The following is a 72,089-nucleotide window of genomic DNA, read 5'->3' as shown; positions in this document are numbered from 1 at the left end:
TGCTTTGCAGCCCATGGTTTTTCTCTAAGTATGCACACATCGAGCGGGAGCCTGTCTCTAGTTTACAGAATTTGGGTTTGCATATGTTATATATATATATATATATCCTTTTGTGCAAATCATGTATTGTCATCAATCCACCAAAAAGGAGGAGATTGTTTGGGCATATTTCTCCCTAAGTGGTTTTGGTAATTGATGACAATGCATGTGCGGACTAATCGTGTGCATTGAGAATTTTAGATAATTCATAACTAGGCACAAGACGATTCGGTGCCCCCGGAGTCTATCAAAGATGGTTGCTTTCTATGTTTCTCTTTGGTGGATTTGAGTTGTAGGGAAGCCGTACTATTAAGAGGGGGTCTGCTTCAGAGAGTTTAGGGTGGAATCAACACGTACATAGTTTTATTGCACCACCTTTCCCTCGCTTAAATGAAGCTCCAACTTGTTTCTCCATGTATGTGCAAAGTACCAGCGGTAGTACCACAGGTGCCAACGGTAGTACCGCCCTGTGGGAGGTAGTAGTTTTTTACTACCGTTCTCTCAGAATTTTGCACAATGCTACCTCTTGAGCTTGCGTTGGTTTTTCCCTTGAAGAGGAAAGGGTGATGCAGCACAGTAGCAGTAAGTATTTCCCTCGGTTTTGAGAACCAAGGTATCAATCCAGTAGGAGTATCAAGGCAAGTCTCCAAAGTACCTGCGCAAAAACAACAAACTTGCACCCAACGCTACAAAAGGGTTATCAATCCCTTCACGATTGATTGCAAGGTGAGATCTGAAGGTGGAAAGTGCAACAAAGTAAAAGTGTAGAGCTGAAAATATGATGTGAAGTAGACCCGGGGGCCATAGTGTTCACTAGAGGCTTCTCTCATGATAGCAAATATTACGGTGGGTGAACGAATTATTGTCAAGCAATTGATAGAACCGTGCAAAGTCATGATGATATCTAAGGCAATGATCATACATATAGGCATCACATCTGAGACAAGTAAACCGATACTTTCTGCATCTACTACTATTACTCCACACATCGACCGCTATCCAGCATGCATCTAGTGTATTGAGTTCATAATGAACGGAGTAACGCCTTAAGCAAGATGACATGATGTACAGGGATAAATTCATGCGATAGATATAAACCCCATCTTTTTACCCTTGATGGAAACAACACGATGCGTGCCTCGCTACCCCTTCTGTCACTGGGTGAGGTCACCGCACGGCATGAACCCAAAACCAAGCACTTCTCCCATTGCAAGAATTATAGATCAAGTTGGCCAAACGAAACCCACAACTCGAAGAGAATTACAAGGATATGAAATCATGCATATAAGAGATCAGAGGAAACTCAAATAAGATTCATAGATAATCTGATCATAAATCCACAATTCATTGGATCTCGACAAACACACCGCAAAAGAAGATTACATCGGATAGATCTCCATGAAGATCATGGAGAACTTTGTATTGAAGATCTAAGAGAGAGAAGAAGCCATCTAGCTACTAACTATGGACCCGAAGGTCTGTGGTGAACTACTCACGCATCATCCGAGAGGCAATGGTGTTGATGAAGAAGCCCTCCAGGTTCGAATCCCCCCTCCGGCAGGGCACTAGAACGTGCCCCACATGGGATCTTTACACAGACAGAAGCTTGCGTCGGCGAAAAAGTATTTCGTGGCTCTCTCCTGTGGTTTTTGTTTTTTAGGGAATTTATAGGCAGAAGAGGTACGGCAAAGGAGCCAGGGGGGCTCAAGCCTTCTAGCCCCCCCAGGCCGTGGCTAGGGGGCTTGTGGCCTCCCCCAGGACCCTTTGCCTTGGTTCTCAAGTTCCCTATGTATCTTCTGTTCCGGAAAAAAACTTTCCGGAGGTTTTATTCCGTTTGGACTCCGTTTCATATTCTCCTCTGAAAAAGATCAAAAACACGGAAAAACAGGAACTGGCACTTGGCACTGAGTTAATAGGTTAGTCCCAAAAAAGATATAAAAATACATACAAAGCATCCAAAGTTTACAAGATAATAGCATGGAACCATCAAAAATTATAGATACGTTGGAGACGTATCAAGCATCCCCAAGATTAACTCCTGCTCATCCTCGAGTAGGGAAGTGATAAAGAATGAATTTTTGATGTGGAATGCTACCTAGCATAGTTGTCCTTTGCAACTTCTTCAACGTGACATGAATGTTCAGATCCGTAAGATTCAAAGCAATAGTTTTCTATTGACATGAAAACAATAATACTTCAAGCAAACTAGCAAAGTAATCATGAACTTTTAAAATAACAAGGCCAAGGAAAGTTATCCCTACAAAATCATATAGTCTAGCTATGCTCCATCATCCCCACACAACGAATTTAAATCATGCACAACCCCGGTATTGGCCAAGTACTTGTTTTTCCACTCTTACTTTCTCAAACCTTTTCAACTCTCACGCAATGTATGAGCGTGAGCCATGGATATAGCACTATAGGTGGAATAGAGTGTGGTGGAGGTTATGAGGTAAAAAGGAGGAGATGGTCACATTGACTCGGCGTATCAACGGGCTATGGAGATGCCCATCAATAGATATCAATGTGAATGAGTAGGTATTACCATGCAACGGATGTACTTAGAGCTATAAGTGTGTGAAAGCTCAAAAGGAGAACTAGTGGGTGTGCATCCAACTTGCTTGCTCACGAAGACCTAGGGCAATTTTGAGGAAGCCCATCATTGGAATATACAAGCCAATTTATATAATGAAGATTCCCACTAGTATATGGTGGTGACAAAACAAGAGACTCTCAATCATGAAGAACATGGTGCTATTGTGAAGCACAAGTGTGGAAAAAGATAGTAGCATTGTCCCTTCTCTCTTTTTCTCTCTTTTTTTATTTGGGCTCTTTGGCCTCTTTTCATTTTTTTTGGTGGGCATTCTTGGCCTATTTTTTTTTATTTCCTCACATGGGACAATACTCTAATAATGACGATCATCACACTTTTATTTACTCACAACTCAATACTTAGAGCAATGATGACTCTATAGGAAATGCCTCCGGCAGTGTACTGGGATGTGCAATGATCTAGCTTAGCGTATGACGTTTAAAACATCTCACTAGCTATCTTACGATCATGCAATGGCAATATGAAAGTGACGGCACAAGTCATGAGACGGAATAGTGGGAGTTGCATGGCAATATATCTCGGAATGGCTATGAAAAGGCGATGATAGGTAGGTATGATGGCTGTTTTGAGGAAGGTATATGGTGGTTTTGTGCACCGGCAAAAGTTGCGCGGCACTAGAGAGGCTAGCAACGGTGGAAGGTGAAAGTGTATCTATACCATGGACTCACATTAGTCATGAAGAACTCATATACTTATTGCGAAAGTTTTATTAGTAATCGAAACAAAGTGCTAAACGCATACTCCTAGGGGAAGGTTTGGTAGGTTTTAACCATCGCGCGATCCCGACCGCCACACAAAGGATGACAATCAATAAATCAGTTATGCTCCGACTTCCTAACATAGCGGTTCACCATACGTGCATATTACGGGAATCACTAACTTCAACACAACTATCTCTAGATTCACAACACCCTACTAACATAACTCTAATATTACCATATCCATGTCTCAAAATTAATTGAGAGGAATCACACTTCTCTTTACTAATCAATGCACATGAATATGGAAGTTTTATTATATCCTCTTTGGATGCCTATCATCTTTAGGACTCTTTCATGGCACACGCCAACTACCAAGTTACTCAGAGAGAGCACTCTCAAAAACATATAAGTGAAGAACGAGAGTTTTTATTTCTCCAAAATATGACACCGGCGTAATATAAAAATATCTAAGTGAAGCACTGGAGCAAAGTTATCTAGCTCAAAAGATATAAGTGAAGCACATGCGAGCTAATTTGCCTAACTGAAAATATATAAGTGAAGCTCAATGAGTATTCTGGAAAATTCATAATGAGTGCATGTCTCTATGAAGAAGGTGTGAAGCAAGGATGATTGTGACACAACAAAAATAAAAGACTCCTATAATACACGACTCTCCAAGCAAAACACATATCATGTGGTGAATAAAAATATAGCTCCAAGTAACGTTACCGATGGATTGAAGACGAAAGAGGGGATGCCTTCCCGGGGCATCCCCAAGCTTAGGCTTTTGGTGTCCTTGAATTTGGCTTGGGATGCCTTGGGCATCACCAAGCTTGAGCTCTTTCCACTCTTTATCCCATTTTCCATGAGAACATCACCCAAAACTTGAAGACTTCACAACACAAAACTTAAACAGAAACTCGTGATATCATTAGCACAAGAAAACAAACTACCAACTCTTTAGGTACTATAGCAGACTTGATTTTTATTTATATTGCTGTTATATTACTGTATTCTCACTTTTCCATGGCTAGTACCCCCCCTATACTATCCATAGTTTCATCAAAATTAGCAATCAACACAAGAAAAACAGAATCTGTCAAAAACAGACCAGTCTGTAGCAATCTGTAAACTTCGTATACTTCTGGTATATCAAAATTTCTGAACAATTATGAAAATTTGAGCAATTGGTATATCAACCAGAATAAAAAAGAATCAACTCAAAATCTCTTTCTGGATAGGAATGAAAAATAATTTCATGGGCACAAAGTTTCTGTCTTTTTCACCAAGATCAAACAACCATCACCAAAACTAGTCATAAAGGTTTTACTTGGCTCAAACACAAAAAACACAATCATAACAGAATTATTATGGTGTGGACACAACAAAACAGAAACCAAAAAGCAAATATAAATTCATTGGGTTGCCTCCCAACAAGCGCTATTGTTTAACGCCCTTAGCTAGGCATAAGCTGATAGAATCACGTATCGTCGTCTTTGGTGCTCAAACCATAAGTAGCCCTCATCATGGATTCATAAGGCTATCTTATTTTCTTTCTATGAAAATTTACATGCCCTTCTTTAATGGAATTTGAAATCTAATATTCCCTTCCTTCATATCTATGACATCACCAATAGTCCTTAGGAAAGGTCTACCAAGAATGATAGGACACTTCGGATTGCAATCAATATCAAGCACAATGAAATCCACGGGTACATAGTTCCTATTTGCAATAACAAGAACATCATTGATCCTTCCCACGGGTTTCTTAACAGCAGAATCCGCAAGATGCAAATTAAGAGAGCACTATTCAATCTCATTGAAGCCTAGAACATCACATAAAGACTTTGGAATAGCGGAAACACTAGCACCCAAATCACACAAAGCATTGCATTCATAGTTTTTGATCTTGATTTTAATAGTAGGTTCCCACTCATCATGAAGTTTTATAGGGATAGAAAGTTCCAACTCAAGTTTCTCTTCAAGAGATTTCATCATAGCATCGACGATATGATCGGTAAAGGCCTTATTTTGGCTATAAGCGTGTGGAGAGTTTAGAATGGATTGCATCAAGGAAATACATTCAATGAAAGAGCAACTATCATAATTTATTTCCTTGAAACCAAAGTAGTAATTTCATTACTACTCAAAGTTTGATATCCTCTACTCCACTTTCAATGCTTTTAGCATCAAGATAGATAGACTCCGAATCATTGGGGCATTTCTCAACCAAAGTGGATTCATATCGAGCCCCGTCATCATTAAATTTGACATTAGAAAACAAGGATTCAATGGGAGTCACACCAAGCACTTTAAGATCTTCGTGATTCTTATCACGAGAACACGCCTTTTTAAGCCATTCATGTCTAGCACGAATTTGGGCGGTTCTTTCTTTGCTCTCATTCATGGAAACACGCAAAGCTTTCAAAGTCTCATCCATATTGATCTTGGGAGGAGAACATCTCAATTTCAACGCATCAATATCAAGAGACATTCTATCAACGGTACTAGCCAAGTCATCAATTTTGAGCAGTTTTTCTTCTATGGACGCATTGAAAATCTTTTGCGAGTTGATAAACTCTTTAATATTACTCTCTAGATCAGAGGGTAATTAATTGTAATTTCCATGAGCATTGTTGTAGAAGTTGCCAAAGTTATTAGAGGGATTACTAGGAAAAGGCCTAGGAATATAGTTACCTCTAAAAGCATTGTTCTTGCCAAAATTATTCCTGCCAACAAAATTAACATCCAAGATCTCATTGCTACTCTCAATCAAGGAAGACAAGGGAATATCATTTGGATCTAAAGGAGCACCTTTACTAGCAAACAATTTCATTAATTCATCCATCTTTGCACTCAAAGAGTTAATTTCTTCTATAACGTGCACTTTTTTACTAGTAGGTGACCTTTCAGTGTGCCATTGAGAATAGTTTGTCATGATATTGTCTAGGAGTTTTGTGGCTTATCCTAATGTGATTTCCATGAAAGTTCCACCAGAGGTAGAATCAAGGATATTTCTAGAAGCAAAATTCAAACCAGCATAGAAGATTTGTATAATCATACAAAGACTCAAGCCATGAGAGGGACAATTTCTAATCATCAATTTCATTCTCTCCCAAGGTTGTGCAACATGTTCATGATCTAGTTGCTTAAAATTCATGATATCATTACGGAGAGAGATAATCTTAGCCGGTGGAAAATACTTGGATATATAAGCATCTTTGCACTTGTTCCAAGAATCAATACTATTTTTGGGTAAAAACGAAAACCAATTTTTTGCTCGATCTCGCAATGAGAACGGAAATAGCTTCAATTTAATCACATCATTATCCACATCTTTCTTCTTTTGCATATCGCATAACTCAATGAAGGTATTAAGGTGGGATGCGGCATCTTCGCTAGGAAGGCCGGAGAATTGCTCTTTCATAACAAGATTTGGCAAAGCAGCATTGATTTCATATGATTCCGCACTAGTGGCGGGAGCAATCGGAGTACTAATAAAATCATTATTATTAGTATTCGAGAAGTCACAAAGTTTGGTGTTTTCAATCATGGTGACTTCAGCAACCAAGACAAGCACACAAGCGAACAGAAAGTAAGTGAAAGAAAATGGCAAACGAAAAAGGCAAATATTTTTGTAAATTTTTGTTTTTCGGAAGTGGGGGAGAGGAAAACGAGAGGCAAAAAAGTAAATGCAAGAGATGAGTTTGCGATAGTTACTTGGATGATATTCACTTAGAACAGTCCCCGGTGCCAGAGATTGACACGTTGGAGGAAGACTATTCTTGACTTGATACTCCCCGGCAATGGCGCCAGAAATTAGCACGTTGACGGGAGATTATTCTTGACTTGATCCTCCTCCCCGGCAACGGCGCCAGAAATTCTTCTTGCTACCTCTTGAGCTTGCGTTGGTTTTTCCCTTGAAGAGGAAAGGGTGATGCAGCACAGTAGCAGTAAGTATTCCGCTCAGTTTTGAGAACCAAGGTATCAATCCAGTAAGAGTATCAAGGCAAGTCTCCAAAGTACCTGCGCAAAAACAGCAAACTTGCACCCAATGCTACAAAGGGGTTGTCAATCCCTTCACGATTGATTGCAAGGTGAGATCTGAAGGTGGAAAGTGCAACAAAGTAAAAGTGTAGAGCTGAAAATATGATGTGAAGTAGACCCGGGGACATAGTGTTCACTAGAGGCTTCTCTCATGATATCAAATATTACGGTGGGTGAACGAATTACTGTCGAGCTATTGATAGAACCGCGCAAAGTCATGACGCTATCTAAGGCAATGATCATACATATAGGCATCACATCCGAGACAAGTAGACCGATACTTTCTGCATCTACTACTATTACTCCACACATCGACCACTATCCAGCATGCATCTAGTGTATTGAGTTCATAACGAACAAAGTAACGCCTTAAGCAAGATGGCATGATGTAGAGGGATAAATTCATGCAATAGATATAAACCCCATCTTTTTACCCTTGATGGCAACAACACGATGCGTGCCTCGCTACCCCTTCTGTCACTGGGTGAGGTCACCGCACGGTATGAACCCAAAACCAAGCACTTCTCCCATTGCAAGAATTATAGACTAAGTTTGCCAAACGAAACCCACAACTCGAAGAGAATTACAAGGATATGAAATCATGCATATAAGAGATCAGAGGAAACTCAAATAAGATTCATAGATAATCTGATCATACATCCACAATTCATCGGATCTCGACAACCACACCGCAAAATAAGATTACATCGAATAGATCTCCATGAAGATCATGGAGAACTTTGTATTGAAGATCCAAGAGAGAGAAGAAGCCATCTAGCTACTAGCTATGGACCCGAAGGTCTGTGGTGAACTACTCACGCATCATCGGAGAGGCAATGGTATTGATGAAGAAGCCCTCTGTGTCCGAATCCCCCTCCGACAGGGCACCAGAACGTGCCCCAGATGGGATCTTTGCAGAGACACAAGCTTGCAGCAGCGGAAAAGTTTTTTCGTGGCTCTCTCCCTTGGTTTCAGATTTTTAGGGAATTTATAGGCGGAAGAGGTAGGGCAAAGGAGCCATGGAGGGCCCACAAGCCTGCTAGGCCCCCCCAGGCCGCGGCTAGGGGGCTTTTGGCCTCCCCCGGGACCCTTTGCCTTGGTTCTCAAGTTCCCTGCATATCTTCTGTTCCGAAAAAAATCTTTCCGGAGGTTTTATTCCGTTTGGACTCCATTTAATATTCTCCTCTGAAAAAAGTCAAAAACACGGAAAAAACAGGAACTGGCACTTGGCACTGAGTTAATAGGTTAGTCCCAAAAAAGATATAAAAATACATACAAAGCATCCAAAGTTGACAAGATAATAGCATGGAACCATCAAAAATTATAGATACGTTGGAGACGTATCACACAACCACAGCCACAACGGTGGTAGGCATGGAAATAATTTTTTACTACCATGGTTGGTGAACCTACCATGCGGTAGTACCACTCCTAGCAGCAGTAGTACCGCTCTACTCGGGCTGTGAGTGGGGGTAACGGTTGGATTCTTTCCCCCACTATATAAAGGGGTCTTCTTCCCCAAGAAGGTCACCTCTTACCTCCCCAAGCTCCATTGTTGCTCCAAAGCTATTTTTGCCCGATCTCTCTCCCTAGACAATCAAACTTATTGATATTCTAGGGATTGGTTCAGAAGGCCCTCATCTACACTTCCACCAAGAGATATTTGATTCCACCCACTAATCCCTTGCTGATCTTGTTACTCTTGGGTGTTTGAGCACCCTAGACAGTTGAGGTCACCTCGGAGCACATTCCATTGTGGTGAAGCTTCGTGGTCTTATTGGGAGCCTCCAAGCTTTGTGTGGAGATTGCCCCAACCTTGTTAGTAAAGGTCTGGTTGCCGCCTTCAAGGGAACCACTAGTGGAATCACGGCATCTTGCATTGTGTGAGTGCATGAGGATAATACGGCGGCCCTAGTGGCTTCTTGGGGAGCATTGTGCCTCCACACTGCTCCAACGGAGACGTACTTCCTGTCAAAGGGAAGGAACTTCGGTAGCACATCCTCGTCTCCACGGTTCCACTTGTGGTTATCTCTTACCTTTACTTTGTCCTTATTATTGTTGTGGTGTATGCCTCTCTTGCATTAGTTGTTGTTGTTGTTAGCATCATATAGGTTGCTCACCTAGCTGTTTATCTAGAGAACCTTTTGTTGCTAACCCTAATTTGTTAAGAAGAGCTAAAAATTGGTAGTTTCCTATTCAACCCCCCCCCCCCTCCCCCCCTCTAGTCAACCATATCGATCCTTTCAACTGCCAAGTGTTTCGTAGTGACAATCATAACATGGTCTTTAGTGGTTGTCGATTTCACTAAAAAATCCAAACCCCGTACATGTCTTATTGCTAAATCCTCTAAAGGTTGGTTATGGCATAGAAGGTTAGGACATGTAGGTATGCATAACCTTGATAGGCTTATCAAAGGTGATCATATTCTTGGTGTTAGAGATGTTATCTTTGACAAAGATAGACTTTGTAGTTCTTGTCAAGCAGGAAAGCAAGTCGGTGGAAGTCATCCCGTGAAGAACATCATGACTACAAGAAGGTCACTCGAGTTACTTCACATGGATCTTTTTGTTCCCAATGATTACAAGAGCCTCGGTGGAAATTCTTATGGTTTAGTCATTGTTGATGATTTTTCCAGATTTACGTGGGTATTCTTTCTTGATGATGAGTCGCAGGTACAAAAGATCTTCAAGAACTTCGCTCGGAAATCTCAAAATAAGTTTGAACTAAAGATCAAGAAAGTTCGGAGCGATAATGGAACGGAGTTCAAGAAAACTAATGTGGATATTTTTATTGACAAAGAAGGTATCTCAAATGCGTTCTCGGCGGTGTACACACCTCAACAAAATGGAGTTGTTGAGAGGAAGAACCGGACTCTCATAAAGATGGCCAGAATGATGCTTGACAAATACAAGACGCCAAGACACTTTTGGGGAGAAGCCGTGGAAACAACTTGCCATGCCATAAACCGACTCTACTTACACAAGCTTCTCAGTAAAATGACAAACGAGCTACTCACCGGTAACAAACCCCAAGTTGGATACTTTCGAGTATTCGTCTCTAAGTGCTACATTCTTGATAAGCATCATCGCACTAAATTTTCTCTTAAATCGCATGAAGGTATCCTACTTGGTTACGGCTCAAACTCTCACACTTACCGTGTCTACAATAGCTTCATCGAAAAGTTGAAGAGACGGTAGATGTGAAGTTTGATGAATCTAATGATTCGCAAGTCAAACAATTGTCAAATGATGTAGGAGATAAGGAACCTTTAGAAGCCAATATCTACCTATCGGCAAGATTCGTCCCATGGAGGTGAAGGAAAGTACTTCATCAACTCAAGTGGAAGCTCCTACTTCGCGTCAAGGCAAACCGCAAAACGACATGGAGGCATCCACAAGCGGTACACAACATGATGAAGAAGAGGAAGAAGTACATCGTGATGATCCACCTCAACCTTCCTCACCACCACCTCAAGGAGATGATACCGTCAATGACAACATGCAAAATGATGATGAGGATGAAGCTCCACCATCCAACAACAATAAGTTGTCACGAGTTCAAGCAAGACTGGACAAACATCATCCGCTGAATCAAATCTTCGGTGACATACAAACTGGGAGAAACACTCGCTCTAAATCTCGTTTAGCTAACTTTTGTGAGCATTATTCTTTCATCTCTAGCATTGAGACTTTGAAGGTGGAAGAATCCCTTCAAGACCCAGATTGGGTGAATGCCATGCACGAAGAGCTACATAACTTTGAGAGGAATCAAGTGTGGACACTTTTTGAAAAGCCCGAAGGAAATAAAAGCATCATCGGTACAAGAAGGGTGTCTCGGAACAAGCAAGATGAAGATGGAAAAGTTGTACGCAACAAGGCGCGTCTAGTATCCCAAGGATACACGCAAGTTGAAGGTATGGGCTATGGTGAGACTTATGCCCCCGTTGCTAGAATTGAAGCCATTCACATTCTTCTCACTTATGCCAATCACCATGATATTACTCTTTACCAAATGGATATCAAAAGTGATTTTCTAAATGGTGAAATTGAGGTGGATATTTATGTCAAACAACCTCCCAGCTTTGTGAATCCCAAGAAACCTAATCATGTTTACAAACTTTGTAAAGCTTTGTAGGATCTTGAACAAGCCCCTAGAGTTTGGTACAAATGCCTAACGAAATTTCTCATAGAAAAGGGTTTTGAGATTGGTAAAATTGATGCAACCTTATTCACTAAAAGAGTTAATGGAGAACTATGTGTGTGCCAAATATATGTGGATGATATTATTTTTGGTTCTACTAACCCACATTTTAGTGAGAAAATTGGAAAGTTGATGTTAGAGAAATATGAGATGTCAATGATGTGCGAGCTGAAATTCTTCCTTGGATTGCAAATCAAACAATCGAGAGAAGGTACGTTTATCTCTCAAACCAAGTACACCAAAGACTTAATCACGAAGTTCAATATGCAAGAGTGCAAAGGTATTAAAAAACCCATGCCTACTATAGACATATTGACCTCACTACGGAGGACAAACCAGTTGATCAAAGAGTTTATCGATCAATGATTGGTTCATTGCTATATCTATGTGCCTCCCGTCCTGATATCATGTTCAGTATTTGCATGTGTTCCGATACCAAGCGGCACCTGAAGAGTGTCATCTTTTGGCTGTGAAAAGAATCGTGAGATACCTAATACATACACCAAACATTGGCATATGGTATCCCAAGGGATCTTCTTTTAATCTTGTTGGCTATACTGACCCAGACTATGCCGAAGACAAGGTTGATAGAAAATCCACCTCGGGTACATGTCAAATTCTTGGGAGATATCTTGTGTCTAGGTCATCCAAGAAACAAAACTCGATATCTTTATCTATTGCCGAAGCTGAATATATAGCCGTCGGATCATGCTATGCGCAATTACTATGGATGACTCAAACTCTTAAGGATTATGGCATTCATGTTAAATATGTTCCATTATTATGTGACAATGAAAGTGCTATTCACATTGCCTATAATCATGTGTAACATTCTCGAACAAAACATATTCAAGTGCGACATCACTTCATTCGTTATCATGTTGGTAAAGGATACATAGATCTTAAGCATATTTGTACAGACAAATAATTAGTTGATATCTTTACCAAACCACTTGATGAGAAAGTATTTTTTTCATCCGAGGAGTGAGTTGAACATCATTGATGCTTCAAACTTGAGCTACACTCACTCGGATGCATGCGGGCATGAGCTTGATTGTCTATCCATGATGCAATTGATTTGACACTATCTTAAATATTGGAAAACTATGCTCCTTGTATTGCATCTAAACTTTTGTAGGTACTTGGAATAAATACACTTCACAAGATTACCATCAACTCACATCAAAAGCAATCTTGTCATGGCCAAGTATAAACAATCCCTTCTTCGGAGATGGAGGAACAAGACAACAAAATTGTATCCTTGACAATTATATTGTAATGAAATTCACTCAAGTCATTTGGATATATTATGTTCTTCCTTGCATCACTAACCATTGTAGGTGAAAAGTGAACCAAAACGACATGGATACCTCCCAACTGAATATGATCTTCATCTACTTGGAGCATCCACGACAAGTTCACCTACATGCCACGTCATCAACATCATTCGAAGGTATGTACTCATATCCTTGATAAAGCTTTACACCATGTCATGAGGTAAAGCAACTCAAGTGATATGAAGACATTAAAATTCTTAATTGAAAAATGGTAACCCCATTTTGCGCTTAACAATGAGTATGACCTATGATCAAGCATTCTAGCTTGACTCCTCAAGTCAAATACTCTAATATGGGTGACCTAGTCACCGCCCCACATCTAGATGGATATTCTTGTATGGTTCACATTTGTCATAGCATACTTTCTTAGAACCATTCAAATCTCATCTATATGTATGTATATTTTAAATAAAACTAATTATTTGGTGCTATTTTATGTTTTCTTTCACAGTTGGTATCTTATAACAATCTTTAGATTATTATCTGCCTACTTTCAGTTAAGGAGTTGATTTTCATTGCAACTCGGTTTCACCGATCTGGGAAACTCGGTCCAATCGATTTCTCCCACAGGTCTGCTGACATTCTCGGTTCTTGAAAGGATCGATATGGTTGGCTAGAGGGGGGTGAATAGACAACGACCACTTTTTAATTAATCTTAGCAAGTTAAGGTAAACAACATACAGGTTCACAAATAATACGACAATGAGGTGAACCCTAAAGAAGCTAACAACGAGAGCTATTAAGACAAGTAAGATATAGTCACAAGCATAAGAAAATACAAAGTAAAGGATAGAGATAACCACAAGTGGAACCGATGGAGACGATGATGTGTTACCGAAGTTCCTTCCCTTTGACAGGAAGTATGTCTCCGTTGGAGCGGTGTGGAGGCACAATGCTCCCCAAAAAGCCACTAAGGCCACTGTATTCTCCTCACGCCCTCGCACGATGCAAGGTACCGTGATTCCACTATAGGTGCCCTTGAAGGCGGCGACCGAACCTTTACAAACAAGGTTGGGGCAACTCCACACAAAGCTTGGAGGCTCCCAACTAGACCACGAAGCTTCACCACAATGGAATATGGCTTCGAGGTGACCTCAACCGTCTAGGATGCTCAAACACCCAAGAGTAACAAGATCCGCAAGGGATTGGTGGGGGAATCAACTTTTCTCTTGGTGGAAGTGTGGATCTAGGCCTTCTGAACCATTCCCTAAAGAATCAACAAGTTTGATTGGCTAAGGAGAGAGATCGGGCACTTTTGAGCTTAGGGAGCAACAATGGAGCTTGAGAGGGTAAGAGATAAGGTTCCACACCTAGAAGAACCCTTTATATAGTGGGGGGGAAATCAGACCGTTTTCCCACTCTCTGCCCGAGCTCAAGCGATACTACCGCTGTCTGCAGCGGTACTACCGCTGGCACTCCAGTGGTACTACCGCTGGACCTCTAGCGGTACTACCGCTGGCCCCAACGGTACTACCGTTGGGCCCCTGGTAGTGCAAAAGCACTACCACCGCCAAGAAAGTCTTCGCAAAAAGGTCCGTCCACGAACTACCGCTAGGCAGGCGGTACTGAGCTCCTGGAGCGGTACTACCGCTGACCAGGGGCGGTAGTACCGCCAGCCAGCGGTACTACCGCTGGCTGTAGCGGTACTACCGCTAGGTCCAGCGGTACTACCGCTGGGGACCAATTTGCAAGGAGGAAAGAAACACAGTGGCGGGGGCCGCTCCAAGAATGAAGGTAAGGGAGAATATGTGAAGTGTGCGCGTGCAAAGATAGATTCCACCCAAACCTTTCCACTACGGATCCCCTCTTAATAGTACGGCTTTCCTATGACTCAAATAAAGAGAATCGTAGAGAGCGCCGTGCTTCCGTTCCATGAATGAGGAGACGAGTCGTCTTGTGCCGTTGACGTGTGTTATCTGAAACCTTAACACACACGGTTAGTCGTTTACGGTACTGTCATCAATCACCAAAATTACTTAGGCATAAACTATGCCCCAACAATCTCCCCCTTTTTGGTGGATTGATGACAATACCGGATTTGCACAGAGAATAATATGAGAACAAAAAGATAGAGATATATGACAATACGGGGCATATGACTCACAGCATATGATGGAAATAAATCTCACATAAGTTCATGTCTCACAAACGATAGCAAACTAGAAGCAAACCAAGTTCGAAGCAAACCACGAATGAAAGGAAAGCAAAACAAAGTTCGACTATGAAAGAAAATCCAGCTCCTAAACTCTCTCCCCCTTTGGCATAAGACACCAAAAAGGGGCACACCTAACGCCACAGGTAGTTACTCCTCATCCTCAGCATCGCCAGACTCGTCGGTACGCTCCTGATCATCCTGCTCCTCCTCTTCCTCCTCATCGCCAGACCACTGGTAACCTTGAGCCTGCATCCAAGTAGCCTCTGGAGTGATATCGTCCTCTGATCCGCTGGAGATGTCCACATCAAGAGACCTGAGAACGCGCTTGTGCCTCTGGCGGCTCTCCTTCTGAGCCACGTGCGTCTGGTACTGACCCTTAGCCTGCATACAGAATAGAATCTTCATCTTATCCTGCAGTTTGATGGCCCAAGATGGCATGGCAGAAGGGCGGGACTGAGAGGCGGTTCCTCGGTCAGCAGCAGTCTCTGTGTCAGTATCCATGTGTTGAGAGGAAGTTGATGGGTTGGCCCATTTCTCCTTGACGCGAAGCTTGATTGGGTCGTGCACAATGTAGTCAGACTGAGCGTAGAGCACCTCCTCTGGAAAAGTTTCTTGCCACTTCTGACAAATATAAGCAAACAGATAGGGCCCGTAGATGGGAACCTTACGCATGATGATGCAGTTCCAGAGTTCCGTGAACATCACATCAGAAATATCAAGAGGGGCAGACTCCTTAGTCATAGCCTCCTCACAAAGCAGCAGCATCTCAGCCAAAGAGCCATGAACCTCGTCAAGGTTACCAATGCGAGGGAAGAGGGTGTTGCGAAGGATCCGATGCATGATGTCCAGATGTTTGGGGAGCACACCCTTCCTCACAAAGAGTTTCTCCAATCTGTCCTTTGCGGGGGGCCTATTGGTGGGGGCGGCAGCATGACGACGCAACCCAAGTGGAGTATCATCTCCTTGGAAGTCAACCTTGAGGAGTTGCATGAATTCACGCCAGGAACCGGTCATCTTCTGAGACCCTGTCATCCACACCATAGAGCGCTCTTCATCAGGAGAGAAGTGGACCGTGACATAGAAGTGAGCAACAGCAGTGGGGTCAAAATTTGTCTTGAAAGTGATGATGTCCTTGATGCCCAGTTTGTCAATCAGAGAGAGGGCATCACCAAAATAGTCCAGGTTCCGCTGAAGATGAGCTAGGTCAATCCACTGAACGGGGACATAGTTCTTCTTGAATTGTGCGACAATATCACGCTAGATCCTGCACTGGTCCTTTGCCCAAACATGGTCAACATTCTTGATCACAGCCTTCTCTTTGAGATAATGGTTCTGAGTGCGAAACTGCAGAAAGTCCTTGGGGGGCATTGTTCGGACATTGATCCCCTTATCCTTGTGTGCGGTCTTCTTGAAGGACTGCTTTTTGGGTTGCAGACCTGAGGTGGCAGACCCCTCGGGAGCTTCTTGGTTGCGAAACTGCTTTGACTGCGTCTCCCGTGGGGGGTTCGAACGGCGAGAACTACCTGTGACACAAAGCACACAGCAAAAAGAAGCGACAAAAAGAGTCAAGGCAATGAACTTAGAAAAAGCAGAAAAGAAATAAACACTCATTGCCAAGCACATGAAAAGAATGCACAATGAATCCTCCTGGCGGTAGTACCGCTACCCCTCGCGGTAGTACCGCTGGGGGTCCTGGCGGTAGTACCGCTACCCCTGGCGGTAGTACCGCTGGGGGTCCTGGCGGTAGTACCGCTAGCCCTGGCGGCAGTACCGCTGAGGGTCCTGGTGGTAGTACCGCTACCCTGGCGGTAGTACCGCTGGGGGTCCTGGCGGTAGTACCGCTGGGGCCTAACGGTAGTACCGCTACCCCTGGCGGTAGTACCGCTGGGGTTTGACTTTCAGATTTGACAAATAAAAATAGACCTCATGCATAGGGCTACACGATTTTTACGAGGGGCATGGGTTGTATATGAACACTAAGAACTCCACCCCAGCCCTACTCACATCAGGATCACAGGAATCACCGAAATAAGTACATGCCTAGGCAAGAGAGAGCAAGTTTTAGATCTAATCCAAACATAGTTCAAGTGCTAGATCTAAAACAAGTAAATCCTAGGGCATGGCAAAATAATCAGCAATGATTCATAGGACCTACACTCCCCTCAAATATCTCCTTCATGCCATCCAAGAACAAGGCACAAGATCAAAGACATGGATCCAATCCCCAAATGCTCCTAACCTTAGAACAAGAACATCAACCAAATAGAAGAAGGGGAGGAGCTTTATCGGGATTCATGGCCCTTGGAGGAGGAAGGAGAGGTGTAGCAACCCTTCCAATCCAACGGAGAGAAGGAGCTCCACGAAACGAGATCAAAACAGGGGGATTTCGGGCTAGGGGAGGGAGGAGCCGCGAGAAAGAAGAAAGAGCCTGAGAAAAATGGGCTCCCCCTCCTTTATATAGCCCAAGGGGTACGGGCCAGCGGTAGTACCGCTCAGGACCTAGCGGTAGTACCGCTGCCTGGTGGTAGTACCGCTGGGGTCCTGGCGGTAGTACCGCTCCCCCTTGAGACAACCCTAAAAATTTCCTAGCCGGTCGTGTTAGATGGGAATTCTGGCGGTAGTACCGCTATCCCTGGCGGTAGTACCGCTGGGGTCCTGGCGGTAATACCGCTACCCCTGGCGGTAGTACCGCTGGGGTCCTGGCGGTAGTATCGCTACCCCTGGCGGTAGTACCGCTGCAAATGTCACAACGCGGCCTAGGATAAGAGAAGAACTTGGGCAAATGACAAGTAAGTAAAAACGAGATAACACCTAGAAAAATGTACTGACTTGTCATTGTATATCCTTTCTTCTATACAAAAGAAAGGTGGGAGGGGCGGTGGCCGAGGCCACCTATGTTTGAGACAATGGTATGACACCGCGAAGAATTATCCTTGGGTTCATGACCAATGCTCGTCTTTGAAGCACAAGTGCCATTTGACAATGGCTAAAGTGAAAGACTAGATTGATTTATGCATAATGGGGGGAGGGACAGTTCATTGAGAGAACAACACTCCCCGTATGTCCATGCCTACATCTAGACCAAAATGGAATGCGAAGTGAGGTGCAACATGCCTAGTTTCAATCCACATTACTTGAATCAATGATATTTAGCTCATGCCTTAACTCCCGGAACCTTGCTTCATCTAGAGGCTTAGTGAAAATATCTGCAAGTTGCTCTTCAGTGTGGATGAAGTGAACCTCAATATCACCTAGCTTGATATGTTCACGAATGAAGTGATGACGAATATCAATATGTTTGGTTTTGCTATGTTGCACTGGGTTGAGGGAAATCTTGATAGCACTTTGATTGTCACATAGAAGAGGCACTTTGTCACAAGTGACACCGTAATCCTTTAAAGTTTGCCTCATCCATAGCAATTGTGCACAACAACTTGCAGCTGCCACATACTCAGCTTCGGTGGATGATAAGGAGACGCAATTCTGCTTCTTAGATGACCAACTTACCAATGAGCGACCAAGGAATTGGCATCCTCCAGACGTTGACTTCCTCTCCACACAATCTCCTGCCCAATCTGAGTCAGAATAGCCAACTAGATTGAAGCTTGCTCCTTTGGGATACCAGAGGCCAAAGTTTGGGGTATGAGCCAAATATCGAAAGATTCGCTTAACGGCCATGTAATGGCTTTCTTTTGGTGCGGATTGAAACCGTGCACATATCCCTACACTCAACATAATATCCGGTCTATATGCACAAAGGTAAAGGAGAGATCCAATCATGGAGCGATATACCTTTTGATCCACTGCTTTATCATTGGGATCACTGTCAAGCTTGCATCTTGTTGGCATGGGGAACTTGACCGGTTTGACATCTTCGAGCTCGAACCGTTTGAGCATGTCTTGAGTGTACTTGGCTTGTTTAATGAATGTCCCTTCTAGACCTTGTGCAATCTCGAACCCGAGGAAGAACTTCAACTCTCCCATCATGGACATCTCAAACTTCTCAGTCATTAGTGCAGCAAATTCTTCATTGAAGGAAATGTTAGGAGAGCCAAAGATAATATCATCAACATATAGTTGGCATATGAACAAATCCCCTTTAACCCTCTTAGTAAAAAGAGTGGGATCTATCTTCCCAATTTCAAACCCACGATCTTGTAACAACTCAGTAAGATACTCATACCGCGCGCGTGGGGCTTGTTTAAGGCCATAGAGTGCCTTATTGAGTTTGTACACATGATTGGGGAGCTTGGGATGTTCGAATCCCGGGGGTTGTTTGACATAGACCAACTCATTCAAAGGACCATTAAGAAAGGCACTTTTCACATCCATTTGTTGTAACTTGAAGTTATGATGAGAAGCAAATGCAAGCAACATGCGAATAGATTCTAAACGAGCAACAGGGGTAAAGGTTTCACCGTAGTCGATACCCTCGACTTGGGAGTAGCCTTGAGCCACCAATCTTGCCTTGTTTCGAATCACAATTCCATTGGCATCTTGCTTGTTCTTGAATATCCATTTGGTCCCGATGACATTATGTTCCTCCGTTGGCCTAGGCACTAAATCCCAGACTTGGTTGCGCTCGAAGTTGTTAAGTTCTTCGTGCATGGCCATAAGCCAATCCTCATCATCGAGCGCTTCCTGTACCTGTTGAGGTTCACAATACGAAACAAATGCGTGATGCTCACAATAATTCCAAATCTGTTGTCGGGTGGATACTCCCCTTTTTATACTGCCAAGTACATCCTTCATAAGATGTGACTTGACTCTCAGCTTGTTCGCAATCTTGGCTGCTCAACGCTCCAAGAGTTCTTTATTAGATAACGGGGGAGCATCAACTTGTTTCCTTTGCTTGCCCTTGCGTCTTGAGTCGGCTGTTGGTGCTCCAGAAGGGAATTGTGAGATAGTCTCCTGATCATCTTGTCCTTCGACTTGAGCAGGTTCACTAGTTTGTTCTTGTATTTGTGGTTGCTCTTGATCTTGATCTTGTGCTTCTTCTTGGTCTGGATCTCGGGGTTGCACTTGATCTTGATCATGAGCCGGTTCGGTGTCTCGGGGTAGTGCTTGAATATCCTGAGGCACATCATCATTGTTGGGCAATTTATCTTGACCTGGAGCTTGTTTATTTTGTTGAGAGTCTTCTCTTTGTTCATCGGAAGCATGTGGGGCTTGTGAAGGTGATGGCTCCACTTGAGTAGAGCATTGTCCTTCTCCTTCGGCCACAAGGGGTTCCTCAATGGGGAGTATTTGACCAATCCCCATTCTTCTTATGGCTTGGGGAGGAATTTCATCACCTACATCACAAAGACCACTTTGCTCCACTTGGGAGCCATTATTTTCATCAAACTCTACGTTACACGTATCCTCAATTAGTCCGGTGGACTTGTTGAGGACACGGTAAGCATGAGAGTTTGTAGCATAACCAACAAAGATACCCTCATGTGCTCTAGAATCAAATTTAGCTAACCGTGCTCCTTTCTTGAGAATGAAACACTTACAACCAAATACCCGGAAGTACTTGAGATTGGGTTTGTTTCCAGTTAGAATCTCATACGGAGTCTTGTTCAATCCTTTGCGGATGTAAAGCCGATTGGATGCATGACATGCTGTGTTGATGGCCTCTGCCCAGAAGTTATATGGAGATTTGAATTCTGCCATCATTGTCCTTGCAGCGTCTATCAAGGTCCGGTTCTTCCTTTCTGCCATGCCGTTTTGCTGAGGGGTATATGGTGCAGAATATTGGTGTTTTATTCCCTCATCACCTAGAAACTCATCTAAGGTGTAGTTCTTGAACTCGGTGCCGTTGTCACTCCTAATCGTCAAGATCTTTGCTTCATGTTGACGTTGCGCTTCATTAGCAAAGTTGATGACCGTTTGTTGAGTTTCACTCTTCTTTTTAAAGAAATATACCCAGGTATATCTTGAGTAGTTGTCAACAATCACTAAGCAATACTTTCTTCCTCCAAGACTATCAAATGATGGAGGACCAAACAGATCCATATGGAGAAGTTCCAATGGCCTCTTAGTGTAGATAATAGTCGTTGGACGATGAGCAGTTTCATGAATCTTTCCTTCAATGCAGGCACTGCAAACACGATCTTTAGCAAAGCTCACATTTGTTAGTCCATGAACATGGTCCCCTGTCAGAAGGCTTTGTAAAGATCTCATATTGACATGAGCTAAACGGCGATGCCAAAGCCAGCCCACGTCAACTTTAGCCATTAAACATGTCGCAGTCTTAGTGGGTCGCTTTGAGAAGTTCACCACGTAAAGACCATTTTCGACATGTCCAACATAGGCTACTTTAAGAGTCTTGCTTCTCAGGAGGACCACAGTGTCAATATTAAAGAATGTGGAAAAACCCATAATTGCGAGTTGACGAACCAAAAGTAAATTGTAGGCAAGTGACTCAACAAGCATGACCTTCTTAATAGATAAATCTTGAGAGACGACCACCTTACCAAATCCCAATACCTTTGAAGAGGATGCATCGGCGAATTGGACATGGGTGGGCATAGATGGAGAAGGATGCACATCCACCACTAAGTCCTTGCTTCCGGTCATATGATTTGTTGCTCCACTATCGAGCAACCATGACACCCCACCGGAAGCAAACTCCTGCAATAGATCAAGGCTTGGTTTTAGGTACCCATTTTTTAATGGGTCCTTTCATGTTAGAGACAAGGGCCTTAGGAACCCAGATAGCCCATTCAATATCCTCATCGTAGGAACCAACAAATCTGGCATAAACATGCCCATCACTAGCACAACATAAGTCATAAGAAGAATTGAATTTGCCGGCTGTGTTAGTAGGAATGGTTTTGTCATTCTTGAGGTTTCCATAGTCCACCTTGTTCCTGTTCACCTTCTGAGTCCCCTCACCCTCTTTGACAAAGATGTCCATGAGGGTGGGAGATCGTTTGTTCCTGTTCCTTCTTTTACCTTTTGACTTGGAGGTAAGTCCAAGTCCCTCCTTTCCTACAACACCCTTTTGAGTGCTCAAGAGATCGTTCAGACTCTTCTCACCTTGTATGCATGCCACAAGGCCCTTCTCAAGTTTCTCCTTTAACTTGGCATTTTCCTCCACAGGATGTACATGCTCACAACAGGGGTTAGTTGCACAAGCATTATCAATTAACACAAAGGGAGGGCACGTAGAGATCTCCTTGGTAAGTTTTGCTTGGAGTTGATCATGAGACTCTTTCAGAGAGAAATGAGCACCTTTAAAGGCCTTGTGGGCCTTGTCAAGTGTGTCAAACTCCTCTTTGAGTCTGTCATGGCCAACCCCAAGAGCATACTGTTCAGTCTTAAGCATGCGAATAAGAACAACATCATGATCTAGTTTCTTTTGCATTTTAGCGCAGTCATCGTTATATGACTCCTCAAGAGCCAAACGAAGAGTGCGCTCCTCTTCTAGAGCATTAGATAATTCGGCAATTTCATCGGCATAGTCACGACTGTGTCCTTGAAACTCGGAGATGGTCTCCTCATGAGACTCAATGAGGTCAGTAGCCTCACCCAGTTGTTCCAAGAGAGCAACAAAGTGCTTCTTGGATTCTCCCTTAATAGTGCACAGAAACTTGTCGAGATCATGCTCATTAAGTTCCCCAACATCACTATCTTCAACACAATTTAACAATGAAGGAGTAGAAGCAATGTTGGTCTTAATGATGGGAGTTACCTGATTGATACCTTTTGCCATGAGGCACTTGGTGATGTGGTTCTCGTTGGGGGCGTTGAAGAGAGACACCTTCTGGGGAGAGGTAGTGGCAATAGCAACAGTTGCCATTGCCACTGTATCATCATCATCATCATCATCTGAAGGATACTCTTCAAGGTCCACCATCCCTTTTGGGTGAGGTTTCTTCACAAAGTTGTTCTTGATTGGAAATGATTTGGTTTTGTCTTTGCGAATGAGCTTGCCTCCGTTGTCTTCCCTTTTCTCATAGGGACATTCGGCCACGAAGTGACTCACGTTACCACAGTTATAGCATGTCCTTACTCGTTGTTTGGGTTTGAATCCACTTGAGTTGTTCTTGGTGAAAGTGGGTCTTGAGTTCCTCTTGTTGCCCCAGAATTGCCTTGATGCAAGAGCCATGTGCTCATGATAGGCATACTTTGTGTCCTCAGGGCAGCCCTCCTCTTCCTCATCTTCTTCTTCTTCTTCAAGCATTGCTTTTGCTTTCAACGCATGGTTGGGTGAAGTTGTCTTTGATCGAACACGAGCAAGTGCATTGTCGGTTGTTTCATTCATGATTGACATTGCAATGAATTCATCCAACACCTCACTGGAAGACAAGGAGTGAAAGTCTGGCCGCTGACGAATGACTGATGACATAGCTTTGTTGAAAGGCATGATGGCTTTAAGGAACTTGCGTTTGACCCATGTGTCATCCACATCCTTGCTCCCATGATCCTTGAGTGCCACAGCAATAGTAGTCACCCTCCGATAGAGATCACGAGGGTCCTTGTCTTCCTTCATCACAAACTCATCGGCCTTATCAAGTATCACTTCATAGTTGGATCGTTGAATGCTTGAGCTTCCCTTGTACAACACCATAATATGCTCCCAACAATCCTTGGCCAAAGTGAAGGGACGCAAGTGAGGAAGATCTTCAGGTGGCACTGCAGACTGGAGAATAAACAAAGCAGAGTGATTGTATTGATTGTCTGCATCTTCTCTCGGAGTGAGGTTGCTTGGATCATGGGGATAATATCCTTGCTCAATGATTCTCCACAAATTTGTTGAGCTGTGATTCAAATGAGACTTAATAGAAAATACCCAGTTAGCAAAGTCACCTTTCACAAGCTTAGGAGGAAGACAAACAGGATTAAGACGTGGTGCGGGAACGGATCCTCCATAGACCATGGGGGGTGGAACTGAGGCATATGTTCCAGTCCCATCCTTTTCGTGAGATGAGGGAGGTTGCATACCTTTAGCCGCTTCCTTAGAGGAGTTGGCCTCCGAATCGGAAACGATGGGTTTAACCACTATAGCCGGTTCGGGTGAACTTTTAAGTCCCTCAATTAACTCTTTAAGCATGGTCTTGACCTCGTTCGTCAAGGACGTCTTGAGAGTGGCCATAGCCGTATTCAAGTCGTCCCTCGTGACCGAAGTCAAGTCCATGGCCTCGGGTTGCCCATGGTTAATTCCCTCTTCGCCTTCCATACTCTTCGGGTGGTTAAACCCTTAATAAAGAGACGTGGCTCTGATACCAATTGAAAGGATCGATATGGTTGGCTAGAGGGGGGGTGAATAGACAACGACCACTTTTTAATTAATCTTAGCAAGTTAAGGTAAACAACATACGGGTTCACAAATAATACGACAATGAGGTGAACCCTAAAGAAGCTAACAACGAGAGCTATTAAGACAAGTAAGATATAGTCACAAGCATAAGCAAATACAAAGTAAAGGATAGAAATAACCACAAGTGGAACCGATGGAGACGAGGATGTGTTACCGAAGTTCCTTCCCTTTGACAGGAAGTACGTCTCCGTTGGAGCGGTGTGGAGGCACAATGCTCCCCAAAAAGCCACTAAGGCCACCGTATTCTCCTCACGCCCTCGCACGATGCAAGGTACCGTGATTCCACTATAGGTGCCCTTGAAGGCGGCGACCAAACCTTTACAAACAAGGTTGGGGCAACTCCACACAAAGCTTGGAGGCTCCCAACTAGACCACGAAGCTTCACCACAATGGAATATGGCTTCGAGGTGACCTCAACCGTCTAGGATGCTCAAACACCCAAGAGTAACAAGATCCGCAAGGGATTGGTGGGGGAATCAACTTTTCTCTTGGTGGAAGTGTGGATCTAGGCCTTCTCAACCAATCCCTAAAGAATCAACAAGTTTGATTGGCTAGGGAGAGAGATCGGGCACTTTTGAGCTTAGGGAGCAACAATGGAGCTTGAGAGGGTAAGAGATAAGGTTCCACACCTAGAAGAACCCTTTATATAGTGGGGGGGAATCTGACCGTTTTCCCACTCTCTGCCCGAGCTCCAGCGGTACTACCGCTGTCTGCAGCGGTACTACCGCTGACCAGGGGCGGTACTACCGCCACCTAGCGGTACTACCGCTGGATGCAGCGGTACTACCGCTGGAACTCCAGCGGTACTACCGCTGGGCCCCTAGTAGTGCAAAAGCACTACCACCACCAAGAAAGTCTTCGCAAAAAGGTCCGTCCACGAACTACCGCTAGGCAGGCGGTACTGAGCTCCTGGAGCGGTACTACCGCTGACCAGGGGCGGTACTACCGCGAGCCAGCGGTACTACCGCTGGGGACCAATTTGCAAGGAGGAAAGAAACACAGTGGCGGGGGCCGCTCCAAGAATGAAGGTAAGGGAGAATATGTGAAGTGTGCGCGTGCAAAGATAGATTCCACCCAAACCTTTCCACTACGGATCCCCTCTTAATAGTACGGCTTTCCTATGACTCAAATAAAGAGAATCGTAGAGAGTGTCGTGCTTCCATGCCATGAATGAGGAGACGAGTCGTCTTGTGCCGTTGACGTGTGTTATCTGAAACCTTAACACACATGGTTAGTCGTTTACGGTACTGTCATCAATCACCAAAATTACTTAGGCATAAACTATGCCCCAACAGTTCTACCGAACCATATTGCCTCGGTGACTCCGAAATGTATCACTCCCTTTGATTTTCTGATAGTTTCTGGACTTTTGCCTTAGGGGGGGAAGATTGTCAATGATCCCAACTATCATTACCTTCTAAGATCTTATTGAACATTATGGGAAATAAAAACTTGTTTTAGCATTCTTTTCGAGGTGGAGAAAACTTCTGTTGGGGGAGAAATCCTAAGTGATCCCATACAATATAAGAGGGAGAAACATACAGGATCCCAAACATAGGGGAGATGTGTCTAGGAACTCTTATCCATATCAAAGGGGGAGAACATTCAATGAACCCTTACCTACTATCTAAGGGGGAGATAGTTCAAGGAACTCTTATCAATTCTAAAGGGGGAGAAAAGTCCAATTCAATGAACCCCTATCAAAGAGAGAAGAATCAAGGATCCATTTCTCTCAATGAGCCCTTACCCTCTCACCTTTTTGGCAATTAATGCCAAAGGGGGAGAAATATCAAAGCTTCCAATAAGCCTATATAAAGGGGGAGAAATATCACCAATAAGCTTACACAAAAGGGGGAGAGAGTTAAAATTGTTTCAGATATCACTTCTTTACTATCACTATCTTTTGGATTAAACTTGTCTTACCCTACCTACCCCCAATATCTACATGCTATGATTCAGGGGGGAGTTAATCTTACATATTTATCCTTAGGGGAGAAAGTTCTTACTTCTCTTGGAGACATATCTATCATCAAATCCTATTTTCTACATGTTCTCCATATCTTGGTACTTTTGAAGCTCCTTGCATTTTACAATAGAGTACTCTTGTGTTATCTAACATTTGTTTTCCCAAGTGTACTCCTACTGCTAAGATGCTCAAGAACCTCAAGGTAGGTATATGCATCATATCCCTGTTCATGATGATCTCTTGTCTCTTGCACATATTGTTTTCAAGAGTGAGTCTTGAACATGGAAGTTCTTCATTCACATATGTTTGATGCATATAGCCAAGATTTATATGGCTTGTCTTGTCCTTCTACCTTGTGTGTGACCATGCAGTCAAAAGCAGCTATCCTCTAAAAAGGGATTGCACACATTTAGGGGGAGCTTGTACTAGTCATGTATCTTTCAAAGGTGTCATATTCTTATACCTATCTTTATTTAAAGCTTTGATTGTATGTTGTCATCAATTACCAAAAAAGGACAGATTGAAAGCACATATGCTCCCTTGGTGGTTTTGATAATTCATGACAACAGACATTGTCTCTTGGACTAACACATTTACCTAGTATATTTCAAGTAGAGTCCACACAGAGCTTTGGCTATGGGATTGTGAGGAGATGACCCTTGATGAAGGGAGGAATAGGATTGGCTCAAGCTTCAAGCAAGAAGACTCCACATTTTATATTTGTGAGAAATCACTTTGAGTCCATAGGAAAGTCAATATTATTAAAAGGGGATGAGGTATTATGATGAATTTGTTGCTCAAGTGCTTAGAGATAGCCACCAAAAATACGCAGCCACTTTCCCACAAAATATATCTGTCCCGAGCCAAATATGTAAAATTGGTGCCACCAACTATTTCTTTTCTGTGCCACCAACTATTTCCCAAAAATGCTCTTAATACGCGATTTTGAATCATCGGATGCAGAAAAGAGGACAAGTAAATGATGACTGGCTCATATAGATCACCCTTTTTCTTTTCTGTGGGGGCTCGAGCGGGAGTGTTCGGTGGTTAACCTATCGAATAAATGGTTGTTATATGTCTACTCCTTTAACGGTATTAAAAAGACTTTACCAAATAACTATATATATTAGGAAAAAAACATTCTCGAAAAGAAGTCACGGGCATGCTAGAACCTAAAAAGAAGTCACGGGCATGGCAAAAAAGCGTACCAAAGCCTAAACCGAGCCTAAAAAGGTGTCCTCGAGAGCAGGTGGAGATGCTCTAAGCATATGTGGACTCACCTTGACAACCAATAGATATATCAGCTATTTTACATTTTTAATTTATTTATGATAATACAAATTTTATTTGATTTGTAAATTTTGAGATTTTTATCTGGTTGTAATAAACTACTTGATTTTTAAACTCTAGGCAATGTTTAGATTTGTATGCAAAAAATATATAAAAAAATGATGTGCGCACACGAAACGCGTCAGTCGGTTGGTTAGACTGACCAATAAATTACGAGCAAGACCGGACATCGCACCTAGCAGCAGATCTAGACAGATGAAAAGTGGATAAAAACAGTGTACACTTGCCTCAGGGTTGGAGTTGCCTTTAGAGTACGGAATGAAAATATATATTAAAAAATTAGAAAAATAAGTCACATGCCCCTAGGGTTCACATGTGTGTGTACTACTCCAAGCAACGAAATTTATTCAAACTCTGATGGTAATCAATAATGTAATATACATAGGGTGGTGTAAACATATACAACACGCTAGTACGTATTATAACACATATGGCTGTCTACGGTCTAGTAGTGCTTAGTATAGAGAGTGACGTTGGTCCATCGTGACTCCATGCAGCTGGATTGGTCGTGGTGCTGCATGTAGACTCCGAACTTGAAGTAGTAGGACTTGCTAGGGGTCACGTTGGTGCTGAACTTGTGCTCGTCATCGACATACACGGCCACCGTGGATGCGCCGACGTCGTGCATCACGTTGAGGCGGAACCACCGGTCGTAGATGTTGGCCTCGACGGCCGCCCCGCTGTAGAACCGTAGGACGCCGTCGTAGACATGCAACATCAGAACCGTCGAGTGCGCGGCGCCCTCCTCGTTGTGGATCTGCATCACGGACACGCCGGAGGTCCCCGAAGGCACGTAGCCGTAGCCCTCGAACTGCCACACCCCCGACGAGTAGTCATGGTCCTGAAAGAGCAGAGTAGTTCATACTCCCTCCGTTTCAAAATATAAAACATTTTAGAGATTACATTAGGGGACTACATACGGAACAAAATAAGTAAATCTACATTCTAAAATATGTCTATGTATATCCGTATATAGTTCATAGTGCAATATTTAAAATGTCTTATTTAGGAAGGGGGGGAGTATATGTGATGCCATGGCGGGTCTGGAACGTAGGAATTTCAACAATGTGATATGTACTTACTCGGAGCCTGACTTCGGAGCGCGGGTTGGTGTGTGTGGCGGTGTTGAAGGGCTTGTCATTTCGGTGCACCCAGAACGTCCGCACGCCGTTGCGGTACTCGAACCGCTGGCTCTCCGGCACGTTGTAGGGGCTCTGAACCTGGAAATCGCCGTCGGCGAGCTGCACCTTCTGGAACCCGGCTGTGGGGTTCCCGCTGCCACCGGCTGCCGCGAACGTGCCCATGGCCACGAGAAGCAGTAGGAGATGAAGCCACGGGCTACTTGTGAGAGAAGCCATTTTGTTTTGGATATGCAGGTGTCCACAATCAGCTGTTAGCTGACCTCTCTCTAGCTGGCTGGTAATCTGCCTTGCTTCAGATCGATGTGGGACTGTGGGAGAGGTCCAGCTTAAATAGCAATCGGCCAGTTTGATGCGTGTGGGTGCATCACGGACGAAGCTCGCGCGCGTTCACTTGGTCTGACGTGCATTGCGATGCACGGTATAGATGGCCCAAGCACGTACGAACGTAGTCGCACAGCCACTCGTGGAAAAAAGGCCTTTGGTCGCGGTTCGCAACTGCCATTAGTCGCGGTTGCGCAACCGCGACCAACTAAGCGCGACTAAAGCCCCCCACCTTTAGTCGCGGTTTCTTAAGAACCGCGACTAAAGGCCCGTCCACGTGGGCGCCAGGCGGCCGTCGGGGCGGAGGACCTTTAGTCGCGGTTCTTCTGGCCAACCGCGACTAAAGGCCGCCACAGGTTTAGGGTTTTAGCGCGCGCGCCCCCCCCCCCCCCCCCTAAACCTGTTTTCTGTTTAATTTGTATTGTTTTATTTCTTTTGTGCTTTATTTTAATTTTGAAGGAATTTCATATATTCTACGGTACTACATACATGCATATGAATGTACAATTTCAAACAAATTTGAAATTAGAACCAAAAAGAATTCAAGAGGAATATACAATATATATTCAATATCATCGGATGACCATATACAATTTTGAACAAGTTTCCATACATAATTTAATGCATATAAAGTTCTACGTCCTCGTAATGGTGTTCTCCTTTAGGATGGAGGACTTCCCTGCTGAACCATCCAGCTAGTTCCTCTTGAAGTGGTCGGAAGCGAGCTTCTGGACTAAGCATCATCCGGAGGTTATTCCTCTTAGCATTGGTATCACTCGGAACCCGCTCAGAGGTGTATCTCCGGATCATCTCACAGACATAGTATCCACATAGATTGGTCCCCGCTGGCTGAATATCCCCAGCATTCTTCGGCTTTGACCTTTTGAATTCTAGCTCTTTTTTGAATTCACCGACCTTTGTATCTACGAACCGTCTCCAAACCCTACGAGGCAAAGAAAATTAAATGAACAAGAGAGTTATTAGTTACTTGATATTAGGAAATGAACGAAATAGGCCGATCGATATAGAGCGCAAATGAATGAAAATAATTACTTCTGCAGCATTCTTCTCATGCCGCCCCAAAGCTTTGGATCCATATTCAGAGAGTCGTGAACGAGACATTCTGAGGTGTTAACTTTAATTACTAGCAGAATCCAGTGGAACCTGCGGACACGATACATGCACAGTACGTCATGCATAACTCATCGATTAGCCGGCCACATACCATGCATGGAGTAAACAAAAGAGAATGTGCTCAAGACAGAAACACTCACCCAAAATGGTAAGGAAATAGAATATCACTTTTGAGTTCCTGCTTTGTAAGAAACTGCCACAGGTCTGCCTCCATGTCGGCGGGGTGATGCTCCAACACATGTCCATTAACGATGTGTGGGTCAATGAACCCAACATCATGGATGTTCCTTACTCTGCATTCCTTAATCTTCATTCTGCATGTATAATAGCGGACACAACAATATAGTTAGGACATATATATAGTGCAGGCAATATGAACGAGATGGGGTAGAAATAAATCACTTACAGAACGTAGCAACTGATGATAGATTTGTCGAGATCGCGCAGATTGAAAAGCTGGAACAATTCACTCAGTTCAATTTGTACATAGTAATGTTTGAAGTGATGCTCATGTCTAACTTCCGCATAAATATAATCTTTGGCGCTTTTATTTTTTATGTAACCCTTGTACCATTTCAGCAGACCTTTCATTTGTGGAGGTAGATCCTTTTCCTGCGCAGGCTCGACGAGAGGCCCATTCTTGACATATGTAATTACTACCTCCTTCACTGGCGCCTCATCAAGGCCTAACAGTTCACGAAGAGTAATACCTAAGTTGGCCGCTTGTTCTCTGGCACTCGTTGCAGTCAATCCCTGTGCTGCCGCAGCTTGTATGATCTCGGGGGCATCCGGACCGGCGGCTTCCACTATAAGCGGGGCAATCGATTGTTTACTTTGTTCCCCGAGCTGGGCAACTTGTTTCCCGCTTTTTTTACTTTCGGCCTTCTCCCGCTCTTTGTTCTCCTTGAACATGAGTGCCTGCCTGCGAAGTTCACGTGCATAGTCGTCAGGCAGATTCTTCGCGGCTTGGGACGGTGTGCTCAAAAATGACTTAGCCCACTTCTTTTGCTCATCAGAAAATACTGGCTTGGGCTCGGGCTCTCTTTTCTTCTTGCAGTCCGCCTTCCATTTCTCCAAATCAGCAGCCGCGGCCGCGTCGACTTCCTCGGCACTACGTTCCCAAGGCCTTGTGGGGAGAGGCTTCAGTGATGGCTCCGGTACCTTTGTGGTCTTAGGTACATAAGGGTCCGGGTTAATAATCCAGGACTGCTTCTGCTTCTGCTTCTTTGCCGGAGGTGGATTGGGGGGCGGCGTCTGATCACCCGCCGGACGAGGACTGGGGGGCGGCGTCTGATCACCCGCCGGACGTTGTGGACTGGGGGGCGTCGGCTGACGTGACGGAGGTGTAGGTGAACCGCCACCACCACCACCACCACCACCACCGCCACCGCCACCACCACCACCGTAGGGGGGTGGACTTGTTGTCCTTGGCGCCTCGCCTGGAAACTTGATAAACTTCTTTTGCCATAGAATGAAATGGCGCTTGACATCTCCAAGTCTTTTCTCCCCTTCAGGTGTAGCAATGTCAATCTCCAGGTCCTCAAACCCTTGGACTATGTCCTCCACCGTGACACGAGCATAGCCATCTTGAATGGGGTTGTTGTGGTGGAGTGCTCCAGGTAAACATGGTAAAGCACTGCCGATGGCTACCTTCATGGACATGTTCCCGATAGGATAATACAGATGACATTCTTTCATCTCCTTTATATCGTCCACGGGGTAGCGAGGAGGCTCCGGTGCAGTAATTTCGACCACCAGAGGCTCCGGTGCAGTAATTTCGACCACCAGAGGCTCCGGTGCATTAATTTCGGTCGTCGGTGCATCTGCACCAGCCGGTGGGGCCTCCGTGGAAGCCACGCTGCTTCTCCGCTGCTGGCTTCCGAGATCCGCTGGATGATCTTCATGCTGCACCCGAGCTGCATCTCTTTCGGCTACTAGTACACTCATGGTTTTCTTCATCACATCCATTTCCGATGCCAACCGCGCCACAACATCTGCTTCCCGATCCATCTTTCTCTTACGGCTTCTGTAACCGTACGGGTCATCGTTCTGGGGGAACCCTATTTTCCACGGAATGTGCCCCATGCCTCGTACACGTCCTCCGTGTTCAGGATTCCCGAGGGCTTTTGTCAGCGCGTCGTTCTCTCTGTTGAACTTGATCTTCCCCTCTTGAGCATCCCTCATTGCGTCAATAAGGGCTTGGGTGGGTTTAATTAATTTGCCCCGGTAAACACACTCCCCTGTCTCCGGGTTCAGCGTTCCCCCATGCCCGTACCACCAGCTTTTGGCCCTTGGGTCCCATCCCTCCGTACCTAGACGGATTCCTCGCGCCCTCAGCTCGTTCTCCATCTTCTCCAACCTAGGCAACAAAATGCGATACCCTCCTGGCCCCATAATATGATTGTACTCCTTCTTAGCCGCATTTTCCTTATTTTTTTTCGATATTTGAATGAACTGCTCCGATTTCTTTTGCTTCACAAATTCTGGCCAATCATGTTTCAGTTTCTCATATTGTCCTTTGAAATCCGGAGTCTTGTTCTGCTTGACAAAGTCATGGGCTAGATTTTGCTTGAATTTCCGGAATGCGTCGGCCATCTTATGAAGAGCGAACTGTTTGACTAGCCTCCTCCTCTCCTTGTTTTCCTCAATCTTGTTACCCTCCTCATCGAATTTGTTGTATTCCGGAGGTAGAACGAAATGTTCCATAAGCTTCTTGAAGCAATCTTTTTTGTTCTCTTATCGACAAAAGTGAAACCTGCAGCAATTCGTGCCTTCTTTGGCTCATTCCACTCCTGGACGGTGATCGAGACGTTGTCTCTAACAACGGCTCCGCATTGGCTGACAAACTTGGTGGCGTTCTTGCGGGGCTCCAGCGGCCTGCCGGTTGCACTGTCGACAACCTCGATGGTGCATGTTTCTCCTTGTTTCATCGTCTTGGTTGCGCCACGCTTTGACGACGTACTCGATTGTTTCGACGATCCGGCCGAGGGCTAAAATAAGAAAGAGAGTCGCGCGCGTTAGTACACACATATTTATTCAAATCAGTTAGTTTGTATCACCAGAGGCTCAATGTATATATATACCTCGGCGCCGGAGGTGGTTGCTACTTCCATTTGAAGATCATCGTTTATCGACGTTTGTTCGGCATCATCTTGCTGACGGCGCCCTTCATCTTCACCGTCAAGGTTCAGATAAGAAGAGATATCATCTTCTTCTTCTCCGGTCGGCACATATAGAATATCGCTGTTTATGATGCCGAACATATGTGCTTCACCGTCCGGATCATAGTTGTCCATAATCGGGTCAGCTCTATCGTCCGCCATTATGTCAGTCCTGAAAACATGTAGTAAAAACAAATTAATTAAGTGAAGAAGGGGGGCGGTGGCGGTGGCGGTGGCGAAAGGGCGGTGGCAAAAGGAGGGGGCGAGGAAGGGGTGGGAGAGGGTGTCGCGGTAGAGCGCGAGACGGGGCGGCAGACGACGGCGTCACGGAGAGTTTTAACTAGAGTTTTTGACCGTGAACCTGCTGCTTCAGCTTTGCACTGGCCGACCGCCGATTCGCTGGTTCATTTGCTAGTTTTTTTCAATTTAGATTGATTAATTATTTAAATTGATGATTTTTTAACTCGATGATCTTTTTTATATTCGATGAAACTTTTTCATATTTGATAGTCTCTGTTCTTTTTCATATTCGATGAAACTTTTTATATTCGATGAAACTTTTAAATAGATAGTCTCTGTTCTTTTTCTTCCAAGACGTTCTTCCAAGACGTTCTTTTTCTTCCAAGACGTTCTTTTTCTTCCAAGACGTTCTTCCAAGACGTTCTTTTTCTTCCAAGACGTTCTTCCAAGACGTTCTTTTTCTTCCAAGACGTTCTTCCAAGACGTTCTTCCAAGACGTTCTTTTTCTTCCAAGACGTTCTTTTTCTTCCAAGACGTTCTTCCAAGACGTTCTTCCAAGACGTTCTTTTTCTTCCAAGACGTTCTTTTTCTTCCAAGACGTTCTTCCAAGACGTTCTTTTTCTTCCAAGACGTTCTTCCAAGACGTTCTTTTTCTTCCAAGACGTTCTTTTTCTTCCAAGACGTTCTTCCAAGACGTTCTTTTTCTTCCAAGACGTTCTTTTTCTTCCAAGACATTCTTCCAAGACGTTCTTTTTCTTCCAAGACGTTCTTCCAAGACGTTCTTCCAAGACGTTCTTTTTCTTCCAAGACGTTCTTCCAAGACGTTCTTCCAAGACGTTCTTTTTCTTCCAAGACGTTCTTCCAAGACGTTCTTTTTCTTCCAAGACGTTCTTCCAAGACGTTCTTCCAAGACGTTCTTTTTCTTCCAAGACGTTCTTCCAAGACGTTCTTCCAAGACGTTCTTTTTCTTCCAAGACGTTCTTCCAAGACGTTCGTTCTTCCAAGACGTTCTTTTTCCAAGACGTTCGTTCTTCCAAGACGTTCTTCCAAGGAAGCGAGGAAAGGCGGGCGCGGCGCGGGAAAGATGAAGGATAGGGGTGAACCAACCGCGACGGCGAGGGCGGCGACGGCGGCGACGACGGCGAGGGCGACGACGACGGCGAGGGCGACGGCGGCGGCAGGCCTTCGGCGCGCGCGCGACGGTTGGAATCGGAGAAGACGAGAGAGATGGAGAAGACGGCGGCAGGGGAGGCGACCCGCACTGTATTTATAACCCCCCCTTTAGTCGCGGTTGGGGACGAGACCCGCGACTAAAGGGTTTTTGGCGGGTTTTTTGCGTTCCCGCGCCCCCCCCCCCTTTAGTCGCGGTTGGGGAGGCGACCCGCGACTAAAGGGTAACCTTTAGTCGCGGTTTGCCAGACCAACCGCGACTAAAGGCCCCCCCCAAATCTTCTTTTATTTTCAGAACCTTTTATCTTTTTCTTTTCAGAAAAATCATCATTGCTTTTATAGAAACTTCAAACATTTTATTTTCTGTTTTCTAAGCATATTTTCGTAGGAAAAATATGCATAGAGACAATACATTGAATCTGCCTAAAACGGGACAGAAAAAAGAGAATCCATTCAAAGGGAACATTGGCCACAGCCTCTCTCCCCCCCCCCCCGGCCTGGGCCGGCCTTCGGCCTCGACCCATCTTGCTCACGCCTGCCTGGTGCGGTGGCTGTGATGCCCCGCTGAGAGGCCTCTCGCCCGAGCCGTGAGCGCGCCGCCCCTTTCTTCTCCTATCCGCCCGCTGAGAGGTCGTTTTTGCGTTCCCCGCGCGCAACGACCTTTAGTCGCGGTTGGTCTGGCCTTTAGTCCCGGTTGCACCAACCAGCCGGGACTAAAGGTTAGATGACCAGCTCTGGATTCCTCTTCTTCCCGCCATTTCTTCCCTGTCTTCCCGCCTCTTTCTTCCCGCCACTTTCTTCCCGCCTCCTGTCTTCCCGCCTCCTGTCTTCCCGCTCCCACTTTTCCCGCCATTTCTCACTACATATATGTAGCCCGGCTTGGCCAGCATTATCACATCTCTACAATCTCTCATCACTCTCTCATGGCTTCCACCGCACCCACTCTAACCTACCAGCAGGTGGAGGAGCTTTGCGCCTCGAACTACCCTTGTCCACCGGGCTACCGCGTCCCCACCGGCTGGAGCCTAAGCGCCGGCGGCGTGCCGGTCCCTCCCGTCCCTCAGGGTACTGCGCGCCGGGCGGCCATCACGAACCACTACTACCTCGACCTCACGCCGGAGCAGCGGATGAATCCCCGCTGGCATCCCGATAACCAGCATACTTGGGACGCCTTCTTCATCAATCGGCGTGAGAGGGCGCTCGCCAGGTATGAGGAGGACGGTCTGCCTCCTGGGAACTTCCACGAGGCCGGCCGTCGGCTATGGTGGTACAGCCGGACTCTGCAGAGCGTCATGGACTACATCACGGCCGGCGATATCCCCCGCCTGCGCTACCCTCAGTTCGAGCCACGAGCGCCGCCCGCGACGACAGCAGCGACGACGACGGCGGCAACTTAGAAGGCGACGACTACCAGTACAACGACGACAGCGGCTATGAAGACTACGAGTATGCATATTATACGCCTAGGCAGGAGTATGACTAAATCACTCCAAATTTCATGTATCATCAGTGGTATCTCGAATCATTCGAAAATGGACACCAAACACATCACGGGTAATATAATTCACATGATCCATTCAACAAAGTTTGGTACAATAAATTATTACACATCATTTCTTCCCTTGTGTCCCTGCTTGCTTACGATTGTGCCGTATCCATGGAGCATCCTCATCATTTAACTTAATGCTTGGGTCGGTGTTCACTTTGAAGGGCGGAATTTCAGCAAACATATTATAATCTTCTGACATGTCTGTCTTGTCCTCCACTCCCACGATGTTTCTTTTCCCTGAAAGAACAATGTGGCGCTTTGGATCATCGCATGATGTACTGATCGTTTTCTTATCTTTCCGTTTCCTCGGTTTGCTACTCATGTCCTTCACATAGAAAACCTGAGCGACATCTTTCGCTAGGACGAATGGTTCGTCAAGGTAACCAAGATTGTTGAAATCCACCATTGTCATTCCGTATTGCTGGTCCACCTTTACCCCACCTCCTGTTAGCTTGAACCATTTGCACCGGAACAAAGGGACCTTAAAGGAGGGTCCATAGTCAAGTTCCCATATCTCCTCTATGTAACCATATCAAATACCTCAGCACCAGTGCGTTCCGCAGGCTTCGGCCGGTGATCTGCCTTGCCGTTGTAATGCTTGCCTTTCTTTCTTACTGGATGAATTTTCGAAAGAAATCGACGATGCCCAAGGTACACGTTCTTCTTACAATTTGGCAAATGTACACTTTCAGTCTCATGTAAGCAGTGCGTGCATGCATTGTATCCCTTATTTGACAGTCCCGAAAGGTTACTAAGAGCAGGCCAATCGTTGATGGTTACGAAAAGCAACGCTCGTAGGTCAAATTCCTCTTGTTTGTGCTCATCCCACACACGGACACCACCCCACAGCTGTAAAAGTTCATCAACTAATGGCCTTAGGTACACATCGATGTCGTTGCCGGGTTGCTTCGGACCTTGGATGAGCACTGGCATCATAATGAACTTCCGCTTCATGCACAACCAAGGAGGAAGGTTGTAGATGCATAGAGTCACGGGCCAGGTGCTATGGCTGGAGCTCTGCTCGCCAAAAGGATTCATGCCATCCGTACTTAGAGCAAATCTTATGTTCCTTGCGTCAGCTGCAAAATCTTTGAACCATCTGTCGATCTTTCTCCATTGCGTTCCATCTGCGGTGTGTCTCAACTCCCCGTCCGACTTACGGTCCTCTTTGTGCCATCGCAACAACTTGGCATGCTCTTTGTTCCTGAACAGACGTTTCAACCGTGGTATTATAGGAGCATACCACATCACCTTGGCGGGAACCCTCTTCCTGGGTTTCTGGCCCTCAACATCGTCACCAGGGTCATCGCCTCTGATCTTATAACGCAATGCAGTGCATACCGGGCATTCATTCAAATTCTCGTATTCACCGCGGTAGAGGATGCAGTCGTTGATGCATGCATGTATCTTCAGAACCTCTAAACCTAGAGGGCAGACAACCTTCTTTGCTTCGTACGTACTGGTGGGCAACTCGTTATCCTTTGGAAACATATTCTTCAACATTTTCAGCAAGTTTTCAAATGCCGAGTCAGCTACACCTGCCTCTGCCTTCCATTTCAGCAAATCCAGTGTGCAGCCCAGCTTTTTCAGACCATCATCGCATCCGGGGTACAGCGCCTTTCTGTGATCCTCTAACATGCGATCCAAATTCTCCCTCTCCTTTTCAGTTTCGCAGCGTCTCCGTGCATCAGCAATGGTCCGACCAAGATCATCAACGGGATCATCACGTGCCTCTTCTTCACCTTCCCCTTCACCTTCAGCATCCTCCATGAAAGTATCACCGAAATGAGCAAGATAGCTTTCATCGATGAAATCATCCCCTTCTTCATCTTCTTCCATTATAACCCCTCTTTCTCCATGCTTGGTCCAACAATTATAGCTTGGCATGAAACCGTGCCGAAGCAGATGCATGTGAACATCTCTTGAGGAAGAGTAACCCTTCTGATTCTTACAGTTAACACATGGACAGATAACAAAACCCCCCCGCTTGTTCGCATTAGCCACTACGAGGAAATCTTTCAAACTCGTAGTGAACTCGCCGGAGAGTCGGTTAACGTACATCCATTGCCGATTCATCTGCATTATTATAATATAAAATATATAATTAACCATCATGCATTTGTTAAACTAACTAGCTACAAACAATATAAATTAAACAATGAACTACACACATGCATATTTTATCAATGACACATCAAAGGTTCATCAAGTTGCTAACCGCGATCGAGGAGTGTGGCTCCAACACTTCATGTCATGTTTGTTTCATGCTCTTGGGGCATTTCATCAAACACCTTATGTGCATAAGAGGAACCAAAAGCAAACCTAAACCCTAAGTGTGAAGAGAATGGCTCTAAATGGCTAAGTGTTGGCTGCTGGATGGGTATATATAGGGGAGGGGCTTTAGTTGCGGTTGGCCTGGCAAACCGTGACTAAAGGTGCCCGAAGGCCTTTAGTCGCGGTTGTCCTGGCCAACCGCGACTAAAGCCCCTCACGTGCACCAGCTGGCCACCGAGCGCCCTGGGCCCAGGCCTTTGGTCGCGGTTCACCTCCAGAACCGCGACTAAAGGTCCCATTAGTCGCGGTTCCTACAGCTTCGCGACTTATGGGGCTGGACGGAAGCCTGTTTTTCCACCAGTGAGCGGTGTGATTGGATATGCAGTCCTTTTCCTCTGTGCGTGCTCCTTTGGACTCGTGGTTTCATATTCAGAGATCAGGCGGGCCTGTGGAAAGCGGGGCCAAACACCCGGCTTGAAACGTCACGAACAGGGTTCATGCCGGACACACACGGTACGTGTTGTACGCCGTGCTGGGCATTCTTGCGTCGTAGTTTCTATATAGATACATTGCGGTGCTCGGTTGCTTTCTCGTTGCAGCCTCGCTAGCTCAGCCTGACTTAAAAGGAAGCTGGTTGAGAAAATACTGACAAAAAACTAATATATACATATTGTTCGGTTGCTCGCATCTAGTTCTCTTACATTAAAGAGGCAATTTTGTCATAGTGTTTGATGTTATGCATTGGCTTGCGTCATGCAAATATACAGTGTTTGGTTGTATACACGAGATATGATTAAAACTAAAAATTATACTTAACACACAATGTGACTCATGACTGCGGTGGACAGTGACCGTGGCGTCGCGTCCGACACAATGAACACAAAGTCTCGGGCGAGTGTTGTTGTCAGTGCCACGGCAAATTAGTTGCTAGCGTCGCCGCTGCAGAGAAGTCCTACGGGGGAGCGCTGAGGCGGATGGCGAGGGAGGAGAAATGCAGTGCGTGTTGGAAGATGGTGACTGTGGTGAACAGTGGTCGTGGCGCCGCATGCGACACGATGAGCGCGGAGTCTCGGGTGTATGTTCTTGCCGGCACCGCGGCAAACTAGTTGCTAGCGTCGCCACTGTAGAGAAAGTCTATGCGGAGTAGCGATGAGGCAGATGACGGGGAGGAGAAATGTAGTGCGTGTTGGGCCATGGCGATCGTGGTGGATGGTGGTCGTGACTCCGCGTCCGACACGACGAGCACGGGGTTGTGCACGAGCGACCCCGTCGACGGCGCGGCAAACTAGTTGCTAGCCTCATCACCGCAGAGAATGTCCTCGCGAAGATCGAGGACGGAGGAGGAGAAATGCAGTGATCGCGCCATGACAGCGTCAGTGTGGTAGGACGAGAGAGAGGAGACCGAGATGAACCACGAAATCGACTCCAGTGTAGTAGGACGCGGGAGAGGGACGAATAGGAGGGCTCTGAGGCAAAGGACGAAGGTGAGAAATACAGTGCGCGTCATGATGGTGTGAGTGCAGTAGGATCATGGAGAGAAGGCCGATATGAACGACGACGACGATGACTCTACTGCGGCAAGATGCGAGAGAAGAGATCAAGAGAAACCACGCCGGCCTAGATGAATGATTAAGTAGTCTCTTAAATCACACCACACATATGCATATGTATAAAATGAGAAAGATGTAGATTTTTTTCATTTACGATCGTCGAAACAAAAAACTTGCAACATGAATGTCGTGTGAAACTGAGAGATTAAGATGCTGGACAAAGGAAATTTCGAACGATTGACTGTGCGAGTTGAATTAGAAAAAAATCATTCAAAATAGCTCCAAATGTGAACATAAAATTGAGCATTTACTATCGACGAAAGTACGAACCGGTCGCAAAAATAGAACTATCACATCGATATGCATAATTTTTGTGCAGAGATTATATCGAATTGAAGCACCGTTGGGTGGATTAGAAGGAAGAAGGAAGAAATGAGATTAGGGAGGAGCTGAGTGGAGTTAGAAGGAGATATCAGGTACACGTTGTGTACTAGCTCGCATTCCTCCAGCCTCTTGTCATGCAAGGGGTTCGCCCCATGTGCACTCGATGTGGCTCAACTCAACCTGACTCGTTGAAAACTATCAATTTAAACGTTCCTAACGAGACAAGTCCAAAAAATGCTTTGAGTTTCGTGCTATGCAAGCCCAAAAATAAACAGAGTGACCCAAATAATCCAGTTTCTTTTTACGTAGGCCAGGTTAGGCCTAATACAGGCAACCAAGGCATTTTCTATTTGACGCCGCAGACGCTATTTAACATGCATTTTTGTTAACTAGCGCTTGTGGCATACATAAATGGGTCGGCCCATCTAGGCGTCATTGACGACTTTTTTTCAAAAAATTATATAAAGTTTTTTAAATATTGATAAAAAATATAAATTTCAACGAATATTTTTTAAGATTGATAAACCTTTCCCTGGAAATCGATGAACCTTTTCTAAAATATTAAAATTCTATGAACTTTTTTGAATACCGATGATCTTTTGAAAAAATTGATGAACATATTTTTTAAAATGGATGAATTTTTATCAAAATTGATGAACTTTCTTCAATTTATGAATATATTTTTCAGTTCAATTAACTTTTTTTAAAATACATGAACTTTTTTTTAATTTCTATGATTTTTTTAAAATTTAATGAACTTTTTAAGAATTTAAATATTATTTTAAAAATTGGATAAATTTTTTTATCAATTGAAATGAACTTTTTTTCAAATTGATGAACTTTTTTCAAAATTGATGAACCTTTTTTAAAGATATGATTTTTTCCAAATGGATCAACCTTTTCTTTAAATCTGTAAATCTTTTTTGATTTCATATTTTTTTTTGTAACAAATAAAAAATCTGTGCATATTTTTCTATTGGATCAACAGAAAAAAGAAAATTGTACAGCATGCTAGTGGGCGGCCCATGGCAGTGATGCTGCAGGCGCTGGTTCGTTAATGAGCGCCTACAGCACTGCATAGGAGCTCCCGGCAACCGAACACATCCATTGTAAATACGAAGGTTTATGTCTTGTATGTCAACGTGTAAGCTAGCCCCTCACCAGTTTTGGTTTTGCTTTCTTTTTTGTAACATGCGCGGTACAAAAATGGGTACTAGCGGCTCATGGATCTAGAAAACTGAAGGAGAACACTGAGAGGAAGATGTAATCAGGAAAGGAAATGTTTGGTTCGTGGGTGTAGTAGCCTAGTAGGGTTCAAAAGTTTTATGTGTCCCATCAGAGTTGGACACAAATCTCTCCCTAATAATAAAGCAAATAGGGTTTCTGGTCGTCCGTCGTGGTATTTTTATAAAAAAGCCCCTATGATTTTTTGTAATAGAACCCGCAGTCCTTGGCCCTTCTTCCCGTTTCGTTTTTTCGTAACGCCCCCTGACTTATCTATTCCCGTCCTCAACCGCAGGGCTGACGGGCGAGGAGGCGATGGAGCTCGTGGCGGGGCCTTGTCGCCGGCGACGCGAGGCCGAGGGGGCGGTGTGCGGGTGCGTGGAGGCGGGGTCGAGGAGGGATGGCGCGCGGGTGCAGGAGGATGAGGAGGCGCGGTGGAGGAGGGCGGCGTGCAGGTGCGGGAGGATGCCGGTCGCCGGCTTACGGCTGGGGCGAGGAGGCGGCCCACGTACGCGAGGATGCAGGGTCTAGGAAGCGGCGCACGTACGCGAGGATGCAGGGTCTAGGAGGCGCAGGATGACGCCGTGAGGCGGGGTCGAGGAGGCGCAGGAGGATGCCGGCCGGTGGCAGTTCCCCACGGTACGAGCGTACCTCAAATTCTTCGCTCCTGTCCTCTACCGCCCGCTCGGAACCACCCCCGTGGCTAGGGTTTCGGGCAGGGCTTCGCCGGCGCATCTCCGGCGGCCCTAGGTTAGTCCCTCCTTCCTTTTTGGCTGGGATCCTCCACCCCTATACCTCACCTTCTCTTCCTATCCTCTGCTACAGATGCAGATGCACACCATGGGAATTCCCCGTCCACCACGGTCGCCGGCGTCAAGCGACGAACCTCCCAAATGCAGTGAGCTCCTTGAGTACAGTCAGATTTCTCCCTCCTCTGGCTCATCTATTCCTAGCGCAAGTTTTATTAAAAAAACGCAGATAAAAAATGTGTGCAGGCAGATATTTGTAGCATACACATGGATTAGGCAATTGTTTTCCTATGCGTTTGATAAGTTAGTAGCCCCAGTTATCTTTATGGGTGTTACTTTCTTTTGGATACATTCACATCTGAACAATGGAAGCTCGTGTAATACTGAATGTTATTAGTCATGCCATTACAGTGTGATTTACTATCTACTTGCTCAGCATCTCTGCAAGTAATGTTTGTAATTTCTAACAAATTTCAGATACTGTACTGACCTTATTTTCTAAAGATTGACCCTAAGCGATGGCGCTTGGAGATAAACTTTTAGCTAAGATGTTATTCTGATGCTTTCTTCGATGAATTTGTCTAATGGAATCCGGGTATGTTCTTCACCTTTATCATGTAATGCCCCATATTTGTGGGATGTGGGCTGATGAACAAAGGGTTATCTGTGCAAGACAATTTGCAAAGTAAAATAATGCCATGCACTATAATACAATCTGAAAGATAGGTGCAGGGATGAACAATCAGCAAAGGATTGTGCCTCCATGCCTAGGGCCTGGCTACGACACTGCTTGTAGTTGTCATTAAACAAGATTCCAACTGAATATAAAACACAATGCTGGATGCGTGCTATGTAATGCTAAATGTATATTGCAGCTATAATTTTTAACTAGAGGTTCTCCAAGTTAGACAAAGGTTTTCTTCATACTTGAAGTTTTTATATCTTCCTGTCATATGAGTTGTAGTTTTCTGGACCATCTACACACTTCAGAGAAGTTACTTTAAATTGCTAAAAGCAAGATAAAGTAATACAGGCTTTGCATGTTTGACACAGTTCTCCCTCATTCCGAATCTAAATATTTATATTTTTCATTGTAGTTGAACTCCGGTAGACATGACGACAAGTCGACAATAACATTATTTTCACAATATCACTAGAGACAAGGGCAACCTTATTTGTGACAATTGTCAGAGTTAGATAGAAAAAGTGGTGCGCAGCGGCGTCTAACAAATTGTGAAACGAGCGACATCTAAGAATTCTCACTAAATTTGGATAGTCGCTTTTTTGTCCCTTTGCAACCCAAGGGCATAGGCCTGTCAACCGGCTAGAGAAATGCTTGGAGATACCTTGAAGCTCCCCTAGGACTTGATGCTTAGGCGGAGATGGCCATAATTCGGACGAATTTCGTTTTTTCAGCAGAAATTCAAAGCATAGGCTCGTGCTCAACCATGCACGAAATTTTTTACAAATTTACCTTCTTGAACTAATGGTCTGAAGTGGTGAATTTTTGGTGGGTAATGCAGTGGTGAATTTTTCTGATGTACTACGATTTATATACTAGAAAAGATTACGCTTGGAATAATCTATCTCAGTCATTACTTATTAGTATTTCTGATCGTGTGTGTGTCATGTAGATCTAATATCTATTTGTAATTTTGGATCAGTACACTTGCTTCGAAAGTCAGAATTGCATTGCGAGACAAGACAAGTAGCTCAAGAAATAGTTACTGTATTTCTTTTGGCGGAGAAAGAAGTAGTTACTGTCAAACACGTGGTATACTGAGATAATTACCAATGACAATGTGTATGGAGATCTGATGTTATTGTATACTTCTGTGGCTGAAAACCTTTAATGATTTTGTGTAAAAGACTGACTGATTATCCAACCTCATTTAATTTGAATATTTGATTTGTGGCAAGCAGATCATCAGACTAGATTATTGGTTATGCAAGAAAAGCAAAAGAAGCTACATTTACATGCTTGATTTGGAGACTTGCCAGCTGGGTGAAGAAGCTTAGTGACAAACATCCACATCACTCCAATAGACCCAAGTTGAGCATATGTTAGATGGTCTGAATAACACGAATGGTTCTGACGATGCTCCTTTGATGCGCTCATTGGCATGCAAGGCATAATATTTCACTTTGTTGAGAATGCAATTACAGTAAGGATCTCTCGTTTATCTTATTTTAGTCACCGTTGTTGGAATGAATTGCTCAATGTGAAAAAAGTAAACTCAGTGTAAGCTTTTGAGCTGCAATATTAGCATAGTGAAATTTTAAAGGTTTCATTTAGACCTAAAAATGGTTGATTGTTCTTTCACAGGACAATCTACCCGCAAATGCAAGGAACAAATGCATTGCCGTATCATGTGCAGGAAGACGTGCGATATTATGACAGTTCTTTTAATTTTTTCTTTCTATGTTGGATAATGTATGCTCCACTTATTAATAATTAGTACTGGTAAGTTCAGCACATATATCACAATGATGTCAAGTACATATATATAAGCTAAGATTTTGTCCAATGTGTTGTACAATGCGTTGCTATTTCTTCAGTCGATGTAATTTTCAAACCATTGTGAAAATGCTCAATTGCCTAGCTCAAATGACGTTGAAGCTGAGAAGCATCAGCATGTAGGATGCATGGTCTGAATTTTTGCACCGAGATTCAAATGATATCACAGCTCATATGATGCACAATGTTTCTGAAAATCCAGGAGCCTATGATCAAATTTAGTTTATGAGTTTGGAGGACCAGAATAAATGTCACATATCCTGAACCAGTCTATCGAAGAACCATGCTGTCAATAGGTTCGTTGCTTTTGTCATCGGCAACGCATCATTTTTCTTCCGTTGCAACGCACGGACATTTGTGCTAGTAACTTATAAAAACTTCTCCGGTAGTTTGTCTAGTCGTTGCCGCCCGCCTCCCCCTATATGTACTATATATAAAAGCAGTAGTTCAGCTATTGAAGGTTTGCATCTAGGTGAAAAAAAATACAATGTTATAGGAAATGTTTAAAACACTTGAAAAATAATGTAATTCACACTCAAGAAAATAATGTATGTTTTCATCATTGATAAAAAACAAGTTGTGCAGGGAATGTTAGAAACATAAATTTTGCGTCCTCGAGAACAAAGGCAATTATAGAATTCTATGTGAAATAATCACCCTCGCCTCATTCAGTTCTTGCACATGGATGTTGCAGGGAGAAATAAAGAGACACTTCCACCAAAATACAGTTTAATGTTCAAATATAACTGGCGAACAATACAGTAAACAAAAATTAGGCATTTCTGCAACGGGAGACCATTGACCAAGGGCCATGTCTCTGAATGGAAATCTTCTGGTACATATGTATCAAACACCATCAACAACAATAGCTTAGCCTGCCTCAGTTACCACCTTATTTCGCTTCCATGATCAAATGTTAGCGGACCAGGAACTGCCACAAGAGAAGGCAGCAATTTGCTCTGCCAACCTGGGCAGCCAGCCCTCCCAAACATGCCCATCTCCACTTGGTTGGAACACGCTACACCAAACACGACGAGCCCACCGGTGGATGGACCATTTGTCTAGTCCTTAGCATACTATTTTACAGCTAGAGCTTTCTTGGATTTCTACAAACTGCTCGCCAATGATTTAATAGGGCAGAAACCTGGCTAAAAACAAGCAGGTTGTCCAGACGAAGCCACTCCATTCAGTCGTTTGCATGCTAATTTAGTTTAGAAAAATCTCAGCAACAAACAGAACCACGCCGGGTTATGGACTCATCGGATCCCCAGAAGAAAGAGTGTGCATGTGTGTGTCCTTTCCATTTGGTTCTCTCGATGACTCCATGCCATTTGATCCTGAGATGAGGAATTACGAATAAGATAAAGCAGAGAGAGGGCAGTTATCTCAATGGAACACACGACTTTGGCAGAATTTGTTACCGAATATAGCACCAATAGAGGGCCTTGTTAACGATGAGCTCCTTTGCATATCTGCAAACATTTATAGATTTAGAAACAGCAAAGGATTATAAATAGCATGTATGTCACTTAGATACTGGTCATTTTTCATGAAGTGATGTTTATGCTATGAAAATCTGTCATTTATCAGTTTACAAAACATAATGACTAATGCTATGAGAAAAATGCCAATAACACTAGAAAACAAATCCATACTTGCAATCCAACCATATTTCACAACATGTAAAATTATGTCAAACACACAAACCTGCATGTTTTAATCCTTTCACGGCATCAAAGTTTTTGTATGTATATCCCACAAAGCTGAGATCTTTCGAATTCAGCTTCGCCTGTTACCAAAAATATACATAAGAACTCTGGGAGTGCAAACCGAAACATAGGTGTGCTTCCATAAGATAAACAAAACATTAACAATATGGGCAGGTAATTTGAACTTTGAACTACTACAACAATGTAATAAATACCAGTAGGCAGTAGCTATACGACTCATGAGAAACTGTGGGTCTATCACAGATATATGCATAGTGGAGCAGCCTAATGGTTAAACAGGTCTTGAAACACATAAGTGTCTCGTATTGCAATACTCAAATGAAGTGTTTTGTACTTCTATTACACAGAAATAAAGAAAGATATGGCTAATCCTATCGCAAACATATCTTGTTCTATCAAACAGTGGGTCTGAGATCATTACAATTTGATGGAATGTAAACAATTCATCACTGTGCATAGTAAATTAAGATGCAAAAGCCAATGCAAACATTACAAATGCTATTGCGCTAGTTTATGAACCTCAATGTGTGTACCTTTCTTGATGGCCCAGAACCTCTTCTTGCTGGAGGGCTATTATCCATCTGCAGCGCAGAAACAAGCATTAAGTTGTAGGGATGTAATTCACAGGGTGAAAACAAAACATGAAAATAAAATAAACAGCATTTCAATGCACAGAGAACAAGAAATCCATCCAAACTTTGCAAAAACAAAAAAAAACAGTTTAGTTGCTTGAATTTATGAAAAGCTTGCTTGGATTTACAAAAGGTTGCTTGGGTTCATTAAAGTTTGCTTGGGTTGAAAGGGTTGCTTCGATTTAAGAAAATATTTTTAGATGTATACATGATTTATTCCTTATTTAAGATTTAAATTTTGAAAATAATATTCACTTCTTTATTTTATTATTTTACAATCCAGAAGACATCTAATTTGATAGTATCTTGAGAGGCAATCATGTAATCTTTCTACGAATATAATTTTACAATTAACAGTATTCCTAAATCAATTGCAATTAATGATTTTCCAAGATTAATTGCAATTAATGCAATCAATGTTGTTTCCAAATAGTGGCGATGTCATGGGTACATCATTGGAGCCGTGTGGGACTTTGGATGTAGATGGTTGAATGGTCGGGATCGTTTGGATTCATCAAACTCTGCTTTTTTAAGTAGTAGTTGATCTTATTTCATTCAAATTATAGTATATGAATACCCCTTATACAGCCGAAATAATATCTACCAGAAATCACCTGATATACACAAATGTAAGTGTTCCTAACACTTGCAAGTTGTAATACAAATAAAAAGCGATAATATAAAATCAAATAATGCTGGTGGGTTATAAATAAACGTCTTCTATCGCATAATTCCAAAGGAAATACTTATATTCGATGGAGAATGACAAAGTTTGAATTGCACAGGCAGGAGAGGACTGTCAATAAATGGATTACACAATTACCTCATCAAACTTCATGAAATTCTGTGTATCCAATTCATCATTTACTTGAGGCTTAAATGCTGCTTCCATTTCATAAAGTTTATCCCATGCAACTCCACGGAACCAAGGATGGGCCTAATAATGAAGAAAATGATATGTTAAACACAGATAGACTAACAAAACAAGAATTATATTTAACTAATTATTTCTTTTGTGTGTCAGTGGGTCCTACCTTTATTTGATCAGCCCCTGCACCACCAATCCTGTGGTCAACATCACATAATAACCGGCAGATTAGATCTCTTGCCTCAGGAGACAACCTTGAATCGTCTGGAAATTTCACATGGTTTCTCCAGTGCACAATCTAGAAAATGGCAGAAATTTGGCAGAGTCAGGATAAAATGTCTTCGGGTGGCCGCATATGAAAAATGTTAACGACATTAATAGAACAAATGCAGGCCCAACTACACTTGATTATGCTTCTCTCAAAAAAAAACTACAGTTGATTATGCTCATAGAAGGCAATCTAGAAATACACATCATCATAGCAGAAACATCATAAAGAAATAAGTTTAAAATAATTATGTCTTTGTAAACTTACTGAAAGAGTAAAACATGATCAAGAAGTGGGTACTCTGTCACTACCAAATCAACATTTTTTAATATATAACAATACTGATACCATAAGCTTTGGAAGAGCAAGCTTATAAGCCATACAGCTGCAGCATGCTTTCTTCAGGTTCTTGCAGCTTGAACTTTAAATTAAACTAAAAATAAATCAGTTGTTCAGTATTGGTGCAGTCTAAATTCGATGATAAGCCTAAACTGAAGATAATCATAATCCATACAGAACACTCAATGAACTACTGATATGTTACAAATAAAAAGGTGAGCCCACCAATGAGTAGTAATTTGAATTGGACACTAAGCTAAATGTGCTGAGTAAACCAAACCTTTCTGCATGTGGTTATTGGATCATCGGAATAAAATGGTGGATACCCAACAAGCATCTCATACATTATTGCACCCAAAGACCACCTATGGATCAAAACAAAATATAATGAGACCATTTTCAAACTAAAGAGTAATAAATACAAACAAAAGGTGTCTGAAGATGCTGTACCAATCGCATTCCATTCCATATCCTTTCTTTAGCAGAACTTCTGGAGCAATATAGTCTGGGGTTCCAACAGTTGAGAATGCCTGAATATCAGTATGCATTTGTAGTAAGAAAGGCTGCCGCGGAAACATCGAGCGTGCACACACGTGTTTTTTTCCAAGAAGGGTGTAGAAGCGATACCATGAAAGCAAAAGAACTATACAGGACCAATGAGATGATCGATATGACGATATGTTAACTATAAAGCAGACATACCAGTTTTCTTCTGTTCATCTGCCAGTGCTGAAGTTGTTCATGTTGACTTCTCCACCTTCTACCATTTGCAGTTTCAGAGAGTGAACTGTCGACATCCATCGACTCCTTCAGGTTGTCATCGCCCATGGGTTCATCTTCACTCAAGGTTGAGAGCTTTGAACAATCAATTGGTTTGCACAGCCCAAAATCCGACAACTTCATGTGACCATTCTTGTCTAGAAGCAGATTATCAGGCTTGATATCTCTGCATATAATAGCAAACCAAATATATATATATATCAGAAAGATGGTAGAGTTAGACTAAATTAGATGCATTTAAAATCAAATATTTGTAACCTGTGGATATAGTTGTGCTTATGAATGGACTCAATAGCAAGGATGGTCTCAGCAATGTAGAATCGAGCCACGGGTTCAATTAAGGTATCTTCCCTCATGAGAAGGGTCATGATATCACCACCAGGGAGGTACTCCATAATAAGGTAAAGATACTCCGTATCTTGGAAAGAATAGTATAGCTTCACAGTGCAGTGACTAGCAACTTCAGCCATCAAGTTTCTTTCTGCTCTAACATGCTCCACCTAACAGACATGTTATAGAACTTGTAAATCCAACAAAATGTACAGATATTTTGAAGATATCATCACATGGCCATGACAAAGAAACTAAGACGAGAGAAAAATGAGTGGAACGTTTGTGGGCTTCGCACAAACAAAGTCAGGGATAGAACAAAACAGGATTATCATATACACTAGCCTTTGGTTTCTAGCAAGTTCAAGTTCGAATTCCTCAGAGACTAAAAAAAAGGCTAGCCATTTAGCTGGCCTTCTTTCAGAAACTCAAAAGAAGGCCAGCTAAATGGTAAATACACATGCTCCTACACATGAATACATACAAATATGTACTAGTATGCATTGCAAATTCGGTTTTGTACTTCTGTTTTCTTTTCGAGATAACAGTGACAAAAGCTGCAGTGAAAAGCAAATGTATGATATGGAAAAGAAATCCACACTGCACTGCATATTTTGAGGGGGGGGGGGGGGGGGGGGGGGGAGACAATCCTTGCAGAAGTGTCACATAGAGTCTTAGATGCAACAAGAGTTTGAAGAAAATTTTGACAGGATAGCAAAGCGCCATGGTAAATATTAATACTTACAACCATCTAAGCACATTCAACATAAAAAATGGTCGATAGAATGAATAACTACGAAGCAGAAAGCATGAAATATCCAGAAATAGGAGATATCTTACTTGACCCCTGATAACCATATCAGACTTCTTCAGTTTTTTCATTGCATATATGTTGCCAGAGGTCTTCTCCCGGCACAGTCGAACCTATTATAATAATAAATTATAAACAGCGAGAAGAAGGTCAGTGAAGGATTTAAAGTAACAACAAATGAGTTTATGCTCCAACAAACAGTTGTCACTTCCCCTAGTTTGAATCTTTTAGGACATACAGAATTACTTGAAGGTAAATACATCACCAACAACAACCAACTTATAGTACCATGGTCCAAGCTATGCCGTGTTCTTTGGCAAAAACACATGTGTCATTTAGCAGTGACACCGCAGATGGAGGTGTGTGTGTGCAGAAAAACAGAAACTAAATGCGCAAGAGCGAACCTCTCCAAAAGCGCCTCTCCCAATAATGGTGAGCAGCTCAAAGTCATCCACGCAGATTTTGTGCCTTTTAAGTCTCATGTACTCAGTTTCCTTTCTCTCCAGGTCTTTAATTAAATTGATTTGCTGCTCCCTGGGAACTTCAGAAGTAGCTAGCTGCCGCTCCAGTCTAAAACGCCTGCAATACATCGGATTGTGTTGTGAGATGCCAGGAACAGACAAAAATCAAACAAATTTACCATCTGGGGAGGGGCATATCTGCTTAAAATGGAATTGTAATGCCAAAAGATGAGCAAGGTGGCTAATCAATATGACAGAAGTGACACACCAGTACAAAACTTTCACAGTTGAAATTTATGCAGGTAAACTTCAAATATATAAAATTGATTGATGTCCCAACAAATGCAATCCCTAGCTTGAGTTAATACAAGACCAAAAAACCATGTGTGCATTAATAAATATTTAACACATAACAGGACCACAAATGAAAACAAAAGCCCTGTTACATATATGGCCTGAAGTTAATGCACTGCATTAAAGAAAGTACTATATGACATCAACTACTTCTGCATTGTGCTTCATCATGTTGTTTTACTGCCAATATATATGGAAACAAGGCTGTTTGACCTTTATAAAATAATGTATGCTAAAACAGAGAATCATATTGTTGTTTTCACACCACCAGTTTTGTAGATTTATCCTGCAAGAAAATCTTTAAAACAGCAACTCTAAATCCCGTGATCCAACTAAGCAGGGCAGTAGTCGGTACTATGAACTTAGCTCAACAGTTAGCAGCACGAAAATAAAACATAACTACGCCGTGTCAGCAATTTGACCAACAGCATGGTGCACTGAGCAGAAATAAAGCATTCCAAACACCTAACAGAATCAAATGGTGTCCACACCCAAAACATGTCTGATAAAAGAGAAACGGGTTTTGATCCTAGGCTCCTAGCTCTAACAAATGCATACTAAACTGAAATGGTTATTATGTACATACCTGACTCCGAGCAATCTAAATTAGTACTAGCATAATCAATACATCGCATGTATACACTATGTCATCGACTACGTGTCCACCGCCTATTCATTTCAGGATCGTACGAATCTGTAACACTACATTGACGGTTCAAAACCCTCACGTAATATACCCTAATTAAAGGTAGCCATTTGTCGGCTTGTAAACTAAAACCAACGTACTATACCATCTAATTATACACACAAGAACAAAATACCACATAAGACAAATACCGACGCAATCTCAAAACATGCACGATAGCATGCCATCAATGCATCATGATCAGAGAACCATCACGACAGTAACATTCCAAACCCACAGCTAGTACGGTGAGCTCAGCTTAACGGCTTTTCATGGCAAAAATATAACAGTGCAATAACTGCTACATACCCCATGATTGGAACCATTCTTACTTGGCGCATTGAGCAGAATCTGAGAATTTGAAGCACATACAGAATGAAGTGCTGCTCACCCCAACTTATCCACCGGAGCTAAATCCGGCTACTGCAACCCCAAACTGTGTACTAATTCCAGGATCTCATTGTCTTAAAATAATAATTCGAAAATCTAAAGCAACATCTGATGTCATACCACACTAGAATTCCTCAACACCATGGCTGGTGATTACATACCCACTGTGTGCCATTGCATTAAAAAAGGTATATGACATCAACTTCTTTCATCTAATGTTCTGCATTGTGTTTCATCACATTGTTTTACTTCCAACATATTTGACCTCTGCAAAACAATGTATGCTGACGCAGAAAAATCATGTTGTGTTCCCTCAGGTCAATTTTGTACATTTATCCTGCAAGAAAATCTTTACAACAGCAAGACACAAAATTTCATAACCCAACTAAGCAGGGAGTAGTCACTACTATGAAGTTAGCTCAACGGTTTGCAGCATAAAAACAGAACATAACTACTCCGTGTCAGCAATTTGACCAACAGCATGGTGCACTGAGCAGAGACGAAGCATTCCAAACAACTAGCAGAATCAAATGTTGTCCACACCTAAAACATGTCTGATAAAAGGGAAACAGGGTTCTTTGATTCTAGCTCTAACAAACACATACTAAACTGAAATGGTTATTATGTACACATCTGGCTCCAAGCTAAATTCGTACTAGCATAATTATATGACATGCATACGCTATGCCATGGACCACGTGTCCACCACCCATTCATAAAAGGATCACATGAATCTGTAACAGTACATTGATGGTACAAAACCGTCACATAATAAAGGGAACCATTTGTTGGCTTGTAAACTAAAAGCCGACTTACTATACACTCTAATTATACACGCAATAACAAAATATCACATAGGACAAAAATACCGATGCAACCTTAAAACATACACGGTAGTAGCATCCATGCATCATCATCCGAGAACCATCACAACAGTAACATTCCAAACCCGCTATCCAACTAAGCAAGGCAGTAGCTATTACGAGGAGCTCGGCTTAACGGCTTTTCTCGTGCCAAAAATGGAACAATACAATAACTGCTCCATACCCAGTGATTGAACCATTTTTACTTGAGTTTTACTTGGTGCATTGAGCAGAATCTGATGATTCCAAGCACCTACAGAATCAAGTGCTGCCCATCCCAACTTACCAATCAGAGCTAAATCAGGCCACTCGGGCCCCAAATTGCGTGACAAGCTCGACTAATTCGAGAATCTCATTGTCTAAAAATAAACAACTCGAGAATCTAAAGCAAAATCTGAGGTCAAACTACGCTAGGAATCCTCCAGACCATGGCCGGTACAGCTACCGCCGCGCGCGCCCCGCTTCCCCGCAGGCACCCACCCCAAGAATTGACCCCGAATCTAGCAGCTACAAGCCCCCAGCTCCAGAACCCCGAGCTCGAACCGCTCCCAACCGAGCTCGAACCCCCTCGATCGAGCTCCGGGGCGCGAGATCTGCCCGAGGCGGGCGCAGCGGCAGCAACTAAAACCGGGGGCGGGAAGGCGGAGGGCGGGATCCGATCGGTACCTCTCCTTGCGCTCCTGGATGTTCTTCATGTGGGAGCGGTAGTGGTTCTCGATGAACTTCTTGGCGGCGGCGACGCGCTCCATGGTGAGGGTGGAGGCCTCCCCCTCCCCCTCGCCCTCCTCCGCCACGGCGGCGAGCGGCTCAGCGACGGCCGCCGCCGGGGGCGCGTCCGACATCTCGCTCTCCATCCCGCGAAGAAGACCAACCTCCCCGCTGGCCGCTGGCTGCTGGCCCGTCCCCTGCGTGCCTACACCTCTCGCTGTCTCGCTCTCCGGGGGCCCTTTTGCTGCCCTTTCCTGCCCCTCGGTCTCTCTCGGGTCGGCGTCCTCCGTCTGTCGCTGTGCGCGCCGGGGTATATATACGGCCGTCCACCGCGCCGGCTGATTGAGCAGCGGGACGGGAGGTTAACGGGGCGGGTTTGGTGTCATGGCGGAGGCTTAACTCCGTTGCACGGACAGCTGCGCACGGGAACAGCTCGGGCTTTTTTTTTTTTTTTTCCTCTCCCTTCCTTTTCCTTTCTTTTGCCACATTTGAATTTTGCCTCCGCTTGTTAGTTAGTGACACGTTTGAGTTTGATAGCCTGCACCACCCCAAACAGGCTCACTGAGTGCAAGAAAAACCCGTCTGATGGCATACATGAAGGCCTAAACCGCATGTGCACGTACCACAAAGTAGTCCGGAGCCTAACTCGCTAGAGTGAGAGGTTGAGTCGAGCACAATAAGGCGCATCGTACGCGCCGGTGGTGAAGGGAAAATCGACACGGAGATGGCGGGAGACGAAAGTCGGCCGACGCGAGATGGCCCAAAATGTAGCATCACCACCCCCACTCCCATCACACAGTAGTTTACTCACTCGCCTCTAGCGCTAACAAACCGAGACACGGTTCTTGCATTGGTTGGCGACGGGGCTCGGATATGCGGAAGCGGCGCGGCGACTTTAGTCTCCGTCTGCAGGACCTGTTTCTCCCCTTCATCTCCGTCTCCGTCTCGTTCTCCTCGTCTGCGTCATGGGCGGTTCGCTGGTTTCCAAGGGGCTAAGCAACATACAACCCTCCTCCTCTTTTATGTTGTTAAGTACAGTATATGGTCGATTTCATAATTGCTCATCGCACCATCATATCGCCATTAGGTTATGGATTAACATATGAAGCTGGTTGTTCACACGATACCACTCATAGTTGTGATTCAAGCCTAAATAATGCTAGTTCGCAATTGAGTTGTTCGTCGAAGTGATAAGCATGCCCTTCTTTACGGTCCAAGGTTTATCTGAGATAAGGAGAGGATGATGAATTTAAACTACATCTACGATTGTAATGACGTAGAGGCTATATGAACGCTTCGAATGTGAAGAGCACTTTTTACCAATCTTGTGGAGAATTTTAGGAGCATGTTGTTGCTAGAAGATAGCATCCACATATTTGTGGAAGAGCAAGTATGGAAGTGCAATCATGCCCTTGCATCATTTTTTTATGTTGATGACAATGTACATATAGGGACTAATTATGTTTGTTAAGTAAATCCTAGATTTTAGTCACCTTGAGACCATGTTTGCGTGGATCATATACAAATGAAATGGATATGATTCAAGAAGGAAGAAACAAAGGATTTATGAGTTTCATTCTCCGTTTATTCTTGAGTATATGGATCCCACACTATTAAGAGGGGATCAATAGAGTTAGTGAAAGATTTGCTCATGACATCATGGTTCCCAAATATTTCTCTCTATCCACCCCACCAAATATTCCTTCTTATTCTACAAAAAGATTGACATACTCCAAATTCAATCCCAATTCTCGATGCTCCAAATTCCCTCTCTCATGGCCGGATGTCTTGGCCCTAGCTAGAAATCCGGCCAAAGGCATCTAGAAGCAAACTGTTTTTAGCCAGTTGGTCGGATGTCCGGCCACCAGCCGGATGTCCGGACCCCCTCCCGAAATTCTGGCATAGGGGGGCCAGTAGGCATGCTCATTCTTGGTCGGATGTCTGACGCCTTGTATCGCCCCTGATGCCTGGGCCCCTCCAGAAAATCCGGAGTCGATGATCTAGTGAGGTGCGCTTCTTGGCAGGTTGTTGGCCATATGTTTGGCCCTCGACCGAATATATGGTCCCCATGGTATGGCTAGATGTCCGGGCATCCCCGAATATTTGGGCTCTATATTTTACACTTCAAGTACTTGTTGTCTTGTGGTTGTCTCGTCAACTTCCAGATGTCCGTCCCGACTTTGCCTCTTACACAAAAACGGCTAGTTTTCTTGAGTATATATGCCCCTCTACCCATCTGATAGAGGGTTCGCCATTCACTTCGAATTAAACCTAGAACACATACTACTCTCTCACACACACATCCTCATACACCAAATCCTAGATCCCCGAGGGATTTGTGAGAGTTCTTGAGAGTTTCTCTGATGAAGTGATAAACCCACTCCTTCCACTTCTCTTGACCAAAGGAGTTTGTGATTTGAGCAAGTCTTGAGGTTTTCCCCTTCGTTCTCCGTAATCTTGGAGGTTGGAGACTCATGGGTGGTGGGATTTCTTCACAGAGGAATCGTTCATTGTGATTACCACCGAAAAGTTTGTGAAGATTTGGAGAACACCTCAAGGTCTACCACTAGTGGTTGAGAAAGCATTTGTGGTGTTGTCTCAAGAGGAGAATACAATGAGCCTTTGTGGAGTTGGTGTGCCTTCCTCGTAACATCCGACCCTCCAGCGCTGACTAGCTTCCCTCCAATGAAGTGAACATTGGCATGCATCCTCGTCTCCCAGTGTTGCGGTTATCCCTAAACCTAACTCCCCACTTGTGGTTATTTGTCTCGTAGTCTTCACTTTGTTTATATTGCGCTTGCCTACCTTACTACTTGATGTGGTTGCATATATTGATTAGCACTAGAACCACCTTTTAAATTGTTAGGATCACTTCCATATTCCGGATTATTGTCAAAAAATGGTAAGTAAGATTTAAAAAAAAATCATTGTACCTATTCACCCCCCCCCCCAGGTTCATCTCGATCCTTCAAAGTTTCCATAATTCTTCATGGTGTAGGTCATAATCAGAGGTTCGGGGTTATTCATAACACGTTTAGAAGATCAATGAAGACCATTTCTAGGTACTACAAGCAAGTCTTGTATGCTATTGGGAAATAAGAGATGATCATGACATCAATTGGGCAAACTCTTAGCAAGATTCGCAACAACTCAAGACGATGTTCGTATTTCAATGTGAGCATCATTCATATTTCATGCACTGACATGCCCGTATTGTTCTAATGAATCCATAATACTATGTTTTCATGCCATCATAGGATTACATTGATGCAATATAGACAGTACTCATGTGACTGCTAAAATGCCGAGGTCACGTATTGTGGCATACATGGGTAAAAAGTACTACACATGCAAAATGTGCATGTTGATGTTGACTTCAATATGAAGTTCACATATGAGTTAGCTGGTTGGAAAGGATCGACCCATCATGGCAACATTCGTGCTCACAATATGGCTCGACCCGATGGCAAGTTCAACATAGGAATGCTAGTATGCATGTGAGTCTGGTGTTCGTCCATCCTTAGAAAAAAATCATAGACCATCTTAACGAGTTCTCTTCCAGGTATCATCACAGGACTGCGCATGAATTGTTCAGTTCAGACATTCTAGCCTTAGAGTAGTGGTTGAGTGGGCATTTGGAACTCTCGAGAATAGGTTTAAGATCCTAGGTTAGAGGTAATTCCATCCTTTCCACCCCCAGGGTAAGCTTGCTCAGTAGTCCTTACAAGTTGCATCCTTCATAATTAAATCCTAAAATGGGGTTGTGACGAGCTTGTGCCGGAGGAGGATATTGTGATGACTCATGATGTTGGTGCCTCCGGCCATGGCGTGGGCGCATTTGACAATGAAGTTTGAAAGAGCAAAATGTAAGAGTGGACTCATATAATATGAGAAAATATAAGAGAGACCAGGATATGAAAAAGAAAAAGAATACCAACAAAAATAATAAGAAGCAGCAGCAGAAGAGGAAGCAACAATAGCGTGAAGAAGATGAGAATTGAATTCCCTCTTCAACACTGATGAAATTTCTTCTATCAAGACATATGACTGTTAATTTGTACTGTAATTTAATACTCCCTCCGTTCCAAAATTCTTGTCTTAGGTTTGTCTAAAAATGGATGTATCTAAATACTAAAATATGACTAGATACATTCATATCTACACAAATCTAAGATAAGAATTTCAGGACGGAGGAACTAGTAGTTAGGATGAAGGACTAGCTAAGACTGAAACGATGTTATTTAGAACTTTATATGTAGTGTCTTGCTTGGTAAAATCATCACTAACAAGAAGGGACAAGCATAACATAGACCGTGCATCAAACATCATGCAGTGCATCAGCCCAGCCCAAAATAGTTCACAAAACGAAAAATTGTTTCCACGATGCAGCCAACACCTATATGCAGCCAATATATTTACTCAGCCAGGCCTAATTCAGGCATATATATAGATGTAATAAAGACAAAAAAAAAACACGTCCTAGTGTACGATGTCGTGCCGCATGTTGTATACAACTACACTTTCTTCTCCGTACGTAGCTGTACACATGTTTTTTTTTTTAGATGAGCTGTAGACACGTTCGTACCACGTAGAAAAGGGAAGCGCTAGCCTAGCTCATGTCTAGGTACTTTCCCCTTCGGTTTTCAGATGGATGGATGGATGGATGGATAAAGGCCGCTGACCATGTTCCATCTCCAAGTTTTTTTCTCTGCTCCTTTTGTTTTCAGCACACGCGTGCTCACTGCGCAGCAGCTACAGAATATTACCAGTAGCATAGCAGGTGTCCGTGGGTTGAATTGCTGTGACCTTTGGCTGAGATGCTACTAGCTGCTACGATGATCTCATGATGGATGCCTTGAGTGCGTAAATAATGGTGAGTCCGTCTTTGGAGAAAGCAAAGGTTCCAACTGATTACGGTTGTACAACGCTTTGCTTCCTTCCGTAATCAGCACAAAACTGAAGCCACCGCGTTGATATGCATATGGAGACATGGACCGATGGTGCACCGACAAGAGTAGTAGTAGAAGCTCCATGCACGTCGCAGTCCTGGTCAGGGCCGACCATCAGCGTAGGTCGAAGCTAGCTGCGCGGTCCGAGTCAGATCGGCCCGCGCCACACGGCGTGTGCTTACGGGTCAGGTGAGAAAGCGACGGCGACTGGTGGTCGCGTCGACCAGCCGGGGTCACCGTCGAAATGAACGGAAGCACGCAGTTTGTGGATCATCATGGGTTTACGCGCGCGTTGTATGCACGTATCGTACGGGCAGCCTCGTCATCAGCAGTCCGCCAAGTTACAGATCAAGGGTTGACTGTATGACCCAGCACAATGGACACGAGAGAGAAAGAGAGAGCGCATTTCATTTCACGGATCGAATTTTCCTAAATTTTACTACATCGCGATCGACGGCCACTTGGGCCTGGACAAATCCGACGTACGCCAGTCGGCCAACGTCGTCTCCGTCCAGTTATTAGTCGCATATATGCAGCTACAGCTAGTACCACCAGGGTCTCCTCGGCGATCAACGACGATGCCGAAGCTTGCACGCGATGACAGGACAGCAAAGCGTACTTGCGCCAGTAGTCTGATGGCCTAGTTGACGAAGAAAACTACGGCATTATTATTAATATATATATACATATATATATGTTAACTAAACAAATATCTCCATCCATCGACCGATCGATTGATCTGCGAGTGATGCGTGGCGTGGCATGTTGGGGTGCGCTGGAACACAGGCCTCGCGCGCGCGCGGCGGCAGAATAAGAATAATGGGGGGCCTCCAGCCTGGTGCGGCAGGCGCAAAACGCAAATGCATGCACATACGGAGGGGGTGGATCGACATCTGACCGATCTGAATGTACGCCCGCCGCATGCCCAGCTCGGATGCCAGGCTAGGTCGCCACGCACATCCCATTTCTTTATCCGTCCGTCCATCTATCCTCCTCCTGTGCCAGTGCTGCCGGATCTCGGCGTGCACTGGCCTCCCTCTCCTCTCTTGGATTCCTCCTCCGCCCATCCAACCCACCCCAGCGTGCTTAAACTATGCGCTTGTAGTAGTACCACGACTACTACCCCTGCGTATGCGTAGTACTCGTATTCGATTCTTCCCTTGTCTATCTTGTCTGGACATGGCCAACGTACGCTTGCTGGTGCCTCCTCTGGGTTGGGGGTCGCGCGGCGGGGAGGAAGTTACGGTGTAGCGGTCGTCGCTCGCGCTCGGCGGGCGTGCGAGCGTGCGTCGATGGTGTGTTACTTGCTGGTGAACCGTGAGAGTAAAGGATTAGCTGTAGCTTAGCTGTTCGTCACTCCGTTCCATAGCGCGCGGTGCGTACGTTTCACCCATATAAATGGGATGGGAAACAGACGGTGATGACCAAATTCAGCCGCCCTCTGATCTAAGAGCATCTCTATGCTCTAGCAAACCCCGTATAACGTCGATCCGCAAAACGCGTTTACAATTTATGAAAAAACAGTTTTATGAATTGGTGCGGACGAGGATACAGTCATGTCCAGTAAAACGCGAGGTCTATTCGGACGGAGCCGCGTCGATCCGTAAACCGAAAACCCTCAATAAGCGAATTTAACAACGATTCCGATAAATGAGTTCAAATTCAAATAATAAAACATAGTTCTCGCGCAAATAAAAGCATAGTTTTGTAGGACAAACGCAAAAGGACTTCATGCAAAAGCGACGACCACGTCCGTCATCATCTTGGTCGCTCTTCACTCCGCACCACATTCATCGAGGTCATCGCCGCCCCCGAATCCATCGCCTGCATTTGTTCCAACTCCGACACCGAAATCATCGACGGGTGCACTAAATGCATCGACGACATTGGTTCCAAATTCCGATGAGAAAACATCACCGGCACTGTAACATGCACCGGCCGACGCAAGCATCCTCCTCTTCAAGATGTCCCTCCTGGCCATATCATGCCATTCTTTGGTGATGTCGTCCATGTCATTACGGTTCAATGTCATGATTCTATTTTCTTCGGCAAGAAGCTTGGACATGGCTTTGTTCTTAGTGGCACGTGCTCTTCTCTCCTCAATGGTCGCCTTGCACAACCCCTCGTCCTTGAGCAATTGCCACTTCTCTTGCTTCTCTCGTGCCTTTTTCTCGGCCAAGTCTTTCTTTGTCTCCAATGTCTTCGGTAACATCAACTCATTTGATCGCACCATGTCATCTATCTTGTCTCGCAAGCTCGATGCTTCCTGTTCCCTCTTGATCTTCTCCTTTGTCTCATTGTCACCATCGGGCTTGTTCAAGTTTTTTGGGCCATCATCATCTTATTGTTCATCCATGTTCGTAAGTGAACCTCATTTTGGTGGGGTTTCTTTGTCAATCAACTTCCACTTGTCACACTCTTTGAGCATATCCCAACAATACTTTAGTTTAATTTTTTTCCTTCGAAAGCTTCCATCTCTTTGTATCTTTGTTGGGCAATTTTGTCATGCATAATTAAAACAAAGTCAAATGATGCAATCACTTCATATGATGCAAATGATGTGCACAACTTGGGACATGAAAACGAACTCACATAGTCGGATTCCACGGTTCCACTTGGAGGTGCATTGCGAACTTGTTCCAAGCAAGGTGCCCAACGACTAGAAATCGGCTTGATCATGTCCCAACGACCTTGGAGTGACCGAAAGGTCCGTGGTGTCCTATTGGGATGCTTGGTCATCATGGGGAAGTATTGATATTTGATCCTTTGCCAATATATCTTGGAGGTTTGAGACGTACCCGTGCAAGCATCTAGAGACACCGCACTTCAAGCCTTGATCAAGATTTGATCTTCCAGGATCGTGTAGTTCTTCGATCTCACGCTTTTTTTTCTTGCGCTTGCTCATACGCCCCCTCATCTACCACCTCCACTTCATCTTCACCACCGTGATCATCCACGTCACCCTCCATTTCATTGTATTCGAAATTAGCGAACGGGGCTTGATCGATGTCGACGGTGTTGGTGTCCAACAAGTTCACGAACTCGGTAATGGCATTGTTCGAACCACCGCTACATTGAGTGACATCAAGTCACGAGCTACCACAATGGTGAAAAGCAAAAAAAGAACAATCCGGCCATTTCATCGAACACCTCGCCTGCAGTGGAAGCAGCGCCGTCGAACGGCATCATCGGGGAACATCTCGCCGGGGCGGAGGGAGTGGACGAAGGCGTCGACCTTTTCATAGGAACCTTCTTCTGCTTCACGTCCGAAACCTTGCTCACCTTCTCCGTCGGCGGTCGGGCGGACCGCGCAACAGCGGCGATGTCCGACGCACGTGCCTTTCTAGCGGGGCCAGCCAGATTGTCGTCGTGCACGACAACGTTGCCCTGCCGCTTGCGGGCAGGCGCGTTGGTGCCTTGGGCGACGACGGGGGCGACATGGACGTCGACGAGATCCGTCGAAGGGGATTGCGCATGCGCGACCTCCACAGTGACGGGGGATGGCTGGGAGGCTTCCATGGCGGTGAAGAATGGCGGGGAAGATGGACCAGAGTGCACGATGGCGGGGCAATGACGCCGAGGAGGGGGGAGCGGGAACGATCGCACGGAAATTCCCCTCGCGCCAAATCTCGCTGTGGATAGGGGCGTCCTCGGGTCGGCCTCCCACCCCATGAATCTAAAGGTTGAGGGCGAACTTTTGCCGCGGCCCGCAAAAACTTTTACGGGTCGGACGCGTTTGCGGGGTCTGCTCAGGCATAATTTTCCGCGTCAACCTGTATTTTGACGGTTATTTTGTGGGTCACGACATTATATGGGGTCTACTGGAGATGCTCTAATACAGAGTAACAAAAGAAAAGAAGAAGACTAAATTCAGTTCGCTGAAATGAACTATATTTGTCACCGCCCACACATCAGCGACTCGAATAAAAAATGAACCAATCCGCAGTCGAATAGTTAGGGCGTCTCCAACGCTGACTCTCAAACCGTCCACAACTGTCCTAATTGCATTGTCTTGACACGTTGTGTCGTTCATCTAGAACTCGTTCATAGGCACGTACACTACATGACAGACACCACACCCGGTAAGTGTTCGATCAAATTTCATTGAGCTTATTTTCGAATTTCATGTCATTTTCTAGAGTAGGAAGGGTGCCGGGGTAATCAATCATGAAAAATAAATTGTTATGCAATGCGTGGTTAGTCGTATCCATGGATTTCGTAGGTAGGAGAATACGGGGAGACATTGTGACAACAAGTGCATGAACCATTTCATCCATGAAAGCACGTCATACGACATGCAGATCATCCATGATCGCAATGTGAGGTTGTTATTGAATTGATGATATGCCATTCAGAACCATCGTCAAGTTTTGTGGCATGGTTGATATCTCGGAGGCAAGGTGGCAATTGTGCGCGGCAAAGAGGAGGAGATTGTAAGTTTTGTTTTGTCTTGCTCAACTTATTGATTGTTTGGTTGATTCATTCAATGTTGCTATTCACATTGTGTAGCTAGCAGGTGTTTTCATGATGTACCACATGATAGAGGGACATACATTTATGAACATGCACTATTGGATGAATTTGAATGGATAGTATGTGTGGAACAACATGACCCGTTCACAAAAAATGTTGAAAATCCGATTAATCTCATTGTTATTGTTGTACTAGACTTATTTTCATGCTATGTATGGATGATATGTTCTATTTTCTATCAACTTTAATGAAATTCATCGTGTTTGCATGAATTTCATCTGGTTAGTTGAACAATGGTTTTAATCTATGCGAGCAACATTGGATGGCCGACTCCCACATCAGTGTCCGTGGACTACCTCGCCTGTCCGTGGACGGATGTCGGAGCAAATATGCGGGTCAACGTTGGAGCTGACCTTAGGAGGACAGTGATATCACCTGCACATCAAAGTTCAAGTCTCAGACTTGACACTAGTGCTTGCATTTTCCTGAATTTGTTCCAGACCTTCTAGCGATGTGTGTTTAGTGAGAAGGGACGTTCTCGTCGACTACGAAGGCGTCCGTGGTGACTTCATCCATCTCAAGATGATGTGCCGACTCTATCTCTCGGAGGTGCTCATAAGGATAGGGTTACGTGCGTGCATTCATAAGGATGAGTGTATGTGTGTATGTATACATGTTTGCGCATGTATTATGTTAAGAAGATGATGAAACTAAGAGGTTGAGAGAACATTGTGCTTAATTAGCAAAACAGAACACCAGTAGAGTTCTCCAAAAACTAAGATCCTCTCGATTGACTAGGATTTCAAGGGGAAACAGTGGTGCGCGACTGATCTCGACCGACGTGGCGCATACATGCGATGTTGGGATGGATCCATATGGTGTTTGCAAGGGGAAGGAAGGGTTCCTCTCGCCACGCGTGGCGAGGACGCGACTGGAGGTGGCGATGGGCGAGTTAGATCTGACTAAAGAGGAAGCTACATTGCTAGTGATCGATGACGTCGAGGATGGTGAGCCGACGAAGTGGTCGCTAGCGCGGAAGGTTCTACATCGACACACGTTCCATATCGAGGCAATCTCTAACGCCCTATGTCTTGCTTGGGGGAACCCTAAGGGCTTGAGTTTCAAGTCTATTGGCGGAAACACCTTTCTGGTTGAATTCTCGAACAAATGTGATCGCTATCGCGTATGGGACGGTAGTCCGTGGCACATCAGCAAGCATGCATCCATCCTCTCCAAGTTCTCTGAGTGCATGCATCCATATGAACTTCAGTTCGACAAATTGTAGTTGTGGGCTAGGGTTGTCAACCTGCCTCTTAATTTGCGTAATGACAAACGAGGCCAGGCAAATAGATTCGAATGCTCAGTATGTGCACATTGACCCCGTTCGAGATTTCTTAAGGGCGAGAGTTACAATTGATGTCAGTAAGCCTTTGAGAAGATGGATCCTCATAGATTCAGCGGCTCGAGGGATTCGATATTGGTATGACTACAATATGAACACATCCCAACTTCTTTTTTTCATGTGACCGCCTCGGTCACTCGGAGTTGGTTTGCCCGACACCGTGGACTATAGATGAGAATGGTGATATTCCCTTCAAGACAACTCTACGTGCATCGGAGGACAAGAAGAAGGCTGCATCAGGTGATAATTCGGGAGCGAGCTAGACACCAGTGCAAAATGAGAAGGAGTGAAGCCCGAGAGACCAGTTCCACCAAAGAGGCCAATCCGGAGGTCACCTCTCCGAGGAAAAATAACACTAATGGGAAGAACAAGAGGAAAAGGTGGGTCATCGAAACAAGTCTATAGGCCTCTGGCATTTCCCGCGCTAACACCAACGGAACATGTAGATGAGCACACCAACACCATTGTTTAGAGTAGTTACGTGGAGCCAAACGGGAGGACTCTTCATGGGAAGTTGACGGGGAATGTGCACCAAAGAAGCAAAGAGATACCCCCACGACTTCAAAGAATTCGACACGAGCTGCTAGTCAGCCCTGCCGGGAGCAATGGATTGCTTAAGCCGGAACTGCCGGAGGCTTGGGAACCCTGAGGTAGTTTGCGAGCTTCACAATGTTGTTAATAAGAAGGACCCGCTCTATTTTTTTCATGGAGACGAAGATCAAAGGCAAGCGAGTTGAGAATGTGCGGCACACCCTTGGGTTTGCAGGCAGCTTTGGAGTGGGTAGTGATGGCCCAAGGGGTGGTATAGGATTGTTCTTGTCCAATAAGTGAAGGCGGAACTTAAAAATTACAGTAATAACTACATCGATGTGGAGGTGCGGGATGAGTTAGAGGGCACAAACAGACGGTGCTTCACGTGCTTCTATGGAGCGCTGAGATCAGCACATCACCATCACAGCCAGCCTTTCCTACGAATCCTACACCGAATCCCTCATGGTGCATGGATGAGCATTGGTGACTTCAACGAGACCTTGTACCCCGATGAACATTTCAGCCAATTAGCTCGCTGTGAGAGGTAGATGAGGGACTTCCAAGAAGTGACCGATGAATGTGCTCTCCAGGACCTTGGTCGGTCGGGTGTCACTTATACATAGGACAATCGACAATTTGGGGATGCAAATTTCAAAGCTAGGCTTGACAGGGCCTTGGCCAACGAGGAATTCACGCACAGGTCTGAGCTTATGTGAGTTCGACATGTTAGTGTAGTGGAATCAGATCATTGCTTCGTTATTGCAGAATCCAAAAACCATGCATTCTCAGATCATCCATCCGGGCCCAAGCAGTTTCACTATGAAAATGTTTGGTAGTCATACCGGGATTAAGAGGAGCTCAATGAAGAAACTTGGTGTAGCCAGCCATGCAATCCCGGTCTGCAAGGAATTATGGACTCCCTTGGGGTGCTATAATGATATCTTGAGCCATGGGGACCCCAAGAGTTTGGCAACTGTAATGCCGAAGATGCGGTCCTATCCTTATTTTGGCACGAGGGCCTCGACAGGGATAGAAACGCATCTCGTGTTTCGCAAGGATGGATATCGTTACAAGTACATGTACTGAAAAGATGAGTATAAGGAGTTGGCTTACACTCGCCACAATCTACATCAGAGTCACATCAGTACAATACATACAATCATCATGAAGAAGAGCAGGGTCCGTCTAGGGATGAAAACAAACGATAAAAGAATGACGTCCATCCTTGCTATCCCAGGCTGCCAGCCTGGAACCCATCCTAGATCAATGAAGAAGAGGAAGAAGAAACTCCAAATGAACAATCAACGCGCCCGCGTAAAGTAACCCTTTACCTGAACTTGCAACTGGTGTTGTTGTATTCTGTGAGTCACACAGACTCAACAATCTCATTTCCAAAGGTATCAAGACTAGCAAAGCTTAATGGGTGAGGTATGGTTAAGTGGTGAGGCCACAACAAGTGACTAAGCATTCATTTGAGGTGGCTAACTTACGAGTACAAGAACAAGAGCGAGGATCTACTCATAGCGGACGTGAAATACTGGTGATCAAATGAATGATCCTGAACACCTACTTATGTCAGACATAACCCCACCGTGTCCTCGATCGGAGAAGGAGCTCATGAAAGAGACAGTCACGATTATGCACTCAGTTGGCAAGTTTTTAATTAAGCTTACTTCAAGTTATCTAGAACCGGATATTAAACAAAGTTTCCACGTTGCCACATAACCGCGGGCACGACTTCCCGAAAGATTTAACCCTGCAGGGGTGCTCCAACTAGTCCATCACAAACTACCACACGCCGCGACAAAATGACCTCGTTCAGGGAAACCCGTGATCTCATCGGGTTCCTATTGGAAAACCTCAACCTCGAGATAACCCAAAGCATCCTCGGAATCCCTCACACAAGAAGCTCGAGAAAGGTAAAACAAATCCAGCAAGGCCGCCCGGTGTGTCGACGATCCCGATAGGAGTTGCGTATCTCGTTCTCAAGACACGACGGATGAGCACTACGTACGGTGTCCTGATAGACATCCCCCGAGTTGCCCTGGGTGGCCCCGCAAGTGGCTCTGTTTTGGACCAACACTGGCTCTCCCTGTATTATGTTGAATTACTCCTCGGTTTCATGACGCCCTATGCTTTTTAGTTGACAGAATTATTATGTTGGGCAAATATAGTACTAATTTTGGGCCTTGCGAGACGAGCTCTATCCCAAAATTAGAATCTAGGGGGTCCCCATAACAACCCCAAGCATGTTAGGAGCACTCATTTATGGAACATAACACCGATAGCCGAAACTAAGTCGACAAAGGTGGAACAAAACACCAGGCTAGAAAGGCCGAGCCTTCCACCTTTTACCAAGTATATAGGTGCATTAAACTAATTAGCAATAATATTGTGATATAACAAGGAACCCATCTTATCACACGGAAGCAACTGCACCTGCAACTAGCAACACTAACAAATGGTTAGGCAAGTAGTAAAATAACCAATCAGTGGTTTGCTAGGTTGTGATCAGGTGGAAGGTTTTCATGGCAATGTTGGAAGGCTGATATTTAACAGGTGGTGGGCAGCGAGACATAACGATAGAAACGAAACATCTAGCATGGCAATGATAGTAATGGTATCTAGGGAAATGATCATCTTGCCTGAGATCCAGCATGGAAGAAGAACGACTCCGTGAAGCAGACGAACCGACGTATTCGAACGAGTCCTCACATTCCGACACGCTTGCGAAACTCTATCGAGATGAGGCAAACCAGAAACAAGAATCAACACACGATATTCACCACGGCACATGCATGATATGATGCACACCCTAATATGACACATGTGCATTTTCAAATATGCAGGCATGGCATGGCAATTAACATCAATCAAACACTACACGTTAAGTGAAGCTCAATATGCAACGAGTTGTATATTAACGGAACTCCACATTTAATTATTTGTTCACTCTCGTTTAGGTACACAAAAATATTTAATGTTGTTAATTATGGCACGAGGTGAAGCACAAATTAAACTACCTATCTAGGCATTTTAAATGAGGCCAGAAATGACATATAGCATCTCCGAGCTGACCCCACTCATTAATTTCTAAATCCGTCCAGATTTGTCCTAATCACATTTTATGCTTGTTAAATGGAAAAACAAATTGGTTCACGTAATTTTACTCGTCGTTCTAGCCCATTTACATATATGGCTCATCTCCAACGGAGCTACAGTTAAATAACTAGGACCTAAACCGTTTTTAACACACCGACACGCAAACCGATGCAAACAACATGTTTAAGTATTTTTTATCATGCATGAAAGTTGGAAAATATTAATCTACGCGAAATTCTAGCCAGGTTACATATACAACTTGTCGCGAACCGACGCACGGATTAAAAGCAACGGTGTTTTGAAAATAATGCTATTTTCGTGAAAATGAATAAATCACGGGTACTAAAAAAATAGCACTCGGCCGAAACTGACTGACCCAATAGTGCTCAGCGGGCGTAACATAATAGTGAGGTGCACCGGGCGTTATATAGCAAAAGAGTGCGCGGGGGGCTCACCCATGGGCTTCGGCCCGGCGGTGGAGCTGGGCTGGCCGGCTCGGGTGACTCGGGCGTGACCTGGGCCTGGAGCGGAGTGGCTGCTTGGGCCGGCTACAGGGGCGGCTGGGCCTGGCTCGGTTGGGCCTCAGTAGATCCGGCTAGACCAGGGAAGCGAGGCCACCCGGTCAACACCACGCTCATGCAGGACACAACAGGTTCCGGTGGTGGTGCTGCCACCGGCGGGCGAAGCTCCGGCGAGGTGGCGGAGGAACTTCGGGGTGGTGCATGCCGGCCGAATCTGGCCGTGGGGGCTCCATTCCCGGCGGATCCATCGTGTTCCGGTGGAGCTTGCCTTGGCGGCTGCAGATCGGGATGACACACAGGGATTAGAGAGAGAGGAGAAGAGAGAGAGAGAGAGAGGAGAAGAGAGAGAGAGAGAGAGGAGAAGAGAGAGAGAGAGAGAGAGAGGCAACGGGCGACCTGGCAGTCGGAGGGGCACGACGGCGCGGTCCGGCGGCGACCTACCGGCGAGGCGGCGGGCATGTGAGGCGGCGGGCATGTGAGGCGGCTGCAGGGTGCGGCAGCGGGAGCTCGAGTGAGGCTGGCTCGCGGGCACTGGCTTGCGGCAGCGGCTGCGGTGGCTCGGGCCCTGGATGGTCTCGGGCGGGCCAGATCTCGGCTGCTGCGGGCTCGGGAGGAGAGAGGTGGGAGGTGGCTGGCTGAGGGTTGGGGCGCATGGATTTCGAGACACGGAGGGAGAGACTAAAATGGTAGGGGAAACCCTTCCTTTTATAGCCGGGGTAGCTAGGGTTTGCAGTTTTGGGGCGTTTTCGGACCCTCCGATCTCGATCGGACGACACCGGTTGCGCCCTAGGTTAGGTGGTTGTGTTAGAGAGGCTAGGTGGGGAAGAGAGGGAATAATTGTGCGGCCTGTGACACAATTTAATAAACTGAAAACGTACGATGATAAACTAAAGACGGTGCCCGTGTGGTCGACCGTTCGGGTATCAAACGAACTCCGATTGCAACGAAATTTGGCAAGCAGTCTACCTACACTAAAATAAGACCGCACACCAAGTTTCGACCCAATCCGAGAATATTTTCCGAACACTTTTAAAAGCAAATATTTTAACAATGTCGCGGGCGCGGGCGTATGTCGTTGGACTCAAAACGGTTAACGGCGATAACAGAGAGAACCGACAACTAATAACAGATGCAAGTTTTGAAAACCTGCGGCAAGAGAGTGCTGATGCGATGCACATGATGCGCATGATGCGATGATGAGTGCAACAGACAATCTAATCACACGGCGGCAACAGAATAAAAGGGGAATCTTTTGGAGCGTCGGTCTCGGGTTGTCACAACAGCTTGTCAAGAGAAGTGTGCAACCTGCAAAAGCGACTTGACAAGCTACGTTGTCATTCAGTATGTTGGAGCCCATCAGATGAGGAGAAGAGTGTGATCCAACAGCTTAGAGAAGCACTTAGTCTTGAAGAAGTCTGGATGTGTAAGCGATCTCGAGTTCCGTGGCTACGCGATGGTGATTGCAACACGGCTTATTTTCAAGCATAAGCCAGTCAAAGGAAACATACTAATAAGATAGTTTCTCTGAAGAGAGGGGATAACTCTGATTGTGCAAATTAAACATAAGTTAAAGATAAAATTTTAGCCTTCTATCAGTCCTTGTACTCGACGCAAGGTGCTAATGACACTGACGCGTTGTTATCGTATGTTCCAACCCGGGTCACACCGGAAATGAACGGCTGATACGTCTCAAACGTATCTATAATTTTTGATGGTTTCACACTGTTATCTTGTCAACTTTGGATGTTTTGTTTACCTTTTATATCTTTTTTGGGACTAACTTATTAATTCAGTGCCAAGTGCGAGTTCCTGTTTTTTCTGTGTTTTTGACTCTTTTCAAATAAGATTTTGGAACAGAGTCCAAACGGAATAAAATCCCCGAAATAATTTTTTCTAGAACGGAAGAAGATCGGGAGGCTTGAGGGCCAAGGCAGGGGGTCCACACAGAGCCCACAAGCCCTGTTGCCGCGGCCAGGGGGGCCCGCGGCAACCAGGCTTGTGGCCTCCCTGGCGCTCCCCTACCCTAGCTCTTTGGCCTATAAATTCCCTAAAAATCCAGAAAAAATCAAAGCATCCACGAAAACACTTTCCCGCCGCCGCAAGCTTCCGTTTCCGTGAGATCTCATCTGGAGACCCTTCCCGGTGCCCTACCGGAGGGGACTTTGGAGTTGGAGGGCTTCTACATCAACATCATCGCCTCTCCAATGACTCGTGAGTAGTCCACTTCAGACCTACGGGTCCGTAGTTAGTAGCTAGATGGCTTCTTCTCTCTCTTGGATCTTCAATGCAAAGTTCTCCATGATCTTCATGGAGATCTATCCGATTTAATCCTCTTTGGCGGTGTGTTTGTCGAGATCCGATGAATTGTGGATTTGTGATCAGATTATCTATGAATTATATTTGAGTCTTTGCTGATTTCTTATATGCATGATTTGATATCCTTGTAAGTCTCTCCTAGTCTTTGGTTTTGTTTGGCCAACTAGATCTATGATTCTTGCAATGGGAGAAGTGCTTGGTTTTGGGTTCATACCGTGTGGTGACCTTTCCTAGTGACAGAAGGGGCAGCAAGGCACGCATCATGTTGTTGCCATCAAGGGTAACAAGATGGGCTTTATCGTAGATATGAGATTGTCCATCTACATCATGTCATCTTGCTTAAGGCGTTACTCTGTTCTTTTGGACTTAATACACTAGATGCATGCTGGATAGCGGTCGACATGTGGAGTAATAGTAGTAGATGCAGAAAGTATCGGTCTA

General features: G+C 44.5%; 2 protein-coding genes across 2 annotated transcripts; both read right to left on the bottom strand.

The window, feature by feature from the left end:
• Positions 1–28,062: 28,062 nt before the first annotated feature.
• LOC123439491 (citrate-binding protein-like) lies at positions 28,063–29,143 on the bottom strand. The gene is made up of 2 exons (XM_045116202.1): positions 28,802–29,143; positions 28,063–28,560 (listed from the first exon to the last, which is right to left on the bottom strand). Exons 1-2 carry the CDS (start codon positions 29,075–29,077, stop codon positions 28,165–28,167), a joined length of 672 nt encoding a protein of 223 aa, XP_044972137.1. The 5' UTR covers positions 29,078–29,143; the 3' UTR covers positions 28,063–28,164.
• Positions 29,144–45,847: 16,704 nt separating this feature from the next.
• On the bottom strand, positions 45,848–54,654 carry LOC123442923 (serine/threonine-protein kinase tricornered-like). The gene is made up of 13 exons (XM_045119105.1): positions 54,313–54,654; positions 51,298–51,472; positions 50,923–51,006; positions 50,011–50,252; positions 49,675–49,918; positions 49,423–49,502; positions 49,253–49,337; positions 48,532–48,663; positions 48,321–48,434; positions 47,399–47,446; positions 46,843–46,924; positions 46,557–46,607; positions 45,848–46,472 (listed from the first exon to the last, which is right to left on the bottom strand). The coding sequence occupies exons 1-13, from the start codon at positions 54,498–54,500 to the stop codon at positions 46,384–46,386; spliced, it is 1,614 nt and encodes a 537-aa protein (XP_044975040.1). The 5' UTR covers positions 54,501–54,654; the 3' UTR covers positions 45,848–46,383.
• Between the last annotated feature and the right edge of the window lie 17,435 nt (positions 54,655–72,089).

This window comes from Hordeum vulgare, chromosome 3H (assembly GCF_904849725.1).
Source record: "Hordeum vulgare subsp. vulgare chromosome 3H, MorexV3_pseudomolecules_assembly, whole genome shotgun sequence".
NCBI classification, from domain to species: Eukaryota; Viridiplantae; Streptophyta; class Magnoliopsida; order Poales; family Poaceae; genus Hordeum; species Hordeum vulgare.
The sequence above is the reverse complement of the archived record's forward strand: the minus strand, read 5'-3'. Positions and strand labels throughout refer to the sequence as shown.

Coding starts and splice junctions, on each gene's coding strand:
- LOC123439491 (XM_045116202.1), bottom strand. CDS start 29,077: ATGGCTTCTCTCACAAGTAGCCCGTGGCTTCATCTCCTACTGCTTCTC. Junction 28,561..28,801: donor GCTCCGAAGTCAGGCTCCGA/GTAAGTACATAT, acceptor CTGCTCTTTCAG/GACCATGACTACTCGTCGGG.
- LOC123442923 (XM_045119105.1), bottom strand. CDS start 54,500: ATGGAGAGCGAGATGTCGGACGCGCCCCCGGCGGCGGCCGTCGCTGAG. Junction 51,007..51,297: donor GGAGAGGCGCTTTTGGAGAG/GTTCGCTCTTGC, acceptor TTATTATAATAG/GTTCGACTGTGCCGGGAGAA. Junction 49,919..50,010: donor AAGCACAACTATATCCACAG/GTTACAAATATT, acceptor TATTATATGCAG/AGATATCAAGCCTGATAATC.